This window comes from Rousettus aegyptiacus, unplaced genomic scaffold (assembly GCF_014176215.1).
Source record: "Rousettus aegyptiacus isolate mRouAeg1 unplaced genomic scaffold, mRouAeg1.p scaffold_m13_p_10, whole genome shotgun sequence".
NCBI classification, from domain to species: domain Eukaryota; kingdom Metazoa; phylum Chordata; class Mammalia; order Chiroptera; family Pteropodidae; genus Rousettus; species Rousettus aegyptiacus.
Window position 1 is genome coordinate 69,868,489 of NW_023416285.1, and position 72,089 is coordinate 69,940,577.

At 33.5% G+C, this 72,089-nt stretch overlaps 1 long non-coding RNA gene across 4 annotated transcripts; it reads right to left on the minus strand.

Moving 5' to 3' along the window:
• Positions 1-13,370: 13,370 nt before the first annotated feature.
• LOC107497262 lies at positions 13,371-60,493 on the minus strand. 4 transcript variants are annotated; one of them, XR_001593778.2, is made up of 8 exons: positions 60,160-60,493; positions 45,348-45,486; positions 39,178-39,241; positions 38,803-38,918; positions 32,377-32,433; positions 24,623-24,678; positions 23,282-23,307; positions 13,371-13,400 (listed from the first exon to the last, which is right to left on the minus strand). It is a non-coding gene; the product is annotated as an uncharacterized LOC107497262 (long non-coding RNA). The 4 variants fall into 4 exon arrangements; XR_001593776.2 differs by having other exon boundaries at positions 38,803-39,241; XR_001593777.2 differs by lacking the exons at positions 39,178-39,241; positions 45,348-45,486.
• Positions 60,494-72,089: the final 11,596 nt, after the last annotated feature.

Genomic DNA, 72,089 nt, shown 5'->3' on the forward strand with positions numbered 1-72,089 from the left:
GCTGGTATGATTTTAGTGTATTATCTTTCAATCTCACTTCTATATAAAATAAATAAACTTTGCATATTATTTTACAAAATGTCTTTTAATATTATAAAATGCACTGAGTTCATGTCATGGAATTTATTTCCAAAGTCCAATTTTTAATAACTTCATAATATTGCCTTTTAGACATGTGTGAATGTTTAAAATGGAGTAACCAATGTCAAAGAGCTCTATTTGACCTGTGTTTGGAAGGCCACTGGGGAAATTAGACTTACATCCACACCTAGATAAGATACGAGTTTTTGATCTTTTTTTTTTTTTTTTTTTTTTTTTTAATTTGTGCTCCCTGCAAGTCCACATCCTAGATCTTTCTTCCTTGCTTCCATGCCAATGTCTGCCTTACAGCCTTGCTATCTGGCAACCTGGACTTGACCAAACATTTTCAGACTAGTCAAAATGCTGTGTGTGTTAGATGGCCAAAAGGAAAAGTTTTGAAACAACTTGTGGCTTTTGCCTTTATAAGCTCTAGCTTCCTTTGTCATCTCTGTAGCACATTTCAGGTTTATCCTGAACCTGTAACTTCAGATTCAAATCCTTAAAGATCTCAAACAAATTTTTGTTTTACTTTGCAGCCTCAGTTCTTTCTTGTTTGACATATGTTGCAATTTATTTTTAACTTAACTTGCTGGTGGATATTTATTCTGTTGTTGACCAGCAACTCAAACTTTTTTCTCTAGAATGAATCCCTAAAGATAGAACCTGAGAATGAAAGTAAATAACAGTTTTGAGGTTCTTAACATACTTTGAAAAATCATCTTTGAGAAATTGAGAACAATAGATTTCAATAACAGTGGAAGTGAAAATTGTTTTGTTCTGTACTTGGCACATGGATTATATAGATAGCTAATTATTAAATGACCAAAAATGTGGGTGTATATTTTACCTCTTTGATTAATAGTAAGACAAAATTTTTCATTTTATAAATGTCTGGACATCTATTATTTTATGAATTATCTATTCGCATTTTTTAAAGTAATCATTTGGATGATTCATGCACCGTAGTCTCCCATTCCTCTTAGTCACTCTTAATTTTTATTGTTCTCCAGTAGTTACACATTCCCATTCATACCTTTCCAATTTTGCTTTCACATTTTAGATTATATTGAGTTTGGCAAAAATATTACTTATTCTCCATTTACATACTTTGTCTTATGTACTGTTCTGGTTTATTTAATTACAAATCAAAATTATTTTTCCTTTTATGTTTTACTTTACACCTATGGGCTAATAACCTGGGAAATATAATTATCAAAATTCCACTAACAGAATTCCAGATAAGATCTCATTAAGTCTTTCAATCAAGATGTAGCAGGCTGAAAATAAGCAGAAATCATTGTTTCTCCTAAGCAGTGGTGGGCAAACATGGGCTTTGGCAGAAGGAAATAAGATGTTATCCTGCATTCTGGTATGCTCCTGCCCTTCATTCAATTTGATGTCGAATTATCATTGCATTATCAAATGCATTATTTATCATTGGCATTTTCCTCCAATTCCTATATAAATTGAGCACTTAAATGCTAGAGGCTTCTCTGCTAAAAGTCCAGTTCTAGATCAAAATCCTATATCATCTTTCAGGCTGGACCACAGGCGATTACAGGGCTTCACCAAGCAAGCCTCCTAGGGGAAGCTGCCCTCTGCACACCAGATTTGTTGCATAGTCAGGGGACTGAAAGTCTCTAGAGGGAATTGTTAGGTAGTTAGGTAGACAGGAGTGACTGGGAAATGAAGGCTTAGTCTAAAACCTCCCTTAACACCTCCCCGAAACACTCATTTTATGGTTATAAATTACCTCTACATCCTAGGACACAAAGAGGTAAAAAGCATAATATAGTGGCTAGTTTAATCCAGCCACAAGCATGCGTGCAGTCAGTCACTAACCTCTCCGTGACCTAGCCTCATTCTTCCATCGTTATAACATCATGCCTACACAGGGAAGTTGATGAATCTAATTATAAAAGAGAGAATTCTGAGTAACCACACGCACAGTAGGCAAAGATTATATAACAGCCAAATGTCAAGCAAAATGACCTCACATGCCATCATCTAGCACCACCTTTGTAACTGGGCATCATGGCTCTAACATGGCTCTAACATCTACAGATGTCTCTACTTCTGCAGGGTTATAGCCATTTTTGGCATAACCCGCTTCCCTCTTGAAGCCTATTTTAATAAATCCTACCTTTTACTTCTGCACAGCCGCAGCCTTCTTTGGCATAGCCCATTTCTCCCTTGAAGTGTACTTTAATAAATCTTAATATTTCTGAATATCTTTCATCTGTCATTCATTACTGCATTGGCAAAAAGAACCAAGGACCCCTCAATACTACCAGGGCAACAACAAATTTAGATCATTTCAATGGTAACAGAATGACAGTATGACAATTGAGGATGCAGGTATCTCTGGGCCAGCCATACTTTGCACTTTCCAGGTACTTTCTCCTCTGAGATCTTATTGGGGGCCTTGCCTAAGGTATATTCTCTGTTCGAGTTGACGTTTCCTTTGCTGGTTTGACCCTCCCACCAGCTCATGAATTCATAAACATGTACATCTTATAATGATATGACCTGCCATCTGTACCACATCCACCTGACCCTTGCCAACTGCCATTCTGTGAGGAAAAGTGGAACACCAGAGAGCTAGTGTCTCTTTTTGTCCCTTATTTGCACTGTCATAGTAAGAGAACAAAGGCTTGACTATTATTTTTAGTTTGGCTTGTTGTCCTAATTGATTGCATTATTATCTAATTAATGAGCTAATATAATATTTGTTCCCCTGGGCTCTAATGTTTTGTGTGAAATCTCTTCTTGCATCAATTATCTAGAGCTGTTTCTTTTGCTCTCACAGAACTTCTAATACACATACCTAGTATTTCTTCTTTTCCTGTTACATTCCAGGAAGAAATATTATACTTCCTGATCAAAGTTAATTCATTTTCTCAAGTCATTAATTCACCCACGTATTTAAACATATTTATTAAACACCTGTTACTGAGTTATTATCACTGGCACTGTGTTAATTCTGAAACTATAAGATGAAGACTTGATCTATGACCTGAAGGAGTTCATTGTCTTAACCCCAAAACACAAATGGATAGAAGATTGCAACTCAGAAGTAATCACTGAGCCTATGATCGGGACCTATTCCCATAGGACTGGTGTTTTTATGAGAGGCACTGATAACCAATGACTAAGTTCAATTTTTGCATGGTACAGATGTCAAAATCAAAACACAAGTATTTGAAGAGTATCAACAGGAATTAAACAGACAAATATCATACCAATCAATGTCAGGAATGTTTAAGAATGTCAATATTCTATATCCCTCTCAAGTACCTTAAAACATTCTCATTAAGCTAAACCAAATTTCTCTTCCAAAATTTATGTCTCCTAATTGGGATATAACACCAAACCTAAATTTCTAGAAAAATGGTCTCCATGGTACATAAATAGTTCTGAGGAAAACTGAAACTGCAACCTAAAAGCATCAAATGTTAATGCTCTTGTTGACTTATTTGCCACTATATTCTTAGTTGTATTGACCAAACACTGCTTGAAGGTTCAGGGTTTGCAGCTCCTGGGCTTTTACATAAGTTGTTTGTTACACTATAACCTTCAAAAAAAAAATCTCACTTTTATAATTGTAGTAATAACTATGGCAATGTGTATTTGTTGAGCATTTGTGATATGTCTAATAAGTGACTAGATGTTTTATGAGACATATTTCACCTATGTTGTGGGTACCTCAAGTACAAACAGATGAAGAAAATAAGAGAATACCTGGATAAGGTACCCAAGGTTATCCACCTAAGGAAATGAAGGAGCTAGAAATGAAGTGGTTTGTCAGTATATGTTTCACAACCAGCTTTCCAGAGAGAGCAAGAAGCCTCAATCTATAGCATTTGAGACTTTCTCAATATGTTCATCATGATTGATTTCAATGTGAGGCCACTAAGCTGATAACAGATGTACATTAGCACACCATTATATAGTTGAATTTGAACAACATGAGTTTGAACTGCATGGGTCTACCTATACTTGGATTTTTTTCAATAAATACATTAAGTCCCCTTCATAACATCTTGTTTCTCATCCATTGATGCAACCAACCTCAAATGGAAAGAAATATTTCTCATTCCCAGTTGTAGTTTCCCAGATGTGGATTTCTAGCCATGGATCAAAAATGCTATTTTTGCTAAGCAGTTGGTTGATCGAATCCCCGATGGAGGGTCTCGTCATAGTTTTGGGAGAGTCAAAATTCATAACAGAATGTGAATTTTCAACTGCATGGTGGTCAGCACCCTCAATCCCCTGTTGTTCAAGGGTCAGCTGTATAACACTTCTACCATAACCATTTGTTCTCACGAGTCTGGGTGAACCTGTTCCAATAATACTATATAATAGAAGTATGGCTGTAGAGTTTGTACATCTAAAAACTATGCTGTATTTACTCTCTTTGTTACCAGGCTTTGAAACTGGTACAATTGGTATGACTTGCCAGTTGTGTTTAAGAGATAACTTTATGTGCCTTGTACTTTTTTGATATTCCATCTCTTCAACTTCACAGCAGAAGATATTTCTTTCTACCTGATTGGTAATCAGAGTTTGGATCCATTTGAAAAACATTGACTTCCTTTGTGAATTCCCATGTGTTCAGAGAGTAGTTGGGATACAGTCTGATAAATTCCTATAACTATACTGAAAGAACCTATGAGGTCTGGAACACTAATTTCTAGGTAGCAAATAAGCAAAACTGATATTTTTTAACTTGACACTTATTTCTAACATTTTTTCCTGCATAGAGCCTAAATTTTGTTTTGGCTTTATGTTTAACCTTCCCTGTGTGCTTTAATAAGTCTTTATAGGTCTAAGCCAATTATTAGGTCCTATAAACTTTGCCAGCAGTGAATTTTGGTTTGAGCATAAATATGGCCAGGGAGATCTGAAGTGATGTCTGAAACATTCTAAGAAATGTTTCTGAGTTCTTAAACACAAAAACAAGGGAAAAATAGTTATCTTTTTTGTCTCCGTTCACTGGCATAAAAATATTTGCTGCCAGGAGCCATAGCCATATTATGACAATGAAGTAAGCCATCTAGCTTATTGTGATAGATGGCAAAATCTTGGATTGTTGCTGATAACTTTGAGCTAAATTAGTAACCCTGGGGTTTCCCTTCCCTAGGGCTTCTTGTTGTGTAAACTAATAAATCTCTTATTTGTCATTTGTGAGGATTTTCTGTTTCTTGGATGGATCCTCACAGTTAGTCCTGTATTTTCTTTTCGTCTTGATTTTTTAGTCTCTCTTTCCTCAGGATTTTCTTTTTTGTTATATCCTGTCATATTTACATTTTTATAACAAATTACTCTGGTTGAAATTTGACCTTGGGTTTGAGAAATTTTGAATAAGAGCTGAAAAAAATAAAATTTACAAAAATTTTGTGCCTCTTATGAGCTGAAGGTATCAATAATCTATTGAAACAGATTATCCTTATTAAAAAAAGGTAAATAATGTTATGAGTATTTTATTTATATAAATATATAGTCAGTACTCACCTATTACTCCTGTGAAAAACTAAAGAAACAAGTCACTCGTGTGCAGTTTTTTTAAACTGAAAATTCTCTTTCCATAATGCAAATTTTGAGGAGTCAGTGCTCTGCCTTGGTAGCGTTTTTTGTTTGTTTGTTTGTTTGTTTTGTTTTGTTTTGTTTGATCAAGGTGGGGGCAGTGCTTAATGTGGAAATGGGAGAATTTTCTCCCTTTTTTTTTTTTTTTTTTTACCCTGTGTGTGGGTATCGATTGCACTTAACCTATAAATGTTGCGTAGTCCTGTGGAGATGTTTTTTCAGTGGGGGTATGATAACCAGGTTCTCACAGAGATAAGAGCTGAGATGCAGAGAAGCACAAGAAGGACACAGAGCATGAAATTCACCTCAGTCTGGAGGAGAAGGTATAAAAAATGGGTTTGACAAGGCAACTTGCCATCAGAACAATCATATTCTCTGATTTTTAAAACTGTCTTGATGCTTTCTGAACACCACACTTGTCAATGCATTTCTCTTTCATGCAGAATGTCTACCTATATCCCTGAGTTTGCAAACTGAATGTTTATAGAAACTTCTGAAGCCTGAATGAGAGCTGAAGTGTCTGCATCGATCAGCAGGCCTTTTAAAGAGTGCATTTCCTGTGTCTTGATGACCCTATTGGCAAGATATCTTTGTCTTTGAATTATGAATAGTGCTTATATGAGAAGCTGCTCCCTTAATTTGTGAGTTGCATTTCAGTGGTGTTATTACAAATGCAGGATTTTGCTTGGTCACATGATGTTCTACTGAGAATAATGCCATTTGGGGTTGATATCAATTGTACCTCTGTGCCAAAAGATTCTCATATCTTCTGCAGACTATTGATACCAAATAGTGCTGATAAGAAGTATACTTTCAATAGTTCATATATTCATCAAATTTTTAGTTCTAGATGAAGCAGAGATGGTAATGAGGCCTAATTGCAGTACGTATTTGAATTTTGTAACTACAAACCCTAAGACAATTTTTTCTGTTCAGTGCTTTTCAGTCTGTCTTAAGATAAGCTAAGGCTCTTAGCATACAAATTTTAAGAAATAGGTCAGTTGATCTCAAATTCTTTAATATACCCTAAATCTGTTATTTTAAGCACAGATTCTGCTCAAATTTAAGAATGAAGACAATGTTCAGTTTAATCTCATTCTAGAATCTAGTTTGTTTTAATGGAATTTTTGTTCTCTTTTCTAGAAGGTTATGTTTGTGTGAATTACAGGGGAACTTGACAAAATCATATTTATTTTCAGGAAAAGTTACCCTGGATCAATCCCATCTTATAAACCTCAGCAATTAACCTCAATAACCAAATGATTGTAATGTAGATAAAACCACGCCAATCATTTAACTTGGAATGTTTGAGAAGCATATTTTATACAGTGCCTTAGATGATTCTTAAAAAGAGCATTCATTAGACACTGAAATGCTGATCTGTTTTTGTGTGAGAAGAGGGTCCCAGCTTGTGTATGATTAATTTTCGGTTTGTTTTGTCAGGTGAACACTTCTTCAAACAAACACTTTCAAATAGTTTCTGATTTAATTTATAAATATAAGCTCAATTATTTAGAATACCAAATAAACAAAGTGTGTGTATGTTCATCTCTCTATGTATCTATCTATCCACCTATCTATATTTCATCTTTTTCCAAGGCCATATACTAGAGAATTTTACTGGAGTAACTAAAGTGTTATAGAGCATCATGATATGAAATCTACATAATGAAATATGAATAACCAGTAGCAATTTGTAATATAAAATAAAAATATATTTAAATATATATATTGTTTAAGAAAATATGTACATGCTGGAACACTTGGAATATTTATCAAACAAATGCCAATGATGTAAGAAATAGAACCAAGTTACTTTTGATTATGTCATTAAAAACAAATTTAAAAATGAGAATATTAATTTAAAATAATAGTACTGTTAACATAAGAGAAAAGGTAAATATGAAGATCTTATATCCTACCTTTAGAATTCATGTTTCTGACTCTAGTACAAGGGAGAATATAGAGAGATCACGATAAACCCAGGTATATACCATATTGACTATACAGCACTATGTATGTGTTGAGGGCTTAAAAGAAAAAAGACATAACTCTTACCCATAAAAGGCTTACAATCCATGTAATGAATTTTTGCTTATAAATATAGAATAGAATTATTTAGCTGGCTGTATAAAATACAACAGTATATCATGATCTTGTTACTACTTATGTCTAGAGAGAAATAGGAACACTTCTGATTTTCAAGATCAAATATGTATTAGTTTATTCACCAAGATTGATGCATTAGATAGACTTCTGCAGATGTTCTAGTCAGGATTTTTTAGTTGAAGGAAACAGAGACTTACTCCAGTAGTTTTAATGATGAAGGATTTATGGTAAGGAAACATTTTGGGTAATTAGAGAGAAAGAGATGGAATAGGATTACAAGAATGGAAACCATGGTATAGCTGGCCATCATAGAAATGGAGCTTGATCCAAGACATCACTAATAATTTCAGGAGCAGAAGTTCGTGAATTCTCAGGAAATTGACAGCAGTGCTATATTCTTTGTATTGACTTTTTTATTCTTTCCACTACTTGTGTCTTTCAACTTTGCTTTCTCAAAACTTCAGTTTGATATAATCTCAACTCTCTGTTTTAGGATTTTAATAATTAAAAAAATATTTTTAATTACAGTCGACATACAATATTCAGTCTTGAGGTGGCCTCTTCTGTGTGTTCCCAGTTACACGACTTCTGTTTAACTAGACTTCAAGGAACTCCCAATGAAGGCTATTCTGTAGTTTAGTTTTAATGTAGAATGTGACTTTAGAGGAAGCAAACATAGTATTCACCTACTCTACCATCTTAACTGGAACCTATGACCCTAACTCTAAATACTTTTTTGTCCTACCTGATCCTCTGCTTATTCTTCTCAACAGCTTTAATTCTCAGGTTAATTGCTTAATTTTTCTTGGTATTTAACAGATACTATTCTTGAGATCGAGAATCTTACAGGGCTTTTATATTAGGCTGCTTATTTTTCTTTTATTTGTTTTAAAACATTTTAATGTATCAGAGTTAATCTTGGATTTGATTTAAAAATAATTTTCTCAATTTATTATTTGTTTTTTAATTTTGATCAGTGTTTCCTGACATATATTTTAGTTTTAAAATGTTATTTGTCAAATCTATCTCTTCTTTCCAGATTTTGCTTTTGCTAATAAACTCAGAAAGGTCTACTTCTCTACAGTATTATGTAATTATTATCCATTGTCAATGTTTTTGAATAGTAGTCTACAGACCACCTGAGCCTAATCAGGTTGTGAGGCAGAAATAATCTGCATTATTTTTAAATCAAGAAAAATAGTTAATCCTTTTGCCTAATACAATTTGACATGTATATAATTTTTTTTAACAGAAGTCTAACAAAATATTGAAATGAGCTATTTTGTACAATTTAGGGATTTCTCCAGTAATAATACAGATTATGCATAATGCTATGTTATAAAGCTAATAAGGATATTTAGATATACTTATATTGTATGACATTTTTAGTTCAAGTTGCTTTTTATTATTTAAAAATTCCAAAGGAAATATTAAAAATTATTCATTATAACATTAACTGAACATAGTAGTAAAGCCATTCATATTTTGCTCTCTGTCATGTTAACCATGTTCTTTGCAAATTGTTGTAGAGTATAAATTACTTTAAAAAATTCTGGTCTTGTGTAGTTTGATAAAATTTTCAAAAGACATTGAATGTTCTCAGAAGTGGCAGTTTTATGTCAAGTGCACAACTACATGTTACTCTTGAATGACAGTTTGTCTTTTATCAGGGCTTCCCATATATTATCGAACTAAATTTTGAAGATGAGCAGGCTATCTTATTCTATTATTTGACCAGGAAAGAATTTGCAGTCATTAGGTAAAGTGAAATGCATTTTTTTCTTTAAAGTTGAATGTAGGCTACTGTTGAACACATTTAGCATATTTTAATTGTACTATTTTATTTGGATTATGTGATATTGATTTCTCAGTGATGTATTATTAATTCATTGAAATATTTTCTCCTGAAAAATTATCTTGGGCCTAACCTCTGTGTATGTTAGAATACATGGTCTTTTTAGTCTCTGACTATTTACTGAGCCTGTGGAATTCACACAAAAGAGAACTAATAACTATTGTCCCACACCAAATTTTAATCTGCTTACAAGTTTGGTTACGTGACTTGGGCTCATTCTTTAGACTCTTCTTTTCTGTATCTAATACTTGTTCCCTAGACAGTAATCTAATTCAGGCTTAGAGCTTTAGATTCGGCTTCATGCCAAAGACTCCCATATTTTCCAGGCAATTAAGGGTTGGTAATCAATGCTATATCCCCCTGGGTTGACTGAAGGACTCCAAGGAGAACCTTCTCTGGGAGTACTGCTGAAGAGGCAGAAACTTTCCATGGTAGTTTCTAAGTGAAAAGTAAATGAAAAGCATCTTGGGATTTTTTTTTTTTCATATTGTAGAAAGAACTGACTGGGAATGAAACCAACACAGGGAAATGCATTGGATAATTGTGGATTTTTGATTATTCATGTGAGCATACAAGCCCAAACAAGCTTACTTTTCACCTTTCCAGTAACTTTTTTTATTCACATGAGCCAAAATTTACCTTCATTTCTTTAATCTATCTTTAAGAGGGTCTCAATTTTTTCCAAACAAATCAATGACCTAAAATATGTAAATAATATCAAATGGTAAAGACCCACATAATTTTTAAATTTCTAATATTATTTCAGAGAGTAAAACATATGTATAGGAAAACAAAAATGTAATTATCTTGGAGAAATATAATTATGAGTATTTTTATTTAGTGACTTGTTTTAATCTTCATACTTTCTATAATCAGCAAGTATTATGTTTATAGTTGGAATACTATAAATCTAATTTTGTAAAAAACTAGTTTTTCCATTATGTGTGTTGTTATTTCCTCAACATTATTACTAAAAAGTATTCTTTGTGCTTAAATTCGGTTTTGCATGAGATTTTAATCTAATAAATTTACTTTTTTGAATGCATGATTTTGAGTTCATTTTAGAAAGATCATATTTCTGGTCAATAGCTTTATCCCAATTCACAAAGATTTATTTTATTTTATTTTATTTTATTTTATTTTATTTTATTTTATTTTATTTTATTTTATTGTGTGCTCTTTTGATATGTAATTCTCACCTATAAAATTCTAAAATTTCTCTTTCTTCATTTGCCTAAGAGGCTCTTTCTACTTCTTGTTTTAGAGTGTTCTCATGCATATACTTGTTTATATCTCTCTGCCGTTCAGAATATGACATCATGAATGTATTTTAACTGTCACTTTAAGTGCACTGAAAGCAATATCTTGTGAATATCTGCATGAATAGTTGTGGTGAAAGTGGACAGTAATTGCTATGTCGTGTTTCTACTACTGTCTCTATAAGAATACTAGATTTTTTCCTCCTAAGTTTTCATTTTGGAAAATTTTAAAGCTACAGAAAAACTAAAATAGATTTTTAAGCTTTTGTGTTTTGAAAAAGTTTGCAGAAGACTCAAGTATTATCTGAGTTGGCTCCTATTTCAGCTGATACCTACAATTTACACAAAATTATCATATTAGGGTGGGAGAAGAGAGTGAGGTAGACAAAGTAAAGGGGGTCAAATATGTGGTGACAGAAAGAAATCTAACTATGTTATGTGAACACACAGTATAAATACTTATATGCCTTACTATTAAAATGTATAGCTAAAACTTATTAGATTTAGTTAACCAATGTTATCATAAATAAATAAATAATATATATAAATATTAAATACATTTTGTATCTAAATAGATTAAGATTCTATGATTCATGATAAATGAGTTTTGTACATTATATGGGTATGAAAATTGCAATGTGTGAATAGATAATGTGTAAATGTACATGGAACAGTAATAAATATGAGACATGTGAATGTTAAAATGCCACGTAACAACAGAATTTTTTTCTAATATTGGGATAAGAATTTTATTTAGCTTAGAAGTTATCTTATAATATTCAAATATCCTTCCAACTACTAGAGGGGTCTTCAGCAATAAAAAGAGAAACTAACTCTTGGGATTCTCAAGCAGAGGATCAGGAATATTTGGCATAAGCAAAACTGGAAAAGAATAGCATATATGGAATTTTTGCCATTCTATATAACTGTGGTAGAGTTATAGGAATATAGCTGAGAAAGTTTCTACATTGAAGTCAGCTTGGATCAATTATAGAAGAGATTGAGAATTCTCTGAGACTTGTATAGAAGCTCTTATAAAAGGAAGTAATTAGCCTGACATGAACCAGTTTGAGAAGAGAACAAGGTTAGTGGGTGGTTTAAAAAAAGGCAAAAATAGCAAAAACAGATCTGGATCAGACCTGGGACACAAACATTCTCATGGGGACTTCTAATAAAGAGTTTAACTATATGTAGAGTAGAAGGGCTGATAAATCATATAAAACCTTATACTAGTCTTAATTGCTTTTATATCCTTTATTACTTCATGCTTAAGACTGCATAGCTGATTCCATAAGTTCAGTATTTTATCGACTTTTTTTTTTTGCTAACATTAATGGAGCTTTAGGAATTGTTAAACTAAATATGAAGAACTTAAATTCTATTCAATTTAGTAAAACAAATATTTCTTAAGGGCCTAGTAAATGTCAGGCACTGTACTCTGTGAGAAAAGTGAATAAGACATCACTTCTTACATGGAGGTGCCCAAACAGCACAATATGGTACACCAAGTAGCATGAAAATGAGATAATATAAGGTCACTTTATCCAGTTTTCAGTACAGCAGGGAACAAAGGGTAGGAAACAAGTGAGGGTTGCTAAGGAGGTGATGCTAGAACTGAACAAGGTTAATAGGTGGTTTTAAAAAAATATAAAAATGAGATAAACTTACACTTTAATAGAGTAAGAGTGTGTTATGCAAATGGCAAAGGTAGACATGATTGGGACTGGAGAAGAGTGGAGGGTAAAGGAATATTCTACACAGAGTAAATGCATGTCAAGACCTTGCTGCTGTTAGTGAACAGGCCAGATAAGCAGTATGGATTCTGTGGCTCTGTTTCTTATATTTAAAGATAAGAAATATTTATTCATTTCTACTAATTGCTAATATTAGAAGATTTGCTTTTTTTAAGAAAATATATTTCTTACCCATTGGAAGCCTGGATTCAACACAATGTTACTGGTTTGCAATGATTTTGTCATATAATCACCTAAAGTTTAAAATTCCTGACTAGTGAGTTTTTTCTTGATTTTCTTAAGGTGTGTATTTTTTTAATTTTAATTGTCCAATAACAGTTGACATTCAATTTTATTTTATATTAGTTTCAGGTATATTGCATAGTTGTTATGCATTTATATAATTTATGAGGTGATTCCCTCTGATAAGTCTAGTACCCTCCTGGTACGATACATCATTATTAAAATATTATTGACTATATTCCTTATGCTGTACTTCACATTTCATGAATACTTAGTAACTACTAATTTGTACTTTTTAATCCCTTCACCTTTTCACCCACCTACCAACACCCCTCCCACTTGGCAATAATCAATCTATTCTCTGTATCTATGAGTCTGTTTTCATTTCATTTGTTCACTTACCAAATGTGTCATTAGCGAATATCTTCTTCCATTCAATAGGTTGTCTTTTCGTTTTGTCGATGGTTTCCTTTGCTGAGCAAAAACTTTTTAGTTTGATGTAGTCCCATTTGTTCATTTTTTCCTTTTGTTTCCCTTGCCCAAAGAGATATAACAGAAAAAACATTACTAAGAGAAATGTCAGAGAGTTTAGTGCTACATTTTCTCCTAGGAGTTTTATGGTCTCAGGTCTTATGTTTAAGTCTTTATCCATTTTGAGTTTGTTCTTGTATATAAATGTAAGAAGGTGGTCCAATTTTATTTTTTTCATGTACTGTCCAGTTTTCCCAACACCATTTATTAAATAGACTCTCTTTACCCATTGTATTTTCTTGCTTCCCTTGTCATAGATTAATTGGCCATATATGTGTTGGTTTATTTCCAGGTTCTCTATTCTGTTCCATTGATTGATGTCTCTATTTTTATACCAGTATTATGTTGTTTTGATTACTATAGCCTTGTAAGTATATTTTGATACCTAGTAACATGATACTTCCAACTTTGTTCTTTCTCAAGATTACTGTGGCTATTCAGGATCTTTTGTGGTTCTGCATAAATTTTAGAATTACTTGTTCTACTTCTGTGAAAAATGCTATTAAATCATAGATTGCTTTGGGTAGTATGGAAATTTTAATGAAGTAATGTTTCTTATCCATGAGAACGGTTTATGCTTCTATTTATTTGTATCTTCTTCAATTTCTTTCTTCACTGTCTTGTAATTTTTCAAGAACAGGTTTTTTACTTCCTCGCTTAAATCTATTCCTAAGTATTTTACCTTTTTTCAATGCAATTGTAAATGGGACTTTTTAAAATTTATCTTTTTGATAGTTCATTATTAATGTATAGAAGTACAAATAATTTCTGAATATTAATTTTTCATCCTGCTATTTATTGAATTCATTTATCAGTTCTAATAGTTTTTTTGGTGGAATCTTTCGAGTTCTCTCTATATAGTATCATGTTATTTGCAAATAATGTCAGTTTTACTTCTACCTTTCCAATTTGGATGGTTTTTATTTCTTTTTCTTGTCTGATTCCTGTGGCTAGGACTTCCAATACTATGTTGAATAAAGTGGTGAAAGTGGACATCCTTGTCTTGGTCTTAATCTTAAGGAAAATGCTTTTAGCTTTTCATCGTTGAATATGATGTTAGCTGTATTTTTCATATATGCTCTACTGTGTTGTGGTATCTTCCCACTATTCCTCCTTTGATGAGAGTTTTTATCATAAATAGATATTGGATTTTGTCAAATGCTTTTTCTGCATCTATTGATATGATCACATAACTTTTATCTTCCATTTTCTTTATGTGGTATTATCACTTTATTGATTAGTGGATAATGAACCAATCTTGCATCCCAGGAATAAATCCTACTGAATTAGATTTGCTAATATTTTGTTGAGGATTTTTGCATCTATGTTCATCAGGAATGTTTGCTTATAATTTTCTTTTTTAGTAATGTCTTTTTCTGATTTTGGAATCAGGATAAAGTGATCTCAAAAGTCTTTATTTTTCTTGAATTTTTTGGAATAGTTTGAGAAAAATAGATGTTAATTCTTCTTTGAATGTTTGGTGCATGTGCATATTGTTTTTATTAGCTTTTTTATTGTTTCTTTTTAAAGTTGTGCTTCATATATCATAACCCAGTTTGTTGTAATGCCTAGAGATCTTTGTAAATCAAAGTGTGTGTGTTTTAAAATCTTATTGACTTTTTTTTTTTTAAGTTAAGACCATTGGTAGACTTCGGAAATAGCTATATTTAAAAATAAAAAAAGCAATCGGAAGCTTAACAAATATAGTTATCCCTTGCTTTTCAAAAGTTCCTGTTATGGTACTTCACTTTTAAATGAAAAATCTGCATTAATACCTGTTTTCATTAACTGAAAGAAATCCAAAGAGGATTTTTTCTTCCACGAAAAAAGGAGAAAAGCAGTTATACTCAGCATCTCAGTATCAGGTCGCCAATGCTTGGAACTGTGTCATGAGCATCTGTACTTTATCTAGATTTACTTTGTGCATCCACTAGCAAGATGTATCTATCCTAAGGTATCAAAAAAGTCTGAGAGAACTCATGTGGATGTTATATTTAGTGTAAAACTAGAGATAATTTTGATCAGAAAAAAATAAAAATATTATGTGTGCATTGAATTTTAGGTCTGGGAACATTAAAAAAATTTCCATATAAATTAATGGTAAATCCTCTTTGCTTTACACCATTTTGGTTTTACAAAGTATTTGTAAGAACACTCTTCTTTTAGATAGCAAGGGAAATCTATAAACCAACTGCTCAATAATTATAAATGTTAATTTTTTAAAAAATATAATTTCATGCCTTAGAAAACATAGAAATATACTATCAATGCCATATAATGCATTTGTAAAAGCAAGTGGAACTCACTTATTAGAATAGACATGATAAAGAAGGAGAAAACAAGGGAGATAGAATCAAATTCTATAAGCTGGGTATTTTTGTAATGCTAGTGAGCCAGAAATGTCAAAAAAATGTTATATACTTCTAAGTTTGCCCAAAGCAACAAATCTCTCAATTCCAGTTTGTTTTTGCTAGGCTCTGTTTTTCTCCTTTTCTTACTCTCTTTTTGTAGCCAGTATGTGGAGAATAAAACCTTAAATGTTTTAGAATTTCAGTTTTCTGAGGGTCTTTTTACAGACAAAATAATTTTTTTCTGAGTAGTACTGTGGAAGAAAAATATTGTCTATGGTACTTAAAATTAGAATCTATCAGAATGTTAGCTACTGATTTTTTTCCCAAGCATTTTTCTTAATGTTTTAAATTCAATTTTCTGAAATAATGTAATTACTTAGATACTATAACTATCTCCTTTGATTACCATTGGTCTGTGGTTCTTGTAATTATTTGGAAGTACATTGAACTTAATTGCAAATACATAAACAAACTTTTGTTGTAACATATTATTGGGACTTTTCATCTTCATCAATGAAGATTTATGCTAAATGATTCCATATAAAGTCCCTGGATCCAGTTCTTCTCTTTGTTCTTCCATTAGTCCATATATTTTTATAGTTTCCAGTCTTTAAGGTTAGATTTGGTCTCTACTTAAGCCACTTAACATAATTTTCATTGCTTCATTTATCTTTGCAGCTATAGCCAAAAGCTCTGAATGTTTTATTTCCTTACTTTAAATGGATCGGGAGGCTTTCAGTGACAATAGGTTAGCTTTATTGACCGTATCGTCTAAATTATAGTAATTCTCCCATTGCCTCATCTGTTGACTAGCCATAATTGTCCACAAAAGGAGGATGTAATTGTATTTACTTCAAAAAGAATAAGAATGTTTTAAATATTTTATTAAAGCAGTGCGTTTTTGTTTTCTCTGAGTTTTACGTGGCTGCTTTACTCTTCTAGAATGATTTAACTTCATGTTTTGTAGAAACTAAAGACACTGGCACAGATTTTTTTTTTTAACATGAGTATTACAAATAAGTTAATCACCTTGTATTACATTGTTTTCCTACTCTTTGAGAGAAAATTCAGACTACAACTGAATGAAAGTGAAAATTTTAAGTTGCTAGGGTCTAGAGATTATTTCTGAGAACAACTTTGTAATGGTCTTTATTCTAAAAGAAAGGGAGCTAAATACAGTTTTGATTTTTGAGAGTTTAAGGAAGAAGAGGTTAGAGGCAAGGGACCAGGGAGGGTGATGAGAAATGGGGATCATGTAAGAAAATGTTGAATTGGGTGATTCAGATGTTTCATGAGCTAGAGGAAGGAAGATAGTCCTATAGACATGAATGGTGGCTATAAAAATGCTGGAATATCTAGTCTTAGAGAAGAACTAATCAGGGAAATATTTCCCTAGAAGTTGTTTCCCTATAAGCACCCAGAAGTAGTGTTGCACAGAGGGCCAGGTCTCACACCTAGGACTGGAGCAACCTTCCTGGACAGGTTATTGATTATAATATTGAAGTACACTGTCATGGCTATGTCTTAATATCTCTTTTGACCTTAATCAATCATTTCGTGAATGGCAACAGTATTCTACTATTGATATTAGTGCTTCAAAACTAACTTTTGGGATACCTCAATTATATATCCCAGGCATTTCAGTTGCCTATCTTGTTTTTCACTGCTTCCTTACTGCTAAGCTTTGTGAATTCGACAGAGCAGGTGTTTAATAAATACATGTCGAATGAATGAATGAATGAATGAATGAGGCATTCTTTGGATACCTTGACTGGTGGGAGAAGATAGAATATCTCTTATTTGTATGTCAAGACATAATGAAAAACATCAGAAATCTCCAAGCTAAGTATAGAGGTAAAGGATCATCCTATTTACAGTTTAATTTTTTTTCTTTTCCTAACATACACCCATCCTTTTACATCCCTCTCTTATAGGTAATGATTGACACAGTGTCCCTTTGTGCCTTCATGCCTGGACCGTCCCAGAATGATGTCCTGGTCTACACCACTTTCTCCTGCTATCTCTTTAATTGAAATTTGCAAAATATGATTACTGAAAGTCTTAGAAACTAACTTATCTGACCATAAAATAAAATGAGTTTAAATGAAATTTTGTCCATGTATTGAAGGGATTATGTACAAATAAAAAAGAGGAATTTCAATAGAGAATCTTGAAAAATATTTGTGCAAAACATATATTCCAGAATCTTTAAAATATATTAGTTTTTTAAATTTACAAGAATATTAAATATCTTTCAGTTTTTTTACTATTGTGTAAAAAATTGCCCCAAAACATAATGGCTTAAAATAAAATATTATTATCTCTTACAGTTCTGTCAGTTTTTTGGGCCCAACTGAGCAGTTCTAACTTAGCGTTTCTCACATGGCAGGACTGAAATCACTCAAGCTTTGACTAAGTTAGATATTTAAGATGGCTCACTCACGAGGCTAGCAGGTGATTCTGTCTGTCAATGGGTTGCTCAAGACCAAATTGCCTACACATGAACTTCTCTCGTAGTTCATGCTTCACATAGCATAATCGCTGAGTTCAAAGAGGAAAAAACCCAAGAATAAGCATTCCAAGAGGTCCAGAAAGAAACTTAGCTTCAGAAATTCCCAAACATACCTTCTGTAGAATTTTGTTAGTTGAGCAATAGAAACTAGCCTGATTCAAGAAGAAGGGAATCAGACGCGACCATTAGATATAAGCGTCACATATTTGGAGAGTCTACCACAGGGGACATCAGGTTTGAATAAGCAACTTAATTTTCTACCAATTCATCACTTGCAGCTACAATCACTAAAGCTCAGCAATGATTATAATTACTCATTTTCTGATAAAAAATATTGTTTAAAAAAAAGGTTGCCATCGATTTATTAATTTATTCTTTTAACAAGTAATTATTACAGATATAAAGTGCAGTATTCACTGTTAGCCCTCCCGAATCTCTCTCTGTCTTTTTCTTAATCCTCACTCTCCACCCCAGGTACTGTTCGACCTAGGCCAGCTGGCTCCGGCAGTTGCACAATGAGTGTTTTTTGAACTTTTGGTGGTTCCATGGACAGGTTAGCATTTGCAGTAGAAAATAAATTCAGTTAATTTGTTTTTAAATATATTATAAATTTAAACTCTAAGGTTGATTATGATTTTTATAGACATCTTCTGTTCTTAATAAAAATTAATATTTTCCAGTTTTGTGCATACACTTAAGGACTATGTTGGTCACTTGTCTCAACTTACATGAAATTAAGAGTCTGATTCCTGGAGAAATTATTTTTATAGCATTTGCATATTAATATTTATGTTTGTTAAATTTGCAAGCTTTATTGGTTTATATTTTATTACACAGATCAATGGGTAAAAGAAGTGATGAAAATATAAACAACAAAACTATAATTTAGAATAATATAATAATCTTAAATCCAGGAACCCAGATTATTATTGCTATTGTTTTTAAACTTAGTCGAATATCTTTATAGTTGCAGGAAGTGTACTTGAGCAAGTGAGCGGGAAGACTCAAAGGAACTGTTCAGCGGGTGCAGTGTAAGAAATTGAGATTATGAAGGTGTTTCAGTTTCTGGTGATTTGAAGGTCTGGTAAAGTAAAGAGAGAGGTCATTGGATCTGAGAAGATTTTATGACTGAGTAATATTTCATTGCATATATGAATCATAGCTTCTTTATCTAATGATCTGTTGATGAGCATTTAGATGGCTTCCATATCTTGGCTATTGTGAGTAGTGCTGTTGTGAACAAAGGGGTGCACATAAATTATTGCTTTTGTTTTCTTTGGATAAATAGCAAGAAGTACAATTTCCAGGTCATAAGGTAGATCCATTTTTAGTTTTTTGAGGAAGCTCCAGACTGTTTTCCACACTAGCTGTGTCTATTTGCATCCCGCCAAGAGAGTTTGAGGGTTCCCTTTACTCCATATCCATGCCAAAACTTGTTTTTTGATTTATTAATGATAGCCATCCTGACATGTTAAGTGATATCTCTTTGTGGTTTTAATTTGCATTTCTCTGATGAATAGTGATTCTGAGCATCTTTTCATATGTCATATGTCTATTGAACATTCATATGTCCTCTTTGGAGAAATGTCTATTCAGGTCCTCTGCTCATTTTTATTTTATTTATTTATCTTATTTTTTTTTTAATTTTGTATTAAGTTTATTAGGGTAACATTGGTTAACATAATTATATAATTTTCAGGTGTACATTATAATTTTACATCTATATATTCTATTGTGTGATTACCATCCAAAGTCCAGTTTCCTTCAGCTACCATATATTTGATCTCCTTTATCCATTTAACCCTAACACTACCCCCTTATATTTGACTCCTTTTACCTCATCTACTTCCCCACTCCTCCTCCACCCCCTATACTCTGGTAACCACTAGTCCATTGTCCATGTCTCTGAGTCTCTGTTTGTTTGTCCTGTTCATGTATTATTTTTAGGTTTCTATGCCATATATAAGTAATATCATGCTTATTTTATTTAGCATGGTTATCTTGAGGTCCATCCTCGCTGTCGCAAATGGCAGTATTTCATCTCTTCTTATGGCTGGATAACATTCGTTATGTATATGTACCACAGCTTCTTTAACCAATAATCTATCATAGGCCACTTTGGTTGTTTCCATGTACTGGCCACTGTGAATAATGCTGCTATGAACATCTGTGTGCAAACATCTTTTTGGATATGAGTTTTCAAGTTTTTTGGGTAAATACCCAGTAGAGGGTATTTTTTAGCAATCCGGGGTCTTTTGCGCTTCCATACAAATCTGATGACTTTTTGTTCTATTTCTTTAAAAAATGTTAATGAGATTTTGATGAAGATTGCATTAAATTTGTATAATGATTTCAGTAATAAGGTCATTTTAACTATGTTGATCCTTTTCATGAACATGAAATATCTTTTCATTTCTTTGTATCTTCCTCGATTTCTTTTAATGGAGTCTTATAGTTTACATTATACAGTTCCTTCACATGTTTTATTAAATTTATTCCTAGGTATTTTTCCTTTTGTTGCAATTGCAAAAGAAATTATTTTTCCACTTCTTTTTCTGACACTTCATTATCAGAGTATAGGAAAGCTATGGATTTTTGAACACTGATTTTGTATGCAGAGGCTTCACTGTATTTGCTCATTGTTTCCAGTAGTGTTCTTGTGGATTCTTTAGGGTTTTCTATATAGAGAATCATGTCATCTGCAAATAATGACAGTCTGACTTCTTCGTTTCCTATTTGGATGCCTTTCATATCTTTCTCTTGTCTGACTGCACTTGCTAAGACCTCCAATGTTAAATTGAATAACAGTGGTGAAAATAAATGTAAAATGACTATATATGTGCTTTTGAAATGCAATATTAGTCAGTTAGTAGTTTGGTAAATGAATTAGAAAGGGTCAGAATGGATGCAGAAAGACTAAAATTTGTTGGGATACTGCAAGGGAAAACTAGAGGGTGGCACTGAGGATAGCTAGAAGTGGCTATTATGTTTTCACCTATTCTAGTTGGAACTATATTTCTGTTATTAGAATGAAGAACAGCTGTTCATGGTGTTTCATTTTTTTAATACACTGCCATAATTAAAAATAAACATGAATAATTATGTATGAATGTTTATTTAAATGTTTTGCATCTTTATAGAATTAAATGGCTTATAATTATTTTTTTGTATTATTTCTGATAAATTTTAATATTGTTACATTACCTTTATTAATTTTTTTAAAGAAAACATATCTATAATGAGGAATAATTTAAATATTAAGTACATATATTTTTGAAAAATTTGAAAAATGTCTTTCAGAACATTTTCTAAAGTTAGATATTTGTCCACATTCCTAAGTCTTATTTAAATTTTGTTTCTTAGGGGTGGCCATATAAAATTCAAAATATCCAGTTAAATTTGAATTGCCAATAAACAATGAATAATGTTTTACTATAAGTATGTTCCAAATATTAAATGGAAAATGTCTTTATAAAAATGTTTTGTTATTTGAATTCAAATTGAACTCTGTGTTCTTTATTTTTATTTGCTAATTCTGTCAGCCCTACCCTTATATCAATTTTTAAAAATACATTTAGGCATCATCCACATTTAGAAATTTATCATTATAGTGTTATTAGAAAGAATTATCATACGAACTATTTGTTTCTTTATTTCTATGGTTATCTTGGCCCTTTCATATTTTATACATTTGATTTTCTAGTTTAGTATACTAGTATTTCATCTTTATTGCTTTCCTCCAAATCCATTGTATCAATTTTATTTTTTTCAGTTTTATAATTTATCAATTTACTTTTATCATTTGAATTTCTCCCTTATAATTCCTTAGTCATATTTTTTTTTATTAGAAATAAATAAGTTTCATATTACATATAGGTTTTTGGGAGCCTCAGAAGTACTTTGCACTAAAAATAGTGAGTCATTCTTTTGTAAAGGAAAATGCTACATGGGAACCATCTTTAAAGTTTAAAAAGTTCAGTAGTAAATTCTTTTGAAAACACAATTTATCTCTTTATGTTAAACGAAGAGAAATCATATACACATGAGCTCTTCTCTTGCTATACAAAATAAGGACATAGTTTAGTCTTCCAGAGAAATTTATTTGATTGATTAATTAGTCATTTCAAGCTTTTTATTTTATTTCTATTACCTCATTAGCCTAAAGGAAGACCTTTTATATTACCAAACATAGAAAAATTATTCATGAGCCAGGGTAAAAATCTTTGCTTTACTTGATTCCTAGTAATTAAAGCTGGGTAGAAATATTCCACATTTTATTTTAACCAAAGAGATAATTATATTTTTAAATTCCAAAATATTCTATTAACTCATAAATTAAATGTTTAACTAATTTAACTTCATTTTCTCTTATTTATTAATGGAATTTCTAAGGTTATAAATTTCCCATAAGCTCCACGACAGCCACAGCCCATGTGTTTTGATGTTTAATATTCTTTTTATAATCATTTTCTAAATAACTTTAAAGTGAGGTTTTATATTCCTTTTGCCCTAACATTATTTTAAGAAAAGATTTTTTAATTAACCTTTCTATATGATTGTATTTTAGCTGTTTATATCTTTTTTCATTTGTAGATTAATTGTATTGTAATCAGAGAATGTAGTTTGCATTCCAGTTTGAAGAATTAATTAACATTTTCTTTGTGGCCTAATACAGGGTCAATGTTTGAAATTTTTTTATAAGAAACTTAAAAAGGTATATTCTTTATGTGATATAAACTTTTCTTTCTATAGAGCTTTTCAAACAATCTGTTATTCAGATTTTTATTCTCATGTTTTGTTTTGTTTTGTTTTATCAAAGACTGAAAGATGTTTTAAATTATCCTACCAGTAGGATAATTTAATGTTGCTCTTTTTATTCAAAGATTTTTTTTCATATATTTCAATTGCAAAGTAATTTTATCCACTTTGATTACTAGATTTTCTTTACTTTAGCATAAAAATAGATATATTTCCACTACAAGACCATAACACTTCCAGGAGAGATGCTATGCCTTACTTACCTTTTTATCTCTGGTGCCATTGAGTCCTGGAAAACAATAGAGAGAAGTTTAAATATTCAGTGAATGGCAATATTCTAGGATTCAAATTATATATGTTGCAAAACAGTGCCCTTTAGAGTTTATACCCTGAAGACATAAGCACAAAGCATGTTTGCTAAGGAATTAATTCTCTTCATACATGTAGTACCAGATACTGGGGAATAAACATCCATACTTCCTTTCTAGAACTTACCTTGTAAATGATACAAAAATTTTTATTTCATAAAAATAATTTTGTAGATTTACAAAAAACTTTACTATGAGTAAATTCCTAGTATAACTTTCCAGTTTCTCAAAGAGCAAGAAATTGTGGCTTCTAAGATAGAGGTTGTTCTATTTAAGGAGATATAGCATCAGAATCTATAATCTATCCAGTTTTTTTTTTTTTTTTATGTATACCATAAACTGTTCTTTCGGAAATTAACACAGTTGATATATAGCCACCATTGTAATCATTATTCAATATTTACTGACCATGTGCTAGAATCTATTAAAAATTCCATATCCTGAGCACATTAAACAGAAAAATAGCAGAGCTCTGCCAAATATTAAGTGCTATTCCCCTTTCCTTGGAATCCTTACCAAGATTCTGAGAAAAGTTTAATTTATCTTTAGGAATATATCTGTGCTATTTAAATAAAACCTTCTTAAATTGCTTATCTATATATAGACACAATAAGTTAGTTTCATTTTGGTAATTAATGATGAAACTTTAAAACTGGATAAATATGCAAAAAATATTCTGGACATGCAAACTATGGAACACTTTCTCACACATCTTTTCCAAGGTAGAGACCAGACTGACATGTCAGCTAAGAGTGCTTTCTGCTGCATGGGACAGTAGCCAGTATACAGAAGCTTCACAATAATGAAAGTTTATTCCTTGCACACAATAAGCAGCCTAGAGGTGAATTTGTGAAGTGTCTTCATTATGCTGATAATGTCCTAGATACCTTTATCTTCCTGGTGAGCCCTCATTAGTGAAAGAATTTTTTCTGCATCTTGTCATCCTGAAGAAAACCAGATTTGCTCGGGAAGAAGAAAAAAAGAGATATTTAGTCATCATTAGCAATTTTCCACAGGGACCTTTTTTCTCATGGGTATATCATTGCTGCCTAGCATTAGCTAAATGTTTCCATCTAAACACTGATAGAAACAGAAAGGTAAATCTTTTGTGAGCCCATAGAGTACCTTTCTGAGAATTTGAAAAAAAAAATGACAATATGGTGAGGGAATACAGACCTACATTGGAGAACATACCTTGGTGAATAGAGCATGATTTAGATTTCAGTCTCCACATACCTGTTTACCAAGTTCCTGTGTGCAGTGAACAACCTGAACAGCTGTATTTAGTAGCACTAGGGACAGAACAGAAGTATTGCAGAAGAAGGTGATTAATGATTGATTTTAGCTTCTTTGACATAGATCCAGTTGGTTCTAACTATTCTGCCCTTTCTTTTTGAAGCAAAGATAACCATACTCAACAATTACTATGTGTTAGCAGAAACTGTGAAGCAGATGTATGATATATTTTGCATTCTTAATGCAATTTTCCTGATGGCTTGTAAACTTTTGATAGCTGATAAGAAAAAAGGAGAGAAAATCGACCTCTTAGAGATATTTAAACAAAACCTTAAGTCATCAAAAAGAATTATCAATGTGTAAGTTATTAAACAAATGTGAAGAGTATAATTATTATAGAATTGTATGAAGGAAATATCTCAAGGAAATAATGTTCTCCAAAGTAATTAGAAGAATACAGTTAACATTGCTAAAAAGAGAAATCCTGAGACTATAATCATCTATCCTTTACGGTCTTTCTGCTGGACTTAGAATACTTCCCCCCCACCCGATACAGAATAATTTAATAGTCTCCAAATAAGTGCACAGATGATATCCCTCAGCTATGATTGTATTTATTGCATCTCTCTCGTTTCATCACGATGGAGATGCTGTTGCCATCATTCTAAACATGATGATGTTTGCAGAAAATAAGATGTGATCCCTCTTTAAATGGAATACTTGCTAATAATCATAAACTGCTTTCTCTTTAGGTACTTTGTCTTTTAGTCAGGGTTATCAAGAGTAAACTCAGCTCATTCTTTGAAGGTGCTAGGTCTTATATTACCTCATTACTCTATGCTCTGCCCTGTCTTCAGTTCAGCTCTGGATATTTGCCCCTCCCTTTTTTTTTTTTTTTAAAGAAATTTAACCATTAGAATACATTCTGAGTAAGGAAATAGCTTTCAAAATGCATACTTAATTTATATAATATCAAAGTACTATAAAAGAGACTTTAAGTGAAATCATATGATACTTGTCTTTCTCTGTATGACTTATTTTACTAAGCATAAAACCCTCTAGGTCCATCTATGTTGTTGCTGATGACAAGATTTCAGTCTTCTTTATAGCTGAGTAATATTCAATTGTATATATGTACCATTCTTTTTTATCCATTCATCAAATGATGGACACTTAGGTTGCTTTCATATCTTGACTGTTGTAAATAATGCTGCAATGAACATATAGATACACACGGCCCTTCAAATTAGTGTTTTGGGTTTCTTCAGATAAATACCTAGAAGTTGAATTGCGAGGTCCTTCTTGTAACAACAGCCTTTGTTTTAAAGTCTATTTTGTCTGGTATAAGTATTGTTACCCCAACTTTTTTTTTTAAATATCTTTTTTTTATCTCTTAAGTTTCGGTCTGCATGAGTGTTTTGATATGAAGTGAGCCTCTTGTAGGCAGCATATATAGGAGCTTTTTTTTCTTATCCACTTAGCTACCCTATGTCTTTTGATTGGAGCATTTAATTTATTCACTTTTTAAGTAATTGTTTCTATATATGTAGTTATTGCCATTTTGTTATTCATATTTTTGATCTTTTTTTATTCTTCACTTATTAAAAAGTCCCTTTAACATTTCTTGTAATACTAGTTTGATAGTGATAAATTCCTTCAGCTTTTTCTTGTCTGGGAAGCTTTTTACTTCACCTTCAACTTTAATTAACAATCTTACTAGATAGAGTAATTTTGGTTGTAGGCCCTTGCTTTAGATCTTTTTGAAAAATTTGTGCCAATCTCTTCCGGCCTGCAAAATATCTGTTGAGAAATCAGCTGACAGTCTTAGGGAGCTCTCTCGTAGATAATTAACTGCCTTTCTCTTGCTGCTTTTAAGATTCTCTTTTTGTCTTTAACCTTTGGCATTTTATTTATGCTGTGTCTTCGTGTGGGCCTCTTTGATTTCATTTTTTTGGGACATTCTGAGCTTCCCGAACTTGTATGTCTATTTCCTTTGCCATGTTAGGGAAGTTTTCAGTCATTATTTCTTCAAATAAGTTTTTTAATTCCTTGCTCTCTCTCTTCTCCTTCTGACACTTTTATGATAAGAATGTTGGTAAGTTTAATGTTGTCCCAGAGACCCCTTAAATTATCCTCAAATTTTTGGATTTTTTTTCTTTTTGTTATTCCGATTAGGTCTTTTCTGCTACCTTAACTTCCAAAGTGTTGATTTGATTCTCTGCTTCATCTAATCTACTGCTAATTTCCTCTTATGTATTCATCATTTCAGTTATTGCATTCTTCATTCCTGCCTAGTTCTTCTTTATGTTTTCTATCTCCATGTTTGGGTTTCCTAGCTCTTTGCTGAAGTTACCCTGAGATCTTTGAGCATTCTCCTAAACTGTTTTGAACTCTGAATGTGGTAGATTGCTTGTATTCATTTTATTTAGTTATTTTTCTAGTGTTTTGTTTTGTTTTTCATTGGGAACATGTTTCTTTGCCTCCTAATTTTAGCGGCCTTTCTGTGTTTGTTTCTATATATTTAGTAGAGTCCCTTAATCTCCTGTTCTTGGTAGAATGGCCTTATGTAGCAGGTGTCCTGTGAGGCCCAGTGGTATAGTCTCTCTGGTCACCTGAGCCGGGGGTGTTTCTTGTATTGGTTGAGTGTGCTCTCCTGTTGTAGTTGAGTTTTGATTGCTGTTTACACATCAGTGGGAAGGATTGACCCTTAGGCTGATTGGTTGTGAGGACTGGCCATAACATATCTAAAGTGGAAGAGCTGTTGTGTAGGGGCTAAACTTATAGAGCAGGGTTTGCTTTAGCAGGGCTCTGATGCCTGCCAAGTCTGCTCTTTCAGTGTGTCATTTGTGCAGGTGGTTGGGTGGTGGTCTTGTGTAGTATGAAGCTGGCCACTGGATGTATTGGTTCTGTTTTTGTTTTTGTTTTTGTTTTTTTAAGACCTCTGTTGCAGCTCAAGGTCAGCTGCTGCCTGTGCCCTGCCTGGGGCCACTTAGTATAAGCTAAAAAGTTATTTGCAGATGTCTACCACTTTTGCTTAGCTTTAAGTAGCCTGGGAGAGACTAATCTGTGACCTGAGACCAGAAGCTGATAATGCCAGGTTTGGGGGCTACCATCTCACATCTGTTAGAATAAATATAATCAAGAGGACAAGTAATAACAAATGTTGGAGAGGATGTGGAGGAAAAAAAAAAAAAAAACCTCATACACTGATGGTGGGACTGCAAATTAGTACAGCCAGTATGGAAAACAGTATGGAGGTTCCTCAAAAAAAAAAAAACAAAAAAACAAAAAAAAAAACTGAGAATTGATCTACCATACGAACCAGTAATCCCTTTACTGGGTATTTACCAGAAAGAATTGAAAACCCATATCCAAAAAGTATTTGCACACCAATGCTCATAGCAGCATTATTCACAGTGGTCATGACATGGACACAACTGAAGTGTCCTATGATAGATGATTGGCTAAAGAAGTAGTGGTACATATATTCAATGGAATATTACTTAGCCATAAGAAGAGATGAAATACTGCCATTTGTGACAGCATAAATGGAACTCAAGATAATCATGCTAAGTGAAAAAAGGCAGACACAAAAAGTTGAAAATCACATGGTATTACTTATATGTGGCATATAAACCTAAAAGCAACAAATGAGCAGGACAAACAGAGACTCATGGGCATGGACTATAGACTAGTGGTTATCAGAGGATTATAGACTTGTGGTTACTAGTAGGAGGGGGAAGGAGAGGGGAGGTAGACAGGGAAAGTGGTTCAAATATAGGGAGTTAGGAGGAGAGTGAAGTGGGTTAAGAGGATCAAATATGTGGTAGCTGAAGGAAACTGGACTTTGGGTGGTAAACACACAATAGAATATGCAGATGTCAAGTGATAACGTACACCTGAAAATTATATAATTGTATTAACCAATGTTACCTCAAGAAACTTAGTTAAAAAAATAAAAAATAAAATCGATTAATGCCTAACCCATAAAGAACAGATATGCAATTTCTTAGTGGATAAATCTAATTCTTGAGAACACCAGCAACATTTAACATTGTATTTTTACTAAAAAAAAAAAAGGTGCAGAATTTTACTGAGAAGACATAGAGAAAATATATTGAGATTAAGGGACAAAATTTCTTGCCATTTATAGTCAAATAAATCATTTACAGCATATAGTGGTCTACTGCATTTGACGTTGTTGATTGCTCTCTTCATCTTGAAATTCTCTTTGTGTTCACACTGACCATTTCTCTCTCTCTTTTTTCTCCTCTTGGAGAAAATGGTGTATTTATTTTAATTTATTTTTTTTGAAAAATACGCATAACATAGTATTTATTATCTTAACCATTTTAAGAATACAGTTCAGTGGTATTAAGTACATTCATATTTTTGTGCAACTATAACCACTATTCATATCCAGAAATCTTTATCTTGCAAAACTAAAACTGTACCCGTTAAATAACTCCCGTTTCTCTCTCCTTCCAGCTCTTGGCATTTACCATTTACTCTCTATCTCTATAATTTTGACTTCTTTAAGTACTTCATATAAGTGGATCATACAATATTTGTCTTTTTGTGGCTGACTTATTTCACTTAGCATAATGTCCTCAAGATACATTCATGTTGTAGTATATGTCAGAATTTCCATTTGGGACAACATGGGTGGATCTTGAGGTAATTTTGCTAAGCAAAATAAGTCAGACAGAAAAAGTGGATATAAAACTGAAAGCAATAAACAAACATGAGAAACAGAGATTCATGGACATGGACTATGGATTAATGGTTACCAGAGGGAAGAGGAGAAGGAGAGAAGTATAGGGGTCAAATGAGTCAAATATTTAGTGACAGAAAGAAATCTAACTTTGGATGTGAACACACAATACAATATATGTATAACATACTGTTAAATCATACACTTGAAACATTTGGTTCTATTAATCAATGTCACTCCAGTAATTTTTAACAACAAAAAAGAATTTCTCTACAATTTAAAGCTTAGGTATTGATTTATCAGCAGATACTTGGGTTATTTCCATGTTTTAGCTATTATGAATAATGCGTGTAGAACACGGTGCACAAATGTCTCTTCAGGACCCTGCTTTCAATCCTTTAAGGTATACACCCAGAAATGGAATTGCTGGATCATATGGTAATTTTATTTTTTAATTTTTTGAAAAATGAACATATTCTTTTCTATACCTACACCACTTTACATTCCCATCAACAGTGCAAAAGGGTTCTGATTTCTCCATATCCTTGCATCCTCATTGAGTGTGAGTTGATGTCTTACTGTGCATTTTATTTTCATTTTCTTAATGATTAGTAATATCTTAAGTATCTTTTTATTTGCTTATTAGTTATTCATATGTCTTCTTTGGAGAAATGTCTATTCAAGTCCTTTACCCATTTTTTAATAAAATAGCTTGCTTTTATTGTTGAGCTTTAGTATTTCTCTATAATCTGGATATTCATTTTTTTCCTCTCTTTTATGAACATTTATTTCTTCTTTCATCCCTTAAATGAGTATTTGTCTAAGTATGGTCTGCAAACTATGTAATCATAGTCACTTGTTATGTGTGTCTGGAATGCACAATCTTCGAATATGCCACTCTAACTTTTGAATCAGTCACTAGACTAGAATGGTGTATTTTTATAAACTTTCTGAGTGAAACTTCACAAGTATTAAAATTTGAAAACTATTTTCTTAAATGTTTAACTTTTCCGGGGTTTCTTTCCCAGTTAACTATTTTCAATTTTATGATTTAAGTACCAGCTACTGATATGCTGAAAACTTTCAAAGGTATTATTCCAGTACTGATCATTTATTTTCATATAACCAGTAGACCTAACACCTCAAAGTCAACATTTGCAAAAGTTAATTTACCATCTTTCCCCCAAACTTGCTCTTTCATCTATTGTTTCCATCAGTAGCACCGTCATCCATCTAGTCATTAAAGTTAAAAAGTTTAAAAAACTAGAAATGATACTTGATTTTCCCCTCTGCTTTACCCCTCTCTCCAACCAATCTTTCAATACATTCAACAGATTTTACTTTGAATTATTTCTCAAAAACCCTTTCTTCTCTGATTCATCTGTCACTGATACAGTTTAGTCCTGTACCACATCTCAGCTGGGTCACCTTTTCTCTCTTATTTTATAACCATCTCCTCTACAGTCTCCAGTTTGGCTTTTCTAAAGGCAAAGTATTTCAGCTCAGGATCCAACAGGAAACAATAGACATTTTCAAAATAAGGTAATTCTAGGAAGCTTTTTCACAAAGAGACAATTTCCACAGGTTTTGGTGTGGAAAAACTGATCACGACTGATGGTATAATAATCTGGTCAAGTAGTTATCACCTATAGGCTTCATGGGATGAGATGAGGGAATGGTTATTGCATCTGAAAGAATTAATTTGGTAGAGCTGACTAATTTGAAAAAGTAGAGACCTTTGATTAATTGAGGGACACCCCAAGCCAAGGTGTGTCTAGTTCATACCAGATAAACACCCTGTCTTCATTCCCACTCTCCCTCTGATCTCCTAACTGGGGTTGCTATTGACCAAATCCAACTCTAAATCAGAAGGCATGATAATCCCTTGATGCAGTTTATACTGGTTAGTCTCCAGGGCAGAGCATAGAATTGAGAAAGGTGGAAAATGGATTTGGAAAGTCAGTGGAACAATCCAGCACACAGATCTTACAGTATAGCTCCATTGCTTATAAACATTTGGACTCCCCCATCTCCTATTAGGTAAAACTTCTGTTTTTTAAAATGAAACACAAAGTATTCTTTATTGCCTCATTGCCCCTTTGACCGGCAGTCTCTGCCTGGCTTACAGAATGCAAATTGCTTGTTTTTCCACATTAAATTTCTAGTATTTCTCACCTCTATTTTTTGGTTTAAGTCTTTCCTTCTAGAGGAAATGCTCTCTTCCACCCTCCAATTTTTCCCAAGAAACAGCTCAGCCACACCCCTGACCAATATCACTCTCCTTATCTTTTACAGAATCCTGATTTGTCTAGTTATGGTTCTCAGTGTTGTCTGAATCTCTCTATGATCGATTGTATCACATTTATTTATTATTATCTATTTATGTGTTTCTCTCCTGAACCCAGATCTGAATTCCTTGAATAATGAAATAACATTTTATACATGTTTATAGTTTCAAGATTAATCCCAGTACCTATTGGTTAAAAAAAAAAATAAATTAGTAATTGCTCTCTGTCTTTTTATCTCGCTATGCATGTGCTAATAGTCAAAGGAATCACTTTCAGATTTCTAACAAATGGTGTGCATCTAAGTACCTCTCAGTGGGGCTGCAGCCAACATTAATACTAAAGTGGGAAGTAATGGCCAATTTTGTTTCCTCTGTAATGGAAATTGATGGAAGGAAGGTTCACTGTGGATAATTAGATTGATTTTAGTTTTACCACTTTAATATCTAGACAATTCTTGAAAGTGAGTGTTGTAATTACAGAAAGACAAGCTGATAGAGAAAGCCATTCTTTATTTTTCACTCTCCTAACTAGAGTCAATGTACTGGTAAAAAGACTTTCTTAATTCTTCTTCTATTTCTCATTCTCTGTAAATCATCCTTATGAGTTGTATTTTTGTCTTTAATTAACATCTTATCCATGTAGATTGAAATATGGAAGATTGAGGCCATAAGGACACACAGAATCAATCAATGTATGAAGTGATTTTCATTTAACACTTTTAGGATATATATCTTGACTATAATGTAACTTACCAAGAAGTATAAAGCACACTTCTATTCTGAATTCCGGAAACTTACAATAAGTTACCTCTGTAAAAAGATAAGTGGTTATTAGAAGGGAGACATCGTTTTACAAATTCTGCTTTCTACTAGGAGGGATTTTTCCTAAGCAGGCTCTCTTTCATTCTAAGCTCTCTGCCTCTGGAGAGAAGGTTGTATGTCAATTGTCTTAATGGCATGGTTAATTTGGAGCAGATAACGGCATATACCTCAGAAAGACTTTAGAATATAAAGGAATATTTGCCATCCCATTTGTGATATTTAGGATGGGTAAAGTCTCTCATTCATTGTAATGCTTTCAGTCAAATGAAGTGCCAAGGAAATAAATGCTGGCATCAACAACACAATCAATTATTTTTATGATGACAGTGTTTTAGGTGCTATTTAAAATTTTAGTTAGAAAAAGAAAAAAAACCCTCTTATTCACCTGTCTTTTTTTCTTTGCTATGGTGCAAAGCAATAAAAATATGATTTATGAAGGAGCCCATCCTTCATTTATATTGGCCAACAAAACAAATAGGAAAAGGAAAACAGGAAGCTCACTTAGAAAATTATAAAATTGCATCTTTGAATAGAAATGAGACTAAGAAATCACAATGTAAAGAATTGTGATATTCTTGAAGATAGAATTTGTATTCTCCATTGTTCCTGGCATAATGCTTTGCATATTGTTAGTACTTAGTAAATTTTTGTTGATTCTAATTAATTCAAAGCATATATTTCTGTGGTTTAAAATTGTTCATGAAAAAGTCTCAGGAAGAAACGTATTTATTTAGGCATCACATTGTACATTGGCATATGTGCAAATATATTTCCAATATCATGTCATACCTCATTAAAGCTAATTCTGTTTGAGTTTTAGTGAATCAAAAAGAAAATATATATATATAATGTTCTTTAAAAAGACCACAGATTTTACCCTGCATCCAATGATCTTGTAGTTCGATTGGTTTGCCAGTGGAAGGGATTAGATGTATGGCAATGCTTCTTTCTTTGCTGACGTCCTATAGAATTTTGTTTACATTGTTTTGTTGTAGAAGTTTGTTCACATGATTAGGTTAGTCAGCAGTAAAAATATAAAATTTAGAAATAACAATAGCTTTTCAGTAAGTAAACTGTTATTGGACAGAAATATAGACATTATAGTTAAAGACAATGGAACTAAATTTTGTTGTATGTTGCTACTTACTAGCTATGTGAGCTGAGGACAAGTTACTTAGCCTCTTCTGCCTTATCTGCATATGGGCATAGAAATATCATTCCTATTAGAGCTTTGTAAAGATCAAATGAGATCAAGTATATAAAGTTCTTTGTATGGTCTCCAACAGACAGTAATTACTCAATAATTGTAGCTATTATTATTAATAAATGATGCAAAAATACCTTGTAAATGGCAATAATTTAAAAAGGATTATTGAAGGCTTTTCTCTAACAAAGAGTAAGAATATAACCTAAGACGAAAGCTGGCTATTTTGACATTTCTAAAGAACTTGAAGAGTAGAAATGTATTTAATATGTTTAAAAAGAGAATATGTCAACATAGATAAAGGGCAGTAGAAAGAGCCATAGACAGTGCCCATCTAGGAGAAGACAAGAAAGGGCTCGCTGTGTCCCAGACACATCTCCTCTCTTTGATTCGCCAACTTTTATCCGACCATTCTTTCTTTTGGTGAGCCTTTTCTTTCTCTTTAGATTAGATTTAAGACCTCATATATATGTTGCTTTCCCTGTGTCATAACTATTTGGCATCCAAGTTATCTAACAAATAGCTTTCTCTTCCCTTCTTGAGTTCTGGATCAAATGAAAATTAAATAAAAGATTATGGCAGAGTAATAACCTCTATTGCTAATAAAGTTACATTGGAGAATGCAGCTTATATTTGCCATTGAGTGAACTTTCTAACCTGGACTTCAGAATTGGGACTATCTATACAGTCACTGGCAATATTGGATTGTTGAGCACAGGCCCCTCTTACCATACGGCAGATGAGAGCACATGCTCTTTTTAGGTAGATGAGCAAGTGAGAAAAGGTAAAGGAACTGGGGGTCACACATACCCAATATTTAATCCTAAATTCACCTTTTAGAAAATTTACTACTCCTCTCCAGGAGACAAATGAATGAGGAGACAAAGAAAATCCAAGAGGTTATGCTCACGAAGTTCCCTCCACATGAAAGAAAGTATCTAGGGTAAGAAGTAAATTCTTTCCCCCACCCACCTCAAACAATAATAGCATCATATCTTATTGTAATTACTTGATAAATTTCTTATTAGAATGTAAGTTCGTTAAGAAAAGGCATCAGTTTTATTGGTTTACTGTCATATCATTAATGCCAAGTACAGTGAATGACTTATGTTAGGTGCTCTATAGATATTGAGAAATAAGTGATTGAATAAATAAATCCAAAATTAATAAATAGGTCCAATCTCTTGGTTACTGTATCTGTGCTGTGTATTATATACATCAGGCTGTTATAAATCATGTCATTAAATGTTTAAATAATATTATCTTATTATCATATCTTATTATCTACTTGAACAAGAAATTGTTGTAAGCATTTTACATGTATTAACTCATCTTACATGTATCAGCTCTCACAATGATGCTAAAGGTAGGTATTGTTATCATTGTTTTTAAGGTATATGAACTGAGACAGGAAGTATTTTCCAAGGTCACATGCTAATAATTACAGACCTAGTTAATTTGATTCAACACTCACCAAAAACCTAATTACAATTTGGCTCCCATATCTTACAGAGAAAGAATAAGTGGGCCATAGAACTGGGTATCTGTTTATTTTGTTTTTCATTATAAATTAACATACAAGTATCACTCTGTAGAGGACTTCCTTGGTGGAAATGTGTTCCCAAGACTCAGCATCCTTTTATAGTTCTCCAGACCAAGTTTTTCAGCTACTTAATAAAAAAACTTTATTGTGTCTATTTTATCAAGTTAATGCCAGTTAATGTGACCTCTAGATGTCCCACTGGCTGTTTTTCCTCTGGCAACATAGCTATTTATTTCCAGGTCCATATAAAATCATCGAATTCACTGAATATTTAACTTATGTATCCATACAATTCTGTCTCCTCTACTATATGGCTGCATTTGTTCAAACAGGAACTAGATATGATTCATCTCTGTATCATCAGTGCCTTAAACTGATCTCAAGACGGAAGTTGCTCAATTTTTGTTTGAGTGAATGAGGAGTCTATAGTCTCTAATCTGAAATGGCTGTTTGGAGTTTGGAAATAAAAATGTCTTCAGAGTTTGAATAGAGTTTAGTTTTGTGCAAAACATATTGATTTGACTGGAATATATGTGTACTTTTGACTTCTTACTCTAACAAATGGACTAATTATCATATACATAATTTAAAAAACGTATTTGATCTCATAATTTATTAATTAAATAACTGATTTTGAGTATTTTCTATGTACTGAAAGTTTGCTGTAGAAGGACCAAAATGCTTTTAGTTTGAACAATTGAATAAAAGAGAATACAAGTTAGTTTATTATTAAGAGTTAAGATCTTGGTAAAGATAATTTGGTTAAAATACTTGACAAAAGTTCTTTAGAAATATTAGACTTTAGCTGCTTCTTAACAAATTGGAGGGATTGGGTAGGTCGAATAAATAAAAAGAATTCTAAGATGGTTTAAAAAAATAAAGAAGAGCAAAAAAGTAAGAATGAGGGTTGTACATATAGGGGGCCTGGTTCAAGATAATGCAAAGGCAATCAGACTAAAGGCAATCCAAACATAAGCAATCAGATTTGGCCAAGTGTTCCCAGAGCTTATCGTACTTCATTTATGTGATTTTTCTATTCACATCACTTGGAGGGAAAAAGACCCTTAGACTTACTATTTTTATAACATATGTGGACACAGAAAGTAGTTTTAGGTATGAATTCTGACCTAAACACCAACTATGTAAGCTTGGTTAGGCTGACTCACCTCTCTGAGTTTCTGCTTCCTCGTTTATTAAAAAAGGGGGCAAATTCTGATAGGTATGCATAAGGTTATAAAAATTAAATGAAATAAAAATGATCAAAAGTCCACTTTTACATTGGCTGTCACATAGTTGCAACTTGACTAGAGGCTACTCAGAGTATATTGTTTAATAATCAGTAGCACATTTCATTCTGCTGCTTGACACATCCTAGGGAGGCAAATAATAATTCATACTGTTCTATTTCACTTTACTTTCCACAATTTTCTGTTACCCTTTTCACAATGGAGCTATTGAGATGCTTCGTCTTTCTTCATATAAACAAAAGATGCTTTTCAATGTGAAAGTTGATAAACATCATCTTACCATGAATTACCCAAACCATTTCTTTCTTTCAGCTTTTTAGATCATAAAAAATAATAACAAAAATAATAAACATTATTCAGAATCATAAATCATTTAGTACTCTCATGTGGAAGGAAGAGAAAAAGAAATTCTAAAAGATCTGTATTCAAGTGTTTCTACTTATTGCTATTGGACTTTGAAGGAGGATCTTATTAAATCAAAATATAAGAATATTAAAGATTAAAAAAGCTTATTGGGTGTCTCAATGAATTATATCCAGGATGTTTAATTCCATTTGTTATATCATATTTTTAAAGCAAAAATATCACAGAAATAAATTATGTACATAGAATACATATGCTCAGATGGGTGCATTAACTTGCATTCCATTAGGAAAGTATTGGTGAATTATCTCACAACTAAAAGGTATTATTTTAGGTTATCATTATTTCCACAGTGCTCCCATAGGACTACCTAAATCAATAAACTTCCTTTAGCTCTTTGTTAACTTATTAACAGGGTATAAACTGGGTAGATCTAAGCTCAAAATGTAATGTATTTTTCTGTAATAATTTTTTTAAATAACTGAAAAAAGGAATGTGCTTTCTTCTTATATATGTTATTATGAAGTGAATTGTGTCCCCTTAATATTCATGTGTTTAAACCTTAAGCCTCAATGTGACTGTTATTTGGAGATAAGGCCTTTAAGGAGGTGATTAAAGTTAAATGAGATCATAGGAATGGAGCCATAATCTGATAGGATTGGTAAATTTACAAGAAGAAAATGAGATCACTCTCCCTCTCTCTCTTTGCACACACACACACACACAAAAGGCCTTGTGAGAACATAGTAAAAAGGTCTTGTGCAAACCAAGAAGAGAGGCCTCCCCAGAAACTAATCCTACTGATACATTCATCTTGGACTTTTAGCCTCCAGACTATGAGAAAAAAATTGGTATTGTTTAAGCCATTCAGTCTCTCTCTCTTTCTCTTTTTTTTATGGTAGCTTGAGTAGACTAATATATATTAAGATACTTCTCAGTATAATTTTAATTGTTGTATATAATAAATATTGAATTCTATTTTTGTAATGTCCATTCTAATAGTATATTCTAAAATAATGCACATTTTTTATTTTACAGAGTCTAAATAGCTTCGCATTCTTAAAAGTAAAAAATAATATTTCTGGGAGAAAGTATATGTAATTTGATAGAATTACTTCATTATAATTGTAAATCCATCTAACAGCCAATTAGGTGTATAGAACAATCTTATATTGATGTACAATTTTGTCTAAAGCCAGTACATGATTAAAACATAGTGGATGATTTCCTAATAGTACTTGATTATAATTATAATAATTTCAACTTGATACACATTCTCTTTTCATGAATTCTTTCCTGAATTCTTTATTAGAGTTTAGATAATAAATCCCAATGTGCTACAAGGACCAATTTGCTTTCAAGAGTTTTGTCTTTGTCTTTTTGAATGTATATAGACTGATTACTTCCCAGTAATGTCTAGGAGACAAATGCCAACCATTCTAGGTATATTTTTCTCATGTTTCTTCAGTGCATGCTTTGTCTGAATAAGAACAAGATTGTAGCTCTTTTAAAGAACTGCATTGTAATCAATGGTCGGTAGTGGGCACAAATTTGGACAATAAAATAATATTTTCTCTTAGCTTTAGGATTATGCCATAAGCATAATCAGATCTCCAACTAGAACTTGCACACTTAAGTCTATCTTTTCCAACCCCAAAGCTCACTGAAGTTACCTCATTTCTAGAAGTCTAGAGCTACAGGTTGGGGAATTCTGGAGAAGAAATCCACAGAAAAACTCTTTTCATTCTTCGTTCTATTTCTTTGGATTTCACTTTCAATGTTATAGGTGCTCCTGGCTCCTTCATGTGCTTATGTTGAAACATTGAAAGAACACTCAAATTCCTAAATGAAAATTCACACCATTTCAGATATTTCTAGGTCATAAAATGAAAGCATTATAACACTGCAAAAATTATGCCCAGCTCCAAGAATATCAAAGATTTGTGATATTTCTTTTGGGCAGCCCAATAACATGTCAGGAATTGAAACTGAAGAAATACCTGTTTTCCTATGGACGACCCCATGTCATCTCCAAGGGTTTCTCTAATAGTTCTCTATTCAGATTAAGCTTCAGCTTCTGTCTCCATGTCAGGACCTGACAGTTGATTTCCTTGACCTATAAAAGACCATCTGTGTTTTTTAAAAAAATACACAGAAGAGGACTGGGCAGAGATTAAACATTCAAATATTTATTGATGGAAGATTTGATTAAGCACAACACTTATGAAGTTTCCAAATTTAGTTCTGTAAGTGGTCCAGAGAACAGATGGATGTGTTCCATGCAGCATCAATTTTTAAAGTGTTCAAATATAAATCTGAAAAGTCTGAAGATACACATACACACACATATAATGAGAATTGAGCTTTACAGTTACCACTCTTTGTTTCCATTCTTCACTCTTCACTTTCCAGATCCCTTAATACATTGCAAATCCTTTTCTGTGGTATTATGAGAAGAGAAAGAGAAATTATACTTGCTATTTTTCTATCATTTACCTTTTTTTTTTTTTTTTAACCAGAGACAATTTTCACAATTGGCTTCATTTCACATGCTCACCAAATAAGTGAATGTAACAAAAAATAAATAAATATTGTACAATTTAAATCTTTGTCTAGAGCAATGTAAAAGAAAGTTTAGTAAGGGACGATGATCCCAAACACTTAAAACTAAATATGGCCAGAAAGAACATTAGTGTTGATTAATGGAATTATCTGAATGCTTAAATTTTACATAAAGATAAAAGCCAACTTCTCTTATTCAGCAGAACAAGATTCATCTAAATTCTCACCTTAATAAATGGGGCCTCCTAAAAGAAGCCAAAAAGAATAAACGGTAATTAAATGCTAATTTTGCAGAGTTAAAATTACTGCAAATCACATGCAAATTGGAAAGATAAGTAAATGATCTTTCTCTGTGCAATTCCTGGTACCATTATCTGAATGTTCTTTATGTTGTATTCAGAGAGCACGGTCAGGACTCTGGGCCAACAGCAGCCTGTCATTTCAGGGATTTGGAGTTCACTGTTGTCAGGGCAAATAGTAGCCTTGGTTGATAAAAGCTTGAACTAACCAGTAACAGTGGGAAAAAAGAGAAGAAAATAGGTATGAGAATATTTAGAGGTAGAATTAATAATCTTTGCTTGTCAAATTATCAAAAACAGTCTTCTCTAAAACAGAAGTCATATAATATATGAAAATGTCACCTTAATTTAAAGATTTTAAAAAGAAGTACTACAAAAGAGAGAATTGATCTCAGTTAAAGTGATGTGAATTTTGTATTTAAAAACTTTTATTCAAGATCCTTGCCACTTCCATGGTAATGTAGCCAATTTCAATAATTATGTAGCTTTTCTAAACAAATACTTATTTTACTAAATATAGGTTTCTTTTGCTACTTGTTTTCTACTTCCTCAGAGATTCTGTGTCTTCTGAGCAATAATCAGGTGTTAGTTACTCTCCATCAGCACCTAACCCTTCTTACCCTGCTATGGGTGACAGAATTCTGACTTCTGTGGATTGCATCACATATACTCCCTTATCCTCTGTTCAGTTAATGAGTGTACCAGTAGGAGATTGGTGGATGAGAGGAGAATGAGGTCAGAGTATGTATTTTCCCCACTCATGTGTGGGGCTGTGGTTTGACAGTTGCAACATTCCTCTACCTAGAGCCACAGTTCCTATTGGACCCTCTCCCACCACTACCGCTCTTGTTGACTTCTCATGACAGCAACATCTCTTCGCCTCTCCAGATTAGAGATGGAAACAACTTCTGGTTTTAGAGTTTCTAATGTTTCTTCTTCTCTAGTTGGTACCTATAACCCTCCCCACAATTTTGTAAATAGTCCCTTCATTAAACTGCTTTAGTTATCACTTCCAGATGTGTGGCAAGGATCCTGATTGATAAAACTATTCATAGTTAAAAAGCATTATTAAATCACCATTTTTTCTTTAAGGTAAGTGTAAAGGTAATTGGTTCTGTTTTTTTAAATTCACTATTCTCACTTCTCCCCCAGCCTTTTTTTTTTTTTTTTTTTTTTGCATTCACTTCATTTTCTCCTCCTCAAATAGTCTCCTCCCAATGTGGGTTTTTGGATCCTCCCAATGTGGGTTTTTTTTTTTTTATTTATGCTCCTGCAGCCCTTTTATATATACTATATGTTGGCATTTAGCATTCCTATTGTATTTAATCATTTAATAATTTATATGCCTTTCTCTTCTCCTTAAAGATTCTTCTGCCTTATTTATCATTGTATTCCTAGAATTTGAATGATGCCTATGAAAACTGGTGCTCAGGAAATGTTTAGTGAATGAGTTAATATCTAGAGATGAGTTGCCTAAGAGTGAACATAACTCTGTGGCTCTAATGGTGTTATAGAAAATAGATGGATTATCTCACGATGGAATAACATAGTGATTAGAAACGTGGTTTTTTTGTCCAAACTATCTTGTTTGAATCTAGTCTCTACCATTTTCCCTAGTCAGGGAACTTGAAAATACTTATCCTCTTAACACTATAGTTTCTTTATGATAATGACATTACTTATTTAAAAGATTGTTGGGTGGATTAAATGAGTTAAATATACAAAGTGCTTCAGACTGTGTCTGGTTACAGAAATATTAATAATAAGGCTACATATTTTCTACTGTATTTGCTACTTTTAATATCTTCTATCATATGTACCGATGAGGATAGAGTTAAAATATCAGATTTATGGTAGGCAAAAAGGATATTTCAGAACTAATTGTAAACTGGACATTATCAGAATCTTAGTATTTTCATTAAGAGTTTTGAACATACATAAAATTGATAATGTGAAATTGTTGGTCAAAAAACTTATTGTTAGGTTCTAAGAACCTAACAGAAGATTTTACCTTTGCTTGGGCAATGATCACAAGCCATAAGGCAACAGTATTTTAAAATAACTCCTATGGACATTTAATATCAGGTTGAATTGTGTTATATTTATTAGTGGAGTTTTTTCACGATAGTATTATTTCTTTTCTTTGAGTACTTGGAAGGCTTCTCACTTTGGTTTCCTAATTACAGATGCTATTCATTAATTTTCCAGAGACTTTTGAAGTATTAAGATAGGAGAATGGACAAAGCTTCCTGACGCTAAATCATTCAACTGTAATCATATTATTCTGACAACCATTTCTATCATAGTGGTTACTGGCAAAAGTTCTGAAGTCACATTTTGGGATTTAAAGCTGTTCCTCTTACCAGCAATTACATAAATTCATATTATGTAAATTCCCTCAATTTTAGTTCCTTCAAATGAAAAATGGAAATAATAATGGTATCTACTTCATAGAGTTATTGTGGGGATTAAGTGAGGTAATCATGTAAATTTCTTAGAAAAGGGCCTGACACAAATTAAGTGCTCAAATTGTTAAATATTATTGTTATTTTAAAAATTCTCTGAGAGAGTTTCGCACCAATTGTTGATTTGAAAGAGTAGGGACAACTTATCAATGAAAAATAAACTTAGTCATTTTTTTGGTAGTACTGTTTATATGTAAGATGTGTTTTAGGCAAGAATGAAGGACTACTTTGTCTTACCTTTCAAAGTGACTGTAAATGTGATTTATATATACCTCATTGATAAAACAATGCCCAAAAGAGTTATTTGAACTCTGACATTAAGATTACAAAATGATTAATAACAAAAAGGCTAGCTCTCTCAAGGAAATGTTTCGTATTTAGCTACTCAATGACAATGAAAAATTTCCATTTTTAGTTTAGTTAATTGATTATCTGTACTACACACACATAAGTAAAGCCTAGGTAATGTTATGAATGTGGTTCTCCTCTTTCACTGAACTATTTCTCCACTGCCTTGTAATCTATTATACAGACTTTTAGACCCTGTATTAGTGACAGTTATTCATTGATTTCAATGTTAGAACTAATAGACTATTATTGTAAAGTTTTCCATCTGCAATTGCTCAAATTTCAGTCTCGACTGTAGAATTTTTTCCAGTTGGACTTATGGTTCCCTTGTAATTCTGTTCTTTATAGTTGTTATCATGCAAAGCTCTGCTGCTTACTAGCCTAATGCCCTTAGGCAAGTTCCTCTCCATCCCTACCCCTAAAAGGAGGATAATAATGTATTAACTTATAGAGATTGAAAAAAAATTAATGCTAGTAAAACCTTTAGAGCATGACATGGCTCACGGTAAGCATTATATTAATATTTGTAAAATAAAAAAAAATGAATATAAATAAGACACAGTATAGATCCTGAAACATTTGATGGTAGGGAAGTGATAGTGAGTCTTCTAATTTTAGGGTGACTTTATGTTCTTTTGATTTGTAAGATATTAAACTGAGGGACTGTACTGCAGGAAGATCTATAATGGTTGGTCGATCTTAAACTATATTTACAGAAAAGTGGATTCTGTCGCTTGTATAGACCAAAGAAGCTTTTAAGAAGGAGTGTAGGTAGTACTCTAACGAAAGTGGCCCTATGTACTTTCAGGGTTGGAAAGTCAACACAATGCCAGGGAGTATAGGAAAGGAATTAGAAAGAAAACAAAAAACCTAGGAAAGTGTTCTGAAAATATAATTGAAAGATTCATGTTAGTCTAGTCTCCACTGTCACAATCTTGGAGAAATTATTTAACTTCATTGAATTTTGGTTGCTTCGTTTGCAAAAGATGTGCTTTATAGTGTATATTTACGTTATAAGATTGTTGTATTACATGAGAACGGCTGTTCATGTACTGTGTTCACTATAAATAAACAAACATACTGTTGTTAGTATTCTTATTGTTAGTAAAGCCCTGATGTTACCATTTTATGAAACAATGATGGTTCATCTCCACTAATTCTCAGCATACTTTGACAATCCTAAGGAAAAACTAAACCGAACTAGAGAAGGTACTGATGACTCTTCCATCTTCTACTAATTCCTTTATAAGCCTCTGAAAAAAGGAATAGAAAACACTTTAAATCAAACATAAATTTAGCTTAAGGAGACAAAAATGTAAGAAAAAAATTAAAGAATATCTTCAAACTTTGATCTTACCTATAACTATAGTAATGTTATAATGAATTTATTAAAACTTCTGAAAACTAAAAATTTTACCTACTCTACATTACTGCTTAGGTTATTAAAGACTATAGTTTGCTTAACATGACAGGGCATGATTCTTTTTTTTTATTTATTCTAAAAGCAATCTTTCAGTATTTTATGTTATTTTTTTTCATGTTAGATTTAATGAAAATTAAATTCCACATTCTCTTTCAATTTTGTAAATTTTAACCAATTTCTGTTGCTAAAGAAGTAGAAAAACTTATTGGATATGATTATGGGAAATATGATTCTTATGAAAAATTTTGGAGAGAAGAAATAAGACATAGCTTGTCAAAGAGAAAGGAAAACAGTGCATTCCTGGATAACAGCCCTTGCAAAACAACCTATTCTTCTAGAAGGTAGGAAGATTTATATGGCCAGGCAAGTTATATCATATTCAAGATTTAACTCTTTGAACCCTCTGATAATCTTGTGAAGTAGATCTATTGTTATATCTATTTCACATGTGAAGAATCTAAGGTAGGAGAAGTTGAGTGATTTGCCTGAGATTTCTCAGCTAGTACATTGTGGAGGTGGCAATATATAGAGTACAACAAATTAGAATGTTATAGAAAGTGAAGTCAGTTTAAGAAGGAAATTTTCTTTAATTATATGACAATCTTAAAAATATATTTAAAATGTTTTCAAATGTATATTCTATTTTAAAAAGAAACATCTATGAAGCAAGACACTATAATTTAGATTTAATAGGTGAAGAAACTGAACCTTAGCTGAAAGTAAGTTAGCCATGTTTACAAGGTAGAAGGCTTAAATGTAGTTATTTAACTGGAACTGTATAAAACTGTGCTTGACTGCCAAGTTTCAAGGTGAGACACTTAAAAAAAGAAGAAGAGACTTGTCTAGAATAATGTTTCTCCAACTGAGTTTCTCAGATGTCAGGATGTTGGTATACATATTTCTAGAAGCTCTCAAGCTATCTATCTTAATTTTTAAATTTTAAAAATTGTTTTCAGTTTGATAATAATAAAATCAGCATAAACATACTCTAGATCCTCTGGATGACTACATTATTATGATCAAATAACACCAGCGATTTCACTATTTCTGATTGCCATTATTTTTATGATTGTTGTGAGTGCTATATACTACTAACCTAGTTGGTGTATACTAATTACAAAAGAAGAACAGTGAATTTCATACTGAATTGACTCCATGAAAAATGAAAATAATGTTATCTTGCATCATATAAACAAAATATTTCTGCAGAGAAAATGGTGAAATGGTGGAAGAAAATGGACCAACACAAGGAACATGGTAGTGCAGGCTTGTTGAACTCAGCAAACAAATGCAATAATAATCAGGACCTTATTTATTTTATGCATAATAAATGACCTTTTGTCAGCATAGCAATTCAATTCTTTCCAAGGATCAGTGCAGCATAGAGGGCAAGTACATAAACTATAAAACAAGACAGCCTGGCATCAAATCTCAGCTACACTGCTTACCTGAAGTGTGACTTTGGGCAAGTTTAGTTAACTTCTCTGTGTCTCAGTTTTATCACTCAGAAAATGAGAATTGTAATTTTCCTATTTCGTGGGGTTGTTGTAAGTCTTCAATTAATATGTTGAAGCACATCAAAGATTTCTACAAAATAGTGAACCCTAAGTAAGTTTAAAATGCAATTATTATAAATTATTATTATTATTATTTAAATTTAAATAATTTAATAAAATTTAGTAAAATTTAGTTAAATTAATTAATTTAATTAAATACTAATCAAAAACATTTTTATAAAGTAGAATTGACATAGAGTAAAATACACACACTTAAACATCTATATTCTTGCCTCTGTTATTGTAGATTAATCGATCGTATAAAATGGGTCTGTGTCATTATATTTAAAGCAAGTTTCTTGTAGGCAAGTTAGTAGGGTCTTGTTTTTTTATCCAATCTGACAATCTCTGTCATTTAATTGGGTTATAAACTTTCACAGTTGATTCTTGACATACACGATAGTTACATTATATAACATCACCACAATCACTGAAGTAGGCGCCATTCCTTGGGCAAATATAGTTAGATTTCTAGAGCTTCTAGCCATAACTGGTTTATCAGCCAGTCAATATATAACCTTGTTTTATGTGTGTTTATTTTTAAAGACAGCTTTTTAAATATGCATGGTTAATTCATTGTCATTGAACTCATAGCTAAAAGTAATACAGCTCATGCCTTAATGAAGCTTATCTAACATGCTCACTGTCATAGTAAGGCACAGCCTTCTTGTGTTTGGGAACAATACACAGTGTTTGAGCATTATGCTTGGGGGTCATTTAAATAGTAAAATCACCAAAAAAAAAAGCACAAAAAAGGCAAAAATGTGGCACAAAAAAAGACAATGAAAAGGATATTTGTTTATAGTATGAGGATTGAAACAAGAAGGCAAAGTATCACCTTGTCATAATTCATCTGAGAATTTGCATGTTTATCATTTCAATTTTTCACTGCTTTGTACAAGTCCATGGCTGACTGGGAAAGTACAGCAAATATTGATCTGGAGTTTACAAATAAATGTTAGTGAGTAGACAAATTTGAAAATACACAGTCCAAAAATAATGAGTATCAACTGTATACTTAAAGTAGTTATTAATAATGGTAATTTAAATCTACCATTTTTTCCATTTGCCCATAAGTTCTTCTCTTCCTTTTCTGCCTTCTTTTGTTTAATTTTACTTTATTTTATTTAATATACCTTTTGGCTTATTAGATATGACTTGTTTTATTCGCAAACTCTGTTTACTGATGGCTTTAGAATTTATATTATATATGTTTAATATAGAGCAACCAATATTCATGTGATATCATACAGCTTTATATATAGTAAATGTACACTTTCACTTCTCTCTACCTGGCCTTTGTATTATTGTTGTCATGACTTTTACTTCTCTATATATTATAAGGCCCAAAGTAAATTTTTATTTTTTAATTCTTTAAAGAAATTGAAGTAGAAAAGAAGTTTCTACTTACATAATTGCCATTTTCTATGCTCTTCATTCCCTTTCACAGAAAATAAAAGATATCTCTTATCATTTTCATTCTCTTTAACATTTCTTTAATATAAGTCTGCTGCTGATTAATTCTTCCAGATTTGTGTGTCTGAAAATATTTTCATTTTATTTTTGTTTTAAAAAGTATTTTCCGTGGTAAAAATTTGGTTGATGGTTTTTTCCTTCTGCACTTTAAAGATGTGACTTCTGTTTTTTTAAAAAAATATATTTTCAAAAATATATATTTTCATCCTTTTGATTATAGTTGACATAGAATATTATATTAGGTGTATAACATGGTGATTAGACATTTATATTACTTATGATCACACTGATAAATCTTCCACCCATTTCTCCAACAGCCCTTCCACTTGGCAACCATCAAAATATTCTCTGTATCTATGGGTTTGTTTTGTTTGTTTTAGTTCTTTAGATTCCACATGTAAGTGAAATCATAAGGCATTTTTCTTTCTCTGCCTTACTCCACTCAGCACAACATCCTTTAGGATGATCCATGTTGTTGCAGATGACAAAATTTTATATCTTTTTTATGGCTGAGTGATAATATATATATAATTATTATATATATTATATATGTAATATATAATATATATGTAATATATTATATATATGTAATATATAATATAATTATATATGTAAATATAATATATATGTAATATATTATATATATTACATATATATAATATAATATATTAATATAATATATTAATATAATACATTATATATTATATATAATATATATTTTATATATATAATTTATTACCTATTCTTTATTTATTCATCCATTGATGGACACCCAGATTGCCTCCATATCTTGGCTACTGTAAATGATGCTGCAATGAACACGTGTTGTTTTGGGTTTCTTCAGATAAATATTCAGAAGTGGGATTACTGATCTTCCTCTGTCTCTTGTTATAGCCTTTGTGTAAAAGTCTGTTTTGCTTGGTATAAGTATTACTACTTCAGCTTTTTGTTTTGTTTGTTTCTATTTTCATGAATTATCTTTTTCCACCTCTTTACTTTCATTCTGTGTGTGTCTTTAGATCTGAAATGAGACTCTTATAGGCAGTATATGTAAGAGTCTTGTTTTCTTACCCATTCAGCCATCCTATGTCTTTTGATTGCAGCATTTAACCCATTTACATTGAAAATAGTTGTTAATAGATATGCAGTTATTGCCATTTTATTATTAATATTTTTCATTTTTTTCTTCTTAATGAAGTTCTTCTAACATGTCTTGTAATACTGGTTTGGTGTTGGTGAACACTTTTAGCTCTTTTTTTTTTTTTAATCTGGGAAACACTTTATCTGTCCTGTGATTCTAAATGACAGCTTTGCTGGGTAAAGTAATTTTGGCTGTAGGTCCTTACTTTTCATCATTTTGAATATTTTATGCCAATTCCTTCTGACCTGCAAAGTTTCTGTTGAGAAACTGACAGTCTTAGGGGAGCTCTTCTGTAGGTAACTAACTGCTTTTCTATTGCTACTTTCAGGATTCTCTTTGCCTTTAAGCTTTTGCATTTCAATTATTATGTGTCTTAGTGTGGACCTCTTTGGATTCATTTGTTTGGGACTCTGAGCTTCCTGGGCTTGTATGTCTATTTTCTTTGCCAGATTAAAAAAATTTTCTGTCATTGTTTCTTTAAATAGGTTTTTAATTCCTTGTTCTCGTTCTTCTCCTGGTACCTCTATGATACGAATGTTGATATGTTTGATGTCCTAGAGGCCCTTTAAACTATCTTTATATTTTTGGATTCTTTTTTTCTTTTTACTGTTTAGATTGGGTGTTTTTTGTTACTTTATCTTCTAAGTTACTGATTTGAATCTGTGCTGCATCTAAACTATTGTTGATTCCCTCTAATGTATTCTTTATTTCAGTTATGTACTCATAACTTCTGACTGGTTCTTTTTTTATTTTTTCTTTTTCCACTTTTATGTTTCTTATCTCTTTGTCAAAGTTTTCTCTGAGATCACTGAGCATTCTTATAATCAGTGTTTTGAACTCTGCATCTGGAAGATTGCTGGTCTCTATTTTGTTTAGTTCTTTTTCTAGAGCTTTGTTCTATTCTTTCGTTTTGTACATATTTCTTTGTCTTCCAATTTTGGCCACCTCTCTGTATTTGTTTTCTATATTTTAGGTAGAGCTCTTATGTCTCCTGGTCTTAGTAGAGTGGCCTTATACAGTCTCCCTGGTCAACTGATCCAGGTGCTGCAAGTGTATCCCTTGTGTGGGTTGGTTTTCCTCTCCTGTTATAGTTGAGCCTTGGTTTTTGTTTGCACATTAGTGGGAGGGATTTACTCTCAGGCCAATTTGTTATGAGGACTTATTGTGACAACATTGGAGGAGACTTGGTGTAGGGGCTCACCACACAAAGCAGAATTCACTTTAGTATGGTTCTGGTGCCTACTCAGTCTTCCCTTCAGGTGTGTTGTTTGTGGAGGTGGCCCAGTGATGCTCCATTGCAGTTGAAGCCAGCCACCAGATGTGCTGACCCCAGGGCTTTCTCAGAGGGGCCCTATCACAGGCCATGTTCACCACTCACTGTGTCTACTTGTGGACACCAGCATTAGCCACAAAGTGATCATCAGATGTCTTCCATTCTCAATGGGCTTGGAGGTGTCTGAGAGAAGCTAAGCTGTGAACAAAGGCTGTCTATTGCTAGTACTGGCTTTGGGAAGAGGCACAGGTCACACTGAAGCCCAATGCTCTTCGTTTGATGTTTGCAAACTTTTGAAAGATTTTAGGAGAGTCCACAGCATGAGCCAAGTCAGTCCATTTGTATAGAAAAGACACTGGAAGTGGCTTGAGTGGCCTACAAGTTGGGTGGAGTGAGATCTCAGAGAATCACCAGAGCAGAGTGAATGGTGTTAGCCAGGTTTATGGATACTCAGATATGGTGCTCACTTGTATCTCCACTGGGAGTGGGGAGAGCTTAACTAAGAAACAATGGCTTCTGCTAGCACCTTTGTTTGGGAGAAAGCTGCTCCTCCAGTTCTTGCTCTGAAGTGAGACAACTCATTTCTTCCCCAAATATCCCTGGAGACTTTCAAGCTGCTGCCCTCGTGCTGGAGCTCAAAGCAAGTGAGTCTGTCAGCAAGTTTGCACGAGGGCCCGCTTTAAGAGGAACACCTGGGATTCCAGCAGCCCTCCGTCTCACTCAGGCACAATCTTTGCTAGTTTTCACAGACAGAAATTGTGGGGACTTCTATTGGCACTGGAACCCTGGGTTAGAAGGGGGGCTAGTGTGGGGCTGGGACCCTTGCTCCTTGGAGGGTTCCTCTACTGTTGAGATATTCCTCCTGATTTTTAATCACCATATATAGATATGGAGACCAGCCTGTTCTGTGTTTCTGTCGTTCCTAGCGGTCTCCACTTGGCTTCTTCTGTATATCCAAAGTTATAGAACTTCTGTTTAGCTAGATTTCAGGTGATTCTCATGACCTTTTTTCTGTAATTTAGTCGTAATTCAATGTGGTCATAAGAGGATGGAAACACAGTGTTTACCTAGTCCATTATCTGGTTGGGAAATTCTCCCATGTATTTTTAGTTTTATTGTCTCCATCAAGAAACTTATTGTTATTATTATTTTTCTTTTTCTATGTGACATTTTTTTTCTGGCTGCTTTTAAGATTTTTCTCTTTATTTTTTGGTTTTAAGCAATTTTATTATAATATGCCTTGCTATAGTTTTCTTTATGTTTCTCTTGCTTGAGTTTCATTGAGCTTCTTGGATCTGTGAGTTTATAATTTTTATTAAATTTGGAAAACATTTGGTAGTCATTTTTTTCACAGCTAACTGATTAGTATTTTTTAAACATTTTTTAGTCTCTCTTTCATTGTGAATGGTTTCTACTGTTATCTTCAAAATCATTGTTTCTTTTACAGTTCCTTATGTTCCATTCATCCCATCGAGTACATTTTTAATTTTAAATATTGGAGTTTTATCTCCAAAATTTCAATTTGAGTTTTTCTAAATCTTTTATGTCTCTTTTCATGTCCCAAATCTTTCCTCTTGCTTCTTAAACATATAGAATACAATTATATAACTGTTTTAATATTTTTACCTGCTAATGCTATCATTTGTATAATTTTTGGATTGTTTTTATAATTTTTCTTCCTTGTGACCATATTTTTCTTCTTCTCTGAATGCTGGATATATCTGTATTCCTAGAAATAGTCTTCAATTTGCTCTAAGATATAGTTATTTGAAACTGTTTGATCCTCTTGAATATTGCTTTTAAACATTTTTGCATTGAACCACAGCAAAGATAGCCAGACTTCCGAGTATGCTCTCTGATGCTCTGTGAATTTTATTATATTCTACTTTGGTTGATAAAAGCAGGCTCCAACCCTGTTTCTATGTGTGGTCTAGAGATTGTTTTCTCTAATCCTTAGTGGTTCTTTTCCCCAGCCTTCAATAATTTCTTCACATGCTTGTGCTTATCAGAATTCACCTGAAAATTTGAAGCATAGTGTTTCTAAATTTCAAAACTTCTTTCTCTCCAGCTCTTTGCTCTCCAGTATACTTGCCGGCAAACTTTTCTCCACTTTAGTCTACCCAGACTCCCAGCTCTGTCTCCTCAATTCAGGAAGATGAGGCTTCCCCCTCTCTACATTGCAGCCTGAAAACTTTCTCTAGTTGTCAGGCTTGGGCAATTTCAAAGTTTATTATGCTTGTTTCCCATTGCTCAGATATGACTTTCCTTCATTATATGATTTCTGATTACTTGAGACATGTCACAGACAGGAGGCTAAATTCTTTCTCTATTACTTTATTTATTTAAAAAGTACTCTAACTTTTAAAACATTCTATGGGTTTAATGTCTTTGATTTTAGCTTAGACTTTTAATTTTATAGTTATATAATATATATGAGCATAAGGAATATATCATAATGGTAATATTTTTGAGAAACATAATATTATAACTAAAGCTAACCATAGAAGTAAGAAGGGGAAGAGGAAGAATTGTTTTTTAAGAAGGTGTTCATGTATATTATGAAACACTGTTCCAGTTTGAAGAAGAATATAGCCTCAGTGTGCTTTAGCCTTGAATGAGATTTTTTTTAAGTCCTTTTCTCTAATTCGTTGCCCTATTCTTTGCCTTCAAATGCCTTTCCACCCTATTTTATTTCTGTGACTCTTGTAATACAGATATAAATGTTTCTCTCTCTAGTGTATATTATCTATAAATCCTAAGATTTTTACTTGTACAGGCTGAGCATTAAAAGCACATACCAGATTTAACATATTAGTTATTGAAAATTCTGAACCAGAACAACTTAGGTTAATAATAAACCATGGATAGTAGAAAAGCAGAGTACCCCCAATAAAGACCTCACTCTTGATTTTTCCAGATCCTAATCTCCCACCTTTGGTAGATGTCATGACAATGAAAACTGGGAGAAAGGTTGAGAAACTAATCATCAGGACTTATAAAATTTTTGTGGAAGTTTCTTTCATCGATCTTGGCTTAAGATAAAATAACATCTGCTTTCATTAAATTAGAATATCCATGGGGCATCTTGTCTGCCACTGATCCCAACATTTAGAACAGTGTTCAGAACAAATGCTCAAGAAAAAATACGCTGAATATCCAAGAAATAATTATATTAATACAATCTTCTGAGATTAAAAACATCAAAGTATCTGTTTCTTCTTTAATTACTTTCACTTCTGAGAGGCCAAAACTAAAGTAAGAGGAAAAAGAACTAGATCTAAATATCTAGAAAGCATAGAAGAGGTAACTCGCAGGTATAGTAACTGGACTCTAGTCCATGATTGCTGTTTCCTTTAATTATTGGAAGACTTGGACCCATAACTTCCTTGAGTAAGGAAGTCATATGTGTTTTGTTTCTTCCTACATTTCCAGGGTCTAGAACATGTTCAACACATATATAATAGATGCTCAACAGAATTGAAAGAGAGATTATTATTTAATATATGAGATGACTATGAACCATCTGTGATTCTGAAGGTAATCTGAGGGAGTTGTCCTTACTGCCAGTATCAGAAGATCAGAAGAGAGCAGTGGAATTTAAATATAGAATGGGTGGATCCCAATACAGCTGTGGTATAACAGGGAAAAGGTTATATATATGTGTACACACACACACACACACAAACACACAAATGTATATGTATGTATGTGTATACACATACATACATACATACATATATATATATTTTTTTTTCAGTGTGCTCATCATCATCCTAACAATTCCATGAAATATATTAAAATTAAAACCTGCCCTTTAAGGTACTGATTATTCTCCATATTGACTGAAAAAGTGACTTTGAATAAACCACTCAAATTTTTAATGCCTAGGTTAGCTTGTCCTATTATTTTGGTAGAATGGCATGAGTATTAATATTTAAAACCCTCTATCTGGTATTTGGTGTGGCCAAGCAGCCAAGATGACTTTGACAGTTGATTAAATTCCAGTGAAAATCACATTGGAGAGACAAGAAAAGAACATAAACAATGCAGTGGTAGAATTTTAGCCAAGAAAATGGCATGTCAACAGTTATGTTAAATTATAAAGGATTAATTACTTGTAGAGCAAAGAATGGAGAGAGCACCTCCATCTCTGCCACTTATCTATTCATTCATTCAACAAATACTTGAATGCCTACTATGTGCCAGATACTTCTAGAGATAATTTTACATCATTGAACAAATAATTCCTGCTCTTACTATCCTTACTTACAGTCTATCAAGAATAGGGGCACAGAGAAGTGAATAGAGAATGAATAATAGACTAAATAGATAATAAACAAATAAATGTTCTAGAGTGATACAGATCTTGAGAAAAAGAAAAATAGCAGAGTAGGATAAGGGAATTTAAAGGATGATAAATGAAGGGACTGCTAATTGCAGTTTTAAATAGGTGAGATTTAATCAAAGACTTGAAGGAGCTGAAGAAATTAGCCATGCAGATGTCTATGAAATGGCCTTCTGGACTGAAACAACAACTAAAACAAAAGCTTAAGGCTGGAATGCCTCTTGTGTTTCTTGAACAGACAGGGAGTAGAGTTGAAGAGAAAGTCAGAGAGAAAACAGAGAGCCTGATTATGTGCAGACTCTTAAGGCATTGTATGGACTCTGGCTTTTGCTCTTAGTAAAATGGGGAGCCACTGCAGGATTTTAAGCAGAAGAGTGAGTTGATCTGATTGTGGCTTTGAAAGTTGACTCTGACTGCTGTGTTGACAATAGACTTTTTGGTATGTGGGGCAAATGTAATAGTGGAAATATCTTTTAGAAAACTTTTGCAATAAAATAAATGAGAGATGATGGTTTTGATCAGGATGGTAGCAATGAAGATGGTAAAAAATGGTTGAATTTTAAATACATGTTAAATGTAGATAAAGCAAGGTTTGCATAGATTGGATGGAGGATTAAAAAGAGTCAAGGATACCTCCAAAGCTTTTGGTCTGAGCACTTAAAAGAATGGAGCTTCCATTAACCAAGATAAGAAACTGCAGATAGAGAAGAGTAACTATCTATTTTTACCTCTCTTTGGTTCTTAATCTTTCTAAAATGTAAACCTGATCATATCCTTAGCTTACTTCAGATCACAATTTAAAGTGCAAGCTTCTTAACCTGATTTAATTTAGTTTTTGCATATTTCTTCTTCCTATTTTTCCCCATACTCCCTACCCCCATCACCACACAGAATATTATTGAGACTTTTCTTTTTTATCTCTAAAATATGCAACTTCCATTTCCCACTCATCCTGCATGTGTAATCTTAGGTATTACTTGTTCAGAAAAGCTATTGTTGAAAACTATAATCCATGCTCCAAATATACTCATACATTAATGTATTGCCATTATTAGAACAATTTCCACACTATAATTGCTGTTTAATTTTATTTATCATTCACCGTAAACTTTAAAAGAATGCAAATCTGACTGATTTCTCTGTTTAGTTAGTTATTGCTATGTAACAAACTACCACAAAACATAGAGCTTTGTACAGTAACAATCACTTACTTTGCTCACAAATATAAAATACAGGGAGTTTTTATAAGAGAAGTTTATTTCTATTTCATATGGGTCAGCTAGGATGGCTCAAATGGAGTTATACTCAAGAATCTACTTTAAAATGGCTCATGCATGTGACTGGCCAATATGCACTGGCTGTAATTTCCTCTTCATGTGGGCCTCTTATGATGTTATTGATTCCAAGAGAAAGCTTCCCAGGAGATTCAGGCAGAAACTGTAACACCCTTCATGATATAACTGTTATATAACCTCATTTTCACCATAGTCCCAAGCTTGCCCAGATTCAAAGAGAGAAAACATAAATACCCAACTCTCTATGGGAAGAATGACAAAGTCATATTTTAAGAAGAGTGTGTAGACTGGGAGGTATTGTTGCAGTCATTTTTGGAATATACAATCTGCCATCCTCACTGTTGTGTCTTTGTGTTTTCAACACAACAAATTGTCTGACATTTGTTAGAGGCTCAATAAATATCTTTGGAAAAATTAAAATGTCTTTCTCAATAGCTTTTTTCCCCATCCATTATAAGAAACTTCCCTTCACTCTGGATAGGTCAGTATGTTCTTTGTATTTTGGGTTTGTTTTAGTTCTGAAAATTATACTATTTCCAAGAAGTTGGTTTATGTAACTAATTTTGCGTTTCAACAGGACAGAACCTTTATTTCTTCTGTTAGAACCATTTAATCTATAAAATATTTACAAGGGAAAATTTCCAATATTTTTAGTTATTCCTCATTAGGATATTACCACACATTTTTGAAAAATATTACATAAAACAAACTGTTATTGTGTTAAGCAGTATTATTTTATGTAAATCAATTGATTAGTTTTTTTTTTTTGCATTTGACCTTTCTATAAAACTTTAGAGTAGATATTAATTTTTGGTTATTACAGTAATGAAACTAAAACACATATTTATTTGTCTTTCTTGTTGCAAAGCTCAAAGTCTTCACTTAAAAAAAATTTAAAGTAATAAAAGCTTTCTTTGCCATTTCTGGAATGGTAGCTAATATAATTAAATAGGAGTTATATTACTAACATCTCCAGAAAGTATTGCTTCAAATTCGTGATCAGTTTTTTCCCTATATCTATAACATATAAATAGATTCTCAGCATATCATAAAAGCATGAAAATTCAATACTCCCATTTCCTAAAGATTTGGAAGATGGGCAATGACATTTACTGAATGCAGTGGAACTCTATACTTTGTGATTTACAAATACACAAACCTCTGAGTCTCAGAAAAGTTGTAACTTGCTCAATGTTTAATACTGTTGTCTGTGCTCATTTTACTATAAAGAAGTTGTTTTTTCTCCAAACCATACTTAAAAATTTATAACAATTGTATTTATAGTTGCTTATTTTAACAAAGGAAGTGGTCATATGATACATATTTTTTTGATAATTCATTATGTGATTTTAGATATAAATCTATAATATTTGCCAGGAAGATTTTCTAGATTTCCCTAAAAAAGACAATTTTTTCCTTATCAATATTTCCATAATGCCCCTTTGGGCACTTTTTTACCATAATGGTTTTTATTTAATATACTGAATACTTTCAAGAAATCTGTCTTTCAAATCAAGCTAAGAGCAAAACAAACAAACAAACATAATTCTTTCCATGACATTTAGCACACTGCCAGGCATGTAAAGTTTCCACACTTCAGTTGAAGTAACATACTTATTTTCTTATAGTGCCAGAATTTGTACCTCTGTTCATGGGCTCGGATTCCTCTAGAAGTAAAATTTGTACTGGTCTTTCTAGTCTTTTTAAGAGGAGTCCTTTCTATCTGCTATCTCTAGACTCTCTCATTTCATCTCTATTCTGTAGCCATATATCACAGTAAAATTTCAGTCTGATTTTTTCCATCATACCTTTTACCCTTTTCTCAACCACTGTTCCAACCATCAACACCTGTCTGTACCTTCTTCTACTATTTGATGTTTGGAACTTTCCAGTTGGTTTGTCCACCCCTGCAGGGACACCTGGTTTATCTGGCCCTACCATCTTTGATAAGGATAACTCTGACTTTCTTCCAGCTGCTTTTTTGAAACACACTGGACTACAATATGTTTTTCATGACAGAAAAACAAAAATCTCATGTGACTTTAAATCTTATATTATAGAACAGTACTTTCATATAGGTGACTAAGAGTGCATTGAATAAATGTTTTTCCAAGTTTAAAAAACCTTCCATAGAAGTTATTTTAGAATTCCAAAGAACAAATTTTAAAAGTTGAAAATACATAGTGAAAATAATTTATAGTTGTCCTTCATATTAAAAAAATTCTTCTGAGGTGATTACTATTTCTTACTATTTCTGTCTTAGAGGGAAAGGTTGGTAATAAATCTTTGTTCAGAAAAGGCCACTCATTTTGATTGCTTTACCCCCAGGATCATTGTGGTACTGAGGCAAAGGACCATTATCTCTAGAGCACACATGAACCACCATCTCTGGCAAGACAAAAACACTGCTTGCTAAATAGATGCCAACATGCTGAATTAGGTAGTTGCAACAATGCTAAAAGATGTCTTTTTGTTTGCCCTTGTTCCAAATGCTCCAATGCATTTGCAGTTTTCTTAAGATCAATGCCAATTTGACCAATTGAGTCTAAGAATATAAACCAAATGAAGCCAGGCCAGCTTCTGCACTGGAAGAGCCTGCTCCAAAGCCTGAATGGGCCCCACCATACATGAAAGACAACTCCAGGAAGACAAGAACATGCAAAATGCTGAAGAGAGAAAACAGGTTGCCAGTCAGGAGACTGTTATCAACAATTTGTTCAACAATTTGACTATCAAAAACTGTCAGATTCCTATATTCTTTAAAAAGGCTCTGCTTGCAGGCAATATTTCATTGTTTATCTATTCCAAAACTTTAGTCTACCATGAATTGACCTATCTGCCTGACTTCTTTCTCCTTCTCTTTCTCCTCTAGCCTCACTGGCCTCCTTCTAGTTCCTTGGACAAACCAAACAAGTTTCTGCCTCAGGAGTTTTGCACTGGCTCTTCTCTTACTTCCTTTAGGATTCAGCTCAAATATGGTGAGAGAGGAATACTTTACTCCTGATCAGAATAACTTTGTACACCTTCTCACTCTCATCCTCCTCATCAAGCTTTTTTTTTTTTTAATTTTTCAATGTACAGTTTGTATATTACATATTTATGTATTTGTTTCTAATCTATCTCTCCCCATAAGGATTTAAATCCCACAAAAGCAGAGATTCTGATTTTATTTAATGTTATAATCCCAGACAATAGAGCAGTGGCTCACAGAGAGTTGGTACCCAGTATATATTTGTTTGATGCCAATTTTAAATGTGTTGCCTCATTGTACAATGCATTCCACTTTGTTGTACCAAGCTTCCACTGAAGTCTGTTAACCACACAAATACAGGTATGCATGTTTTGGAGGAAAAAATCAAGGAAAACAGGTGACTTGCTTTTTAAACTGGTACAGAACAGAGAGAAATACATGGCTTCAAGAGGATAGTATCTGAACTGACTCAAGATTTCCATTATTATTGGAATTTTTTGCTAGAGATGACTATAAATATGTAACCGCCCCACCAAACTCATAGAAATCTTTGAAAGGCCAGGATATAAAGTAAGGAATTCAATATAATTTTATTTGAATTTTAAAAGATAAGGTGACCTACTATGACATCTATAGTATAATTAATGATGCTGGCTGCTCTATATTATTTGCTTTGTATTCTGTGCTTTGAAGCTGGGAGGACCAGGAACTGGAGGAGGTGAGAATCAATGAACAGGAAGTCCCATTATCATTTATTCTGCTTCTTTATTGCTGGGCTTATATAGTCATTTGTTAAATTATACTTAAAGATACAAAAAAGCAGGAAATATCAAAGCACTACCTGCTAATTTCAGTGATGCAGTACTACTTCTTAAAAGACTTTTAGTTATCCTGTGGGGGAAAAATGTGTTTATTCTGCCTCTCCAGCTGTGATGTGACCTTCTTGCAGATGCAAAACTCTGCAAAGGGCTGAGCCTTGTTAGTGATGCATGAGTACTATCTCTTGCTTCACTGATTCATGGACTATCCCTCACCCAAACTCTTCAAGGAAGAAATCTTATACCAAGTCAGTCTGTAAGAGAAGTTAAGCTTACTGCACCTCCACCAAAAAAAAAAAAAAAAAAAAAGGCTTTATTTTAAATTCCTGGCAATCATGTGTAAGCAATTATTTATCATCTAAAGCATTAGAAAACCAAATTGGTTGGGCTTCATGTGTTTTTCTCGGGAACAAGGCAATATTTTTACAGTTTTTTCTAAGTTAATATTTTCTAGACTTTTAGATACTTTACACATTAATGAAAATAAGATATCGAAATGATGACTAAGATGAGGTATGAAATGTTACACTTCTCTGTCATTTTCCATCAAGTCTTGAAGCTCTTTAGTCACAATATAAAGAACTATGATAAGTAATTTAAACTACATAAATTAAATACTTCACAAATTCAGGAAGTTATTTTAAATAGTTGGAACTTTAATAATAAGCAGTAAAAAGTTGAAACAAGCTATATAACATCTATAAAAAAAGGTAGAGTCTGGAGCTGTAAGTCTACCGATGTATTTAAAAGGTTTATTATTAAGTCTTAAGTCAATAGTACTCTGAGCATAACCAGAAGATGCTCATTCTTTAGGACTGGTGGATTTCAATATCTATCAAAGCAAAAGTGAGTCAAATTTCCAAAACTTGATATTAAATTGCCATCAACTATTTCTAGTTCAAACCATAGATGACTATGGAGCACTTTTAAAGTTTAGAATTTAGAGCCAGCTAATGTAAGTGATTTTTCCTGCTTCTACAGAATGGGAACTTTATTTGGAGGTAAGTGTTTTATATATCTTTTTAATCTAAAAGGACATAGAACTTCCATGTAAGTTTAACACATAGAAGTACAATTGGAAATGGAATGCCCTCATTGGCCATTTTCATGACTAAGTTAACTAATGTAATCTTTAAAAAAGAACTCAGACTCAGTTCGCTAAACACTGTTCTTGTAGAAAACATCACTTCTTGATTTATCTCTCAAGTAACTGGCAAACATCTTGGCAGATTACAGATTAGTGCTCTGTTTTTCTAAGCAAAGATTGAGATTAGTCACATGTTCATCAGAAACAGCGTGCCAACGTAGATTGGAAAAGCTGGCCTTGAGGCATTTTACATGGTATATTAAGCAGGAGTAGTAGGAGGTCATGGGAATACACCTACCTTAAGATATTAGGTGTGAAAAGAGATGAACCGAGATTCAAGATTCCCATGATGACATTCTGACCCCAGATGTAGCAAGATCGGCAAACAACTATCCCTTCAGTTGCCCATATTTCTTTCTCACGTCCTTCACCTCTCTCCTTACTTCTTCTTCTCCTTCCTGGAATCTTTCACTAATCTTCAATAAAACCTCAGTAACAGAACTTTAAAACTCTTAATGGCCTGAATAAACTGATGGAGTGTCTCCCATTAAAACAAACATCAACTTGTTGGGCATTAGTTCCTGATATTGTTCCTTTTTAGTGTAATGGCTGAAAAATGACTGCTAGAAATATATTACTTGCAGGAAAATTATTGCTTGGCTATTCCCATGGGAACATGGCTATGTCCATGGAAACATAGGCTGTTACCCATAGGAACATAACATTCTAAACAAGCTTTCTGCTTCTGTAACTCCGCTTACACACCTGACCTGTAAGTTGACAGGTAGTGAATAGAAGAAAGATAGCCCTTTGTGTTTAGACAGAATGAAGAATGAGATTTTGGGCTTAAAAACCCTGTACCTCTACATTTCAGGGCTGCTTAATTTGGGGTCTGCGTACCCCTGGCAGACCCAGCTGGCTGAATAAAGAGTGCTTCCTATGACTCACTGAGTTCTGGTGGTCCATGTGTCTTTTGGGGGCTGGCGGCTACAACATTTGGAGGCCTCAGCGAGATCTTGCGGAGTGGCCCTGAGATCTAAGACCGGACCAGCCTCCGAAGCGGTTGCTATCTCTTATAGATTCAAAGGGGTGGCCAACCTGAGATGTTCCAGGGCACTTGAATGCTGCGATGGGGTTAATGCAATCGTCAAGGACGCAACTTTCAGGACATACTCGTTGTTCCTGGTCCTAATGGGAATCTGGAATCTCCGAGGCCTCGGCGTCTGGATAAAAGGTACCTTCCTGGCTCTGTTGACCGGTCATTGGGGGGCCATGGAGAGACTGGACACAGTCATATCTCCTGGACCATGGCCAGGCCGCGGGACAGTGACCTTCCCCCACCCTATAATTCAGGACAACAAAGGCCAAATAGCACCGCTTCACCTCCTCCGATGGCTAGCAGGTAATCCCTATGGGCTTCCTGCTCCTGCTCCGGGTGGGGCACCAGCTGATACCACCACCCCGGCCATCCTCCCCTTGCAAGAAGCACCACTCTAGGGGAATCACACAGACAGTCCCTTTATGGTTCACATGTCTTTCTTGACTAGTGTCTGCACAACTGGAAGGCACAGAATATACCTTTCTCTGAGAAATGCCAGGCATTAATGGGACTCTTAGAAAGTGTCTTTCAGGCTCACTGCCCCACCTGGGACAATTGCCAACATCTTTTAATTACCCCTTGACCTCAGAAGAACTCAGACGCATTTGGACTGAAACACAAAAGATAGCTGTGGGAAGGAGAAGAGTTGAGGAAGCAGGGGAACAGATTGGGGAGGGATTTCCCTCCACCCACCCAGACTGGGGACACAATTCTCAGGCAGGGAGAATTGGGGGAATTAGGATGGCTGCTCACCAGCCAAGTAACCTTTCTAAGGTAACTGAAGTTATACAGGGAGAGACCTCTGGAATCCCCTGGAGCATTTCTTGAATGAGGAGTACTAGGAATACACTCCCATTGATCCTGAGGCTCCTGACAACCAACAGGAAATTAATATAGACTTTGCTACTCAGGCAGCCCCTGATATCCAGTGTAAATTGCAAAATTTAGAAGGTTTTGCAGGGAGGAACCTGTCCAAACTTGTTGAGATAGCCCACAAGGTGTTCAACAACAAGGAGGCACCAGATGACCCCAAACGTATGGCTAAAATCCAAAGCTACTGTCATCAACCCAGCCAATCTGTTGCCAGACTCAGACCCCGAGACCCCTATTCATGACTGCACAGATTTCACAGTGGCTGTGTATTCCTCGTGTCCAGACCTCAAAGACTCCCCTCTGCCTGAGGCCGAAGAAGTTCTGTTCATGGATGGGAACAGCTTCATGCAGGAAGGAAGGAGGTATGCTGGGGCAGGGGTGGTAACTCTAACTGGCACCATCTGGTCACAAGCACTTCCCCACAGGACTTCTGCTCAAAAGGCAGAACTCATCGCCCTCACCGAGGCACTAAGATGGGGGAAGGATAAGGCAGTCACAACATACACTGACAGCCAATACACCTTTGCCACTGCACATGTACACAGAGCCATCTACAAGGAAAAAGGACTTCTGACTTCAGCTAGGAAGAGCATTAAGAACAAGGAAGAGATCTTAGCCTTTCTTGAAGCTATATGGATGCCTAAGGCTCTGGCTATTGTTCCTTGTAAAAGGCATCAAAAAGGAAATAGTCCTGAATCTGAGGGAAACCAACGAGCAGATGCAGAGGCAATAGCAGTGGCCACATCTACTGACTACTGTCCTTTACCCAGAACTGACTCTGTTTAAAGATAAGGGAGCCACTAGGAACCAATGAGAGTGGTGGACGACCCAAGATGAAAAAAAATCAGGCTCTCACAGGCCTTTAGAAGGACTCTCTTCCACCGACTACACCAGACCACACACCTAGGACGAACTAAGATGCTCCAGAAGGGAGAAGAACTGCAGAGGAGATTGCCTCATGATGCCTGGCTTGTGCCCAAGTTAATCCAAAGAATGGGAAGATAGAAGAATCTAGGCATAGGGAAAGAGAAACTTACCCAGGGGACCACTGTGAAGTCAATTTCACTGAGGTAACCCCAAATGTGGGGGGCTACAAATATTTACTTGTTTTTACAGACACCTTTTCAAGATGGGTATAGGCCTTCCCTACCAGGAAAGAGATTGCCTTAGTATTTACTAAGAAACTACTACAAGAAATCTTCCCTCGATTTGGTCTCCCTGGAACTTTAGGGTTGGATAATGGACCAGCCTTTGTAGCAAAGGTTTCACAGCAATTGGCTAGCTATCTAAATTTGCGATGGAAACTCCACTGGCCTACGAGCCCCAAAGTTCGGGTCAAGTAGAGCGAATGAATCAGACTCTAAAAAAGACACTAGTCAAATTAGGATTAGAAACCGGTGGGACCTGGGTAGAACTTCTCCCTTTGTTCTTCTCTGAGCCAAGAGTACTTTGTATATTCCATTTGAAATTTTCTTTGGAAACCCCCACCTTTAATACTTAGAATAGAAGATGAAAGAAAAAAAGGCAGAACTGCATAACCTTGTCTTACTTGAGTCTTTACAGGCCCTTCAAAGTGTACAGAAGGAGATTTGGTCTCAGGTTCGTGCTGTCCACTCAGCTCTGGGGGACAGGCTCCCCCATCAGTTTCAGCCTGGAGATTTCGTGTGGATCCGGAAGTTCCCCTCCAAAGGACTAGAACCCAAATGGAAAAGACCCTTTGCTGTCTACCTGACAACGTCCACTGCTGTTAAAGTAGATGGCATCCCATCATGGATTCATCACTCCCATGTGAAGACAGCACGAGAGTGGACAGCTCAGGAAGATGGGCCCTTAAGACTAAGACTCAAGCGTACATAAGTATAACTCTCTGCTTCTTCCTTTTTTCCTCTTTAGCCCAGGCATTGGACCAGCCACAGCCAGAACCAGAAGGAACATTAATAACTTTGCTAATGACAATATACAAGGTCTTAAATAAGACCACCTCAGACATAAGACAAGATTGCTGGTTGTGTCTAAACCCAAAACTCCCTTATTATGTCAGAATAGGAACTCCTCTAAACTTAACTGAGCTCAGCAGGCTAGAACTTCAAGTTCATTCACTAGCAGAAGTAGTCCTTCAGAATAAAAGAGGATTAAATTTATTATTCTTAGTACAAGATGGATTATGTATGGCTCTGGGTGAAATCTATTGCTTCTATGCCAGTAACTCCGGAGTAATTAGAAAAAACTTACTACTAGTACAGAGAAATTTAGATGCCAGGGGAAGAAAGAGACTGGAATCAAATAACTAGTTTCATAGGATGTTCAATTGGTCACCATGGCTAACAACCCTTTTATTTGCTGTAGCTAGACCTGTAATCATCTTCCTCCTCTTGTTAATTTTTGTCCCATGTTTCCTTAATTTCTTGTTTACATATATAAGGAAGAGAATTAATTCTATTAGACTTTTAGTATTATAGAATAGAGACTATGAACAAATTCCACATGAAGAATCACAGATTTGGTTTTCTGCTAAGGCCAGTGGGGGATGTAATGGCTGAAAAATGACTGCTAGAAATGTATTACTTGTAGGAAAATTACTGCTTGGCTATTCTCATGGGAACATGGCTATGTCTATGAGAACATAGGCTGTTACCCATAGGAACATAACATTCTAAACAAGCTTTCTGCTTCTGTAACCCCACTTACGCACCCGACCTGTAAGTTGACAGGTAGTGAATAGAAGAAAGATAGCTCTTTGTGTTTAGATAGAATGAAGAATGAGATTTTGGGCTTAAAAACCCTGTACCTCTACATTTCAGGGCTGCTTAATTTGGGGTCTGTGTACCCCTGGCAGACCCAGCTGGCTGAATAAAGAGTGCTTCCTATAACTCACTGAGTTCTGGTGGTCCATGTGTCTTTTGGGCCTGGTGGCCACAACATTAGTAGCATAAGAAAAATTTTGGTAAAAGACAAACTATCCCATTTCTGGATTATTCAATTTGTTACTTTTCTATGTGCTGCTACTGGCTTTTTGACAACTCCTTAACCCCATACTCATTGATTCTGGGGGGAAAAATGGACAGAAGAAGGGACAGGAGATTTCAAAAAAATAAATTTAGCTAGAGTCTTGGGAGAATAACAAGAACTTGAAACTACCATTGAAACCTTTAGATCATTTTCATGAACACTTCTTAAAACTGTCACATGGGCCACAAATGTCAGGAAACATTGTTGATAACAGTTTTCCTTGTCATCTTTTTCCTGTGTATTCTACTATAATTTAATGAAAGAATCTCAAGACAATCATCCCATCTCCTTGCCCTATAAAATTAGCTGCACCTCACCATGTGGGCTCAGGTGCTTGTGGTCATCACTACTTAATAACCTAGCTTCATTTTATTAGTCATTTTAAACAAAGGAAATTGGCAAAGCGATTTAAGAAAGAGGAAAAAATAACCACAACAAACAAAAAACAGATAGGCTCACTGAAGTCTCTTGAATATTAATCGTGGAATTATTTATGTCAGGGTAAATTGCTCCTGTGAAGAAAATATGACATCTACAATAAACACAGAGCTATTTGGTGGTCCCTTCTGATGGTCCTCCCTATTCTACCTATAACTACCCTTGGATAAAAGGCCTATTTACCAGGAATTGATGTCTCTCGTTCTAGTTGTTAAGACAGCCTCCATGTTCGGGATCTGTCTGGACACTGATTTATCACTTTGAAGTTTTCACAAGTTTCTTTTTTCTTTTTTGTCTCTCAATCTAGTGTGATTTTAGCAGGCAATGCCCATGCCTCTTCTAGTATATGCTTAATAGAAGACTTTTAAGACAGGTCTATTTTCCTTTTTATGGCTGGGTGGAATATATCTCCCAACTGTGTGCTTAATATCAGAGTTTACTGAGAAGTGTGAGGGTTTAGCTATCCCACTAAATAAAGCCTTACGATACACTAAAGGGATTAAAAAGTACAGTGAGCTCTGTTTCCACCTCCATCCCCCACTTTGGGGACTAAATTGATTCCTTGCTCATCTGAGGAGAAATAAGATTTTTTTCATTATATTTTTTTTCAGAGTTTTTGTTTTATTCCTAAAACCAAAAGTTATAAAATTTTAAATTCCTTTAATATTTTACTATCTTATCACACAATAAATATTCTTCAAATACCAATACAAAAATGAGAAAACTTGTGATCACTTTTATTATATGTTTTTCCAAAAGAGAGATATTATGTTTCCTTCTACTATCTAAATTGCAAGATTACAAAAATACAAGATAAAAACATCAGTGGTATCTTGATGTTACTGTTTAGCATATACTGTTTAGCGTAGATACCTCTGTGAAAAAGAAATGGGCATAAGAACATCTAGTTACTTTAATCTCCTTCTGGTTTACACTCCAGAGAGAATATGGGCCAGTTATTGCACCCTTAAAATGTAAGAGAGTTTTTCTAGGTGCTAAAGATCAATCTGTATGAGAAAGGAGATAAGGGATGATAGAAAAAAACATCATGGTGGAAGAAACATGGGTTTTGTGTTCACACACTCCTACTTTTTGCCAGGTGGCTTTGGACAGGTAACATCTTAGAGCAAAATTTTCTTATTTATAAAATTGGCACAATAAAATTTATAAGAAGTATTGTTCTGAAGAGTAAAAATTATTTATGTAAAGTACTGGCATTGATTAGCATTTAGTAAACTGTTATTAATATATAGTCCTTGAATTCCAGGAAATTAATATTCATTTAGGGAAGAAGATTATAAATATACCAAAAGAAATCCTGACTTATTTAAGGTATTATTTATTAAATTTCCATAAATGATAGAAACACTTACTTCTTCTCAAGCAAGTAGAAGCCACTGGGGTGTAGTAGTTGGGAAATCTTCAAAGAAGAGTAGGCTAGCTATGGTTTGACTTTAGAGGATCATCAAGTGGATAATAAAACTGAAGAAAGAGTTATGGGAGATCAATATTTGAAGACAGGAGCAGAAAATTTAATATAGTAATGAGTTTGGGCAAAAAAAGTACCAAAATCAGCAAATACACTTTTGAGGGTTTTAAAACTCCAATATGAACCTGAAGAACATGATCTTGGATGATTTTATGGGTATTCATTAAATCAGTGTTTACTAAACTCCTACTATATGCTTAGATTTGCTCTATAGTAGTGAGTAATGACAACATGGTTTCCATCCTCTGAAGGTTACAGTCTAGTAGGGAAGTCAACAAAAAAACAAGAAAACAAATAAAATATATAATAAAATATAAAATGCTTTTATTTTAAAATAAATATATATCTATAATATATTTCTTGGTATATTTAGAAAAAAATTGAGCATTCATTCAAGATGAGTAGTCTAGTAAGGGCTTTTTGAGGAAGTCAATTTTTAACTGAGACCTAAAAGATAAGAAGGATCCCACATACAAAGCATAAAAAGGACTTTTTGATGAGAAGGAAAAAGAAAAAAAAGCAACCAAAAAAATAAATATACAAGATCTGAAAACACTTGTTGCCTAAGGAATGGTCTACAGATGAGCAACATTAAGGTCACCTGAAACTTTCTTGGCACGATGGAATCTTGGGTACCACTTCAGATCCACTGAATCTGAATCTGCATTAAAAAAAATCCCCAGGTGATTCATATATGTATCAAATTTGAGAAACAGACAGATTAATCTCGAATTAGGGCAAATGGAGGACTCTGATTGAGTTGATAAAGGCTATTTCAGCCTAGTGGGGTAAAAGCCAGATGTAAATGGGTTGAAGAATGGCCGGGATGTCAGGTGTGAACACGGCATATGTACATAACTTATTATGTAAGTATAATTTGGAATGGTAGAGAACAGAAGATAGAGACAGTATGAAAGGGAATACTAGATTGAGAGGGTTGTTAAAGATGAATGATGTGTATTTGTATGCATAAATGTTACATCTAGATGAGTGGGTGAGTGATGATGAGAATACAGAGAGAATATCTTAGGATCAGCATCTGCAAGAATGCAGGACAAGGCCAGGAAGTAACGTGGCAAACTCAAGCTGTGATGGGAGAAGTGACATTTTCTATACTGGAGCAAAAAGAAGCATAGAAAGTACATGTGCCCTGTAGATTTATTGATGAGAATGTGAGCAGCTCTGGTACACTAATTATCGTTTGTCAAAGCATAAAATATGGGGGAAGAGGGAGGGAATTTGAAAAATGAGACATTAAGTAACTAATCTTTGCACACAAACAAGCTGAAGAGAAAGCAATGATAGGATTACAAAGTGGTGGTAACCAGATAATGTTTATTACCTATTTAAATTTAGAAATCCAAATATATAGTGAAATCTGCCCAGTTACACAATTCTTTCTTTGGTCTTTCTTTCCTAGCTGTGCTCAATTTATGGGAAGATAGAAAGCAAATGGTTGGACTCACGTAAGATTGGGGTTAATAATCAGAAGTCGTTGTTTAACACTGCAGAGTGTCTAAATCAAGTTTTGGCAACTGTTTCTGTCTACATATGTTATAGGTTAGATGCAGATATTCAGCTCAAATTACAATAACATAGGGCTAATTATTCACTTCCACTGTGCCCAGCTTTTGCACATTGCCTGGAAACTTCTTAGCAATTCTATGGCTTAGGCATTATCAGCCCTTCTTTATTGATGAAAGCTGACTATAAAGGAGGTTTGGTAAACCTTAAGTAAGTTATAATGGCAAGAGTCAAATTAAGATGTATTTAACTCCCACCACTAAAGTCATGTTATTATAATAATGAAAGACATTTTTTTAAAGGAAATGCAAGATTGGGATTTCTCAAATTGTGGTTTTTATTCTTTCTCAATCCTTTTCATGTAAAACAAAAATTATTGGTTTTTAGTGGACTTTTTTCTTTAACAGTGGCACTACAAAATTGAGTGAAATATGACATGTGTTCTATCTTTTCAGCTTATACAATCATCAAATAAATACACCGTTGGAGACCTAGCCTCTTACATTTCCTTACCACCGTGTGAGAAGTCAAGGCAAGGTTTAAGCTAAGCACCATGTAGGGAGAGGGTAAGGATAGTCTTTATAAGTTTTGGAAAAGTCTAAAAAGGATTTTTCTTTTCTTTTTCTTTTTCTTTTTATTTATTTTTAAATTAAGTTTATTGGGGGTAACATTGGTTCATAAAATTATATAATTTTCAAGTGTAGATTATAATTTGACATCTCTATATTCTATTATGTGATTACTGCCCCAAGTCCAGTTTCCTTCAGCTACCATATATTTGATCTCCTTCACCCACTTTGCCCTCCCCCTACCCCCCAATATTTGAATCCCTTTAACCTGTCTACCTTTCCTCTCCTCCCCCACACCCCACCCTCTGGTAACCACTAGTCCATTGTCCATGTGATTATCTTAACTTCATACTAGTATATATATTTTGTAAAATATGAAGAATATGACCTATATTTTTTAATTAATTAATTATTTAATGATTATTATGGTGGCATTGGTTAATGAAATCCAATAAGTTTCAGCTGTACACTTTAACAGTAAAGTGTGTGTGTATATATATATATATATATATATATATATATATTTACACTGTGCGTTCACCTCTCATAGTTAGATTTCTTTCTGTCACCACATATTTGACCCCCTTTACTTTGTCTACCTCCCCCTCCCCCAATCCTCAACCCTCTGGTAACCACTATTCTATATTGTCCATGTCTGTGAGTCTCCGCCTCTGTGTCCTGTTCATTTGCATTTAGGTTTATATCCCACATATAAGTGATAACATGAGATTTTTAACTTTGGTTTAATTCACTTAGCATGATTATCTTGAGGTCTATCCATGTTGTTGCAAATGGCAGTATTTCATCTCTTCTTATGGCTGAGTAATATTCCATTGTATATATGTACCACAGCTTCTTTAGCCAATCATCTATCATATGACACTTTGGTTGCTTCCATGCTCTGAACATTGGTATGCAAATATCTTTTGGGACATGAGTTTTCAAGTCATTGGGGCAAATACCCAGTAGAGGGATTGCTGGATCATATGACAGATCAATTCTTAGTTTTTATGGAACCTCCATACTGTTTTCTATAGTGGCTGTACCAATTTGCAGTTTCATTAGCACTATATAAGGGTTCTTTTTTCTTTGCATCCCCTCCAACATTTGTTATTACTTGTCCTGTTGATTATAGCCATTTTAACAGGTGTGAGATGGTATCTCATTGTGGCTTTGATTTGCATTTCCCTAATAGCTGGCGATGTTGAGTATCTTTTCATGTATTTGTTGGCTATTTGCATATCCTTTAGGGAGAAGTGTCTGTTCAGGTGATCTGCCCATTTTTTGATTGGATCATTTATATTTTTGTTGTTATTGAATTGTATGAGTTCTTTGTGTATTTTCAATATAAGGCCCTTATCACAGGTATTGCTTGCAAATATATTTTCCCATTCTGATGATTGTCTCTTTATCTTGTTGGTAGTTTCTTTTGCTGAGTAGAATCTTTTTAGTTTGATGTAGTGCCATTCATTTATTTTTGCTTTTACTTCCCTTACCTTTGAGATCAAATTCATAAAATCCTCTTTAAGCCCAAGGTCCTTGAGTTTAGTTCCTATGTTTTCTTCTATACATTTTATTGATTCCAGTCTTATATTTAGGTTCTTAATCCATTCTGAGTTAATTTTGGTATGTAGTGATAGACAACAGTCTAGTATCATTCTTTTGCAGTTGGCCTTCCAATTTTCCCAGCATCATTTATTAAAGAAGCTTTCCTTTCTCCACTGTACATTTTTGCCTTTTTTTTTTTTGAAAATTATTTGCTTGTATAAATATAAGTTTACTTCTGGACCCTGAATTCTGTTCCACTGGTCTGTGAGTCTGTTTTGCTGCCAATACCATGCCGTTTTGATTACTGTAGCTTTGTAATATAATTTGAAGTTGGGCAGAGTGATGCCTCCAGCCTTGTTCTTTTTTCTCAGGATGACTTTGGTAATTTTGGGGTCTTTTGTGGTTCCATACAAATCTGATGATTTCTTGTTCTATTTTTGTAAAAAAATGCCGATGAGATTTTGATGGGGATTGCATTAAATTTGTATAACGCTTTAGGTAATAAGGTCATTTTAACTATGTTTATTCTTTCAATCCAAGAACATGAAATATCTTTCCGTTTCTTTGTATCTTCTTCAATTTCTTTTAATAGGGTTTTGTAGTTTTCATTATATAGGTCCTTCACATGTTTTCGTTAAATTTATTCCTGGGTATTTTATTCTTTTTATTGCCATTGCATAAGGAATTATTTTTCCACTTTTTTTTTCTGACACTTCGTTGTTAGCGTATAGGAATGCTATGTATTTTTGAATGTTGATTTTTGTATCCAGAGACTTTACTGTATTTGCTTATTGTTTCTAGTAGTGTTCTTGTGAAGTCTTTAGGGTTTTCTATATAGAAAATCATGTCATCCACAAATAGTAACAATTAGACTTCTTCATTTACTATGTGTATGCCTTTTATAACTTTCTCTTGCCTGATTGCACTCGCTAGGACTTCCAATGTTATATCAAATAACAGTCTTGCTTTGTTCCTTATCTTAGAGGGAAGGTTTTTAGTCTTTCACCATTAAGCATAATGTTGGCTGAGGGTTTGTCATAGATGGCCTTCATTATATTAAGGTACTTCTATATTGATTTTGTTAAGTGTTTTGATTATAAATGGATGCCGTATCTTGTCGAAAGCTTTCTCTGCATCTATTGATACGATCATATGATTCTTGTTTTTTAATTTGTTTATGTGGTGTGTTGCATTAATATATTGGCATATGTTGAACCATCCCTGTGCCCCTGGGATGAAGCCCACTCGATTGTGGTGTATAATCCTTTAATATGTTGCTGTATTCGATTGCTAGTATCTTCTTATTTAGGCTTTTTGCATCTGTGTTCATGAGAGATATAGCTCTGTAGTTTTCCTTTTTTGTGTTATCTTTACCAGGTTTTGGTATCAGAGTAATATTGGCCTTATAAAAATGAGTTATTAAGTATTGCCTCCTCTTTAATTTTTTGGAAGAGTTGAGGAGAATAGGTATTAAATCTTCTTTGATCGTTTGGTAGAATTCATTGGTGAAGCCATCTGGTCCTGGACTTTTACTTTTTGGTAGGTTTTTGATGACTGCTTCAATTTCCATACTGCTGATCAGTCTATTTAGATTTTCCAGTTCTTGATTTAGTGTAGAAAGGTTGTATTTTTCTAAGTAGTAGTCCATTTCTTCTAGGTTATTAAATTTGGTGTTACAT